The sequence below is a fragment of the Cajanus cajan genome, chromosome 1 (assembly GCF_000230855.2).
Source record: "Cajanus cajan strain Asha chromosome 1, NIPB_CcT2T_4, whole genome shotgun sequence".
Classification (NCBI taxonomy): Eukaryota; Viridiplantae; Streptophyta; class Magnoliopsida; order Fabales; family Fabaceae; genus Cajanus; species Cajanus cajan.
The window spans coordinates 1,570,648-1,642,736 of NC_138517.1; the positions used below are offsets into that span (position 1 = coordinate 1,570,648).

The 72,089-nt window shown below is 29.5% G+C and overlaps 4 protein-coding genes across 4 annotated transcripts; all 4 read right to left on the reverse strand.

The window, feature by feature from the left end:
* Positions 1 to 21,968: 21,968 nt before the first annotated feature.
* On the reverse strand, positions 21,969 to 23,206 carry LOC109788668 (ethylene-responsive transcription factor ERF037). The gene has a single exon (XM_020347444.3). The coding sequence runs from the start codon at positions 22,915 to 22,917 to the stop codon at positions 22,246 to 22,248; it is 672 nt and encodes a 223-aa protein (XP_020203033.1). The 5' UTR covers positions 22,918 to 23,206; the 3' UTR covers positions 21,969 to 22,245.
* A 19,529-nt stretch (positions 23,207 to 42,735) lies between these two features.
* Positions 42,736 to 46,367, reverse strand: LOC109788670 (putative glycosyltransferase At3g07620). Its single transcript, XM_020347446.2, has 4 exons — positions 45,525 to 46,367; positions 45,307 to 45,437; positions 44,444 to 44,777; positions 42,736 to 43,912 (listed from the first exon to the last, which is right to left on the reverse strand). Exons 1-4 carry the CDS (start codon positions 46,131 to 46,133, stop codon positions 43,244 to 43,246), a joined length of 1,743 nt encoding a protein of 580 aa, XP_020203035.1. The 5' UTR covers positions 46,134 to 46,367; the 3' UTR covers positions 42,736 to 43,243.
* LOC109788662 (zinc finger CCCH domain-containing protein 17) lies at positions 46,123 to 49,838 on the reverse strand. The gene is made up of 9 exons (XM_020347437.2): positions 49,763 to 49,838; positions 49,283 to 49,685; positions 48,937 to 49,122; positions 48,733 to 48,834; positions 48,481 to 48,636; positions 48,161 to 48,340; positions 47,971 to 48,068; positions 46,380 to 47,884; positions 46,123 to 46,261 (listed from the first exon to the last, which is right to left on the reverse strand). The coding sequence occupies exons 2-8, from the start codon at positions 49,679 to 49,681 to the stop codon at positions 47,728 to 47,730; spliced, it is 1,278 nt and encodes a 425-aa protein (XP_020203026.2). The 5' UTR covers positions 49,682 to 49,685; positions 49,763 to 49,838; the 3' UTR covers positions 46,123 to 46,261; positions 46,380 to 47,727.
* Positions 49,839 to 56,476: 6,638 nt separating this feature from the next.
* On the reverse strand, positions 56,477 to 59,398 carry LOC109788663 (zinc finger CCCH domain-containing protein 17). Its single transcript, XM_020347438.2, has 7 exons — positions 58,335 to 59,398; positions 57,989 to 58,174; positions 57,786 to 57,887; positions 57,534 to 57,689; positions 57,214 to 57,393; positions 57,024 to 57,121; positions 56,477 to 56,937 (listed from the first exon to the last, which is right to left on the reverse strand). Exons 1-7 carry the CDS (start codon positions 58,731 to 58,733, stop codon positions 56,781 to 56,783), a joined length of 1,278 nt encoding a protein of 425 aa, XP_020203027.1. The 5' UTR covers positions 58,734 to 59,398; the 3' UTR covers positions 56,477 to 56,780.
* Between the last annotated feature and the right edge of the window lie 12,691 nt (positions 59,399 to 72,089).

A 72,089-nucleotide genomic window follows, 5' to 3' on the forward strand; every position in this document is an offset into this window, starting at 1 on the left:
TTGACATTGGATAGTAGAGTAGGCGGGTCCATGGCAGTGGTAGTCCCCTTAGGTTCCACAGGCGGGGTTACGGTAGCTATAGAGGTGGGAGGCTACGATTAAGGGATTACGTTGCTGTTGTGGAGATTCCTACCATGTCATTGTTCATCATTTGATTTTAGATGAAAACCATGTGTAGTCAGATGATAGTTTCACTTCGAACTCACAGTGGATACCAAATGTTCATACGAAAATCTTGTGAGTGCTCTGACGATAAAATGACGTTCTTACTACTCCAACATCTACTATAGTAACGGACACCTGTAATGGTACTCTAATACTCAAGTTAGAGGAGAGTTTAGGTTTAAAAAAATACCTAGTGTCCTGTATATATGTTGTTTTAAAGTGTTGCGTGATTTTAGGAGATAATGTTGCATAATATTTACATATATGTTATCGTTACTACGTTGAGATTTATGAAATATGATGCGTTATAGATTATTCCTTGACTATTACTTGGGTAGCATTTGGGGTTTAGTGTGATGAGCTCAATTTGATAGGGTGCTGAGGAACTCAACTCGACTTACCTGAGTTAGATGATAAAAAAACGCTTGAGCATAATTAAAATTTAAATAATAAAATTTTATAAAAATGACGACAATTGAAAAAGCATAAGTACAAAATGCAATTGAAAATTTCAAAAATTCTAATTGTATATTTTTTTTAATTGTTCGTGGGATATATTTTTCATGTAATTTTAACTATAATTATAACTCTTCTAAATTTAAATATCGAATAAATTTTATTGTTTTTATATAAGTAAATACAATTTTATAAATTTTATGTCTTGAATTAATCAAAATTTAATTTAACATCGTATTAAAAAATTAAAAATAATAATTTTTAAATAATTAAATTGATCAAAATATAATAAATAAATAACTAAAATAAATTTAATAAATAAAATAGAAAATTAAAGTATAATTTAAGAGCCACGTTTGAATAAGATTTTTTTAGCAATACAAAAGAGAAAGAAAGGAAAAGAAGGAATAAATGTAAGGGAGGAGAAGTTTTTGTTTGGCTAGCAAATAGGCTAAAAAAAAGGTAATTATTAAGAGAGGAGATGAAAAAAAAAATGAAGTTAAAAATGTTAGAACACACTTTCTGACAATAAAGTAACTAATATTTACTTTAATTTTTCAATTTTTTTTTACCATAATGTTGAAGTCATGATTGATTTTAGGATATTTTACTTAAATTTGCTTTGCAAGTTGTGTCGTGATCTTTCCAAATTGAAAATGCACTTTGACGCAGCATGAGCAAGTGACAAGTATTAGCACTTTGACATAGCAAAAGCAAACACAACACGTGTTATCAAAATTGGTAGGCAGAAATGATAACCGTTTGTATCCTCTAATCAATCAAATTGTTGTCTAAGACATGAATTCTAATTCTAATTTGTTTTTTTAATATTATATTTTTTTCTTATAAAAAAAACACTTAACATGTTAATGTTTTCTTGAATAAGATGATAAAAAGTTACACCTTTTTCGGCTTTTTAGGGGATTTCTTGCAAGTGATTGATTTTAGGTCAGGCAGATGTCAGAGACTGTAAAAGTTTGTCGACTAATTACTCTTTCTAGAACAATATTGTTTCAGGCTCAGCTTTGTAAAGTACTCCTCAGTAGTTTTTTAATTTTTGGATTTTTATGAAATGTTTTTTTAAAGGTTATTAAAGTAGTACGTACATTTTTTAAAATATTATCAAAATGTTGTAAGGTGAATTTTTAATGTTGACTTTGTTTATTTTTATTTTCTACAGTTATAAATCACTATAAAAAATTTCAGTGAAAATTTGATATTTTTCCCCAGAAAATTAAAATCAATTTTTGCATGTCCAATTTACACACTATTTTGGTAAACTATATAAAATATACTACTCTGAAAATTTTAAAAGTAACCTATCCTGTTTTAGTAATTCTTTTTTCCTTTTTAACTTTTTTATCTTTGCATACTTTTAAATTACTTTACAACAATTCACGGTACTTATTCAACCAACTAAATAATCATACTTAGTTTTTTTTTTTTTTTTTTATATATATAAGTGAATCAATTTTTCTATCTATATATACAAAGTTAGACTTTTTATTATATTATTATAAAATAAATTTATTAAAATATTAAAATTTAAAATATATTTATCAAAGTGTTATATAATTTTTCAATCATCAATTAATTTCTCACTTTATTTTTTTATTTTTATATTGAGAAATTAGTTAATCAATAATTAATTTTTCAGTTGCAATTCTTTTTTATAATTTTACTTTTTAAAATTATTATTTTTAAATAATATGTATTTTTAATATAATTTATTAGCTTAAAAGTTAGTTAATATATAAATAAATTCATAATTTTTATTTTATAATTTAAAAGTTTTGTACGAAGGAGGTTATAAATAATTTAAAACTACATAATTTCATTACACAATACAAATTAAAGAGTACACATATAATATCAAAAGAACAATTTTGAAAGATCAATTACAATGTCAAAATATAAAAAATAATAAATAAAAAAAATAACTTTCACACATACTTCGAAATCAAGTTCATATTGCACATTACTCATAAGTCAAAATAACAATAAAATCATCAATAAATTCCACACATACTTTCGTAATCAAATTCATAAACAACAATAAATAGTATTTGTGTCCACTAGTACCACATGTGCTCGAGTTCAACAAAAGTTATACGCATTTTCTAGTGCAAGAGGTGCTTAACTCAAGAGAGTGACAACCAATTAGATAATTCATAATCAGCTTGAATCAAATGTGGTGTAATTGTAACAAATTCTAAGAATTACACTTGTGTTATTCACATGTCATTGCTGCTTCTAAACATGCTCACAATGATTACATATCATGTTTAGAAGTTGAAATACATCTCTAATGTGTAAAAATGATTGTTTTGAGAGTTCTGCAATGAATAATATTAGTCATAATATTATGAAGCACAAATTTGTTCCACGTCAAACATGAAAAAATATGAAAAAGGTTGTCTAAAACTTTCACATATATGCATGAAAATAGATATGAGGTAACATGATCAACCAAAAAAATGTTCCACGTTTTATATGAAATATTCTTATTGTATGGAAAGTTTTGGCCAACAACAATAATTTTTATAAAATATTCCATTATTGTGCATTTCATTCTATTTTTCAAGTTATTTTTATTTGAAGTTAACCTTTATTTTTTATTTTCTTCTAATAAATTAACACCCATATGATACAAAATTTATTAATTATCATTAAAAAAATAATACATTTATAATAGAAACAAATATACTGTTAAAATAAAAATAAAAATTAATTTATGTAATTAACAAATTTTAATTAATTTTCAAAAAATAAAATTGTAAAAAAAAACTCCAATTGAGATATTGATTTTTGGTTAACCAATTTCTCAAAATAAAAATAAAAAAATATATACAAAAATTTTAGGTGAGAAGGATCAATTTCTCAATATGAATAGTAAATGTAATATTTTGATAAATATATTTCAAGTATAATATTTTAGTAAAGTTATTATTTTTTTATGCTATAATAAAAAAGTCTACAACGTTAAAAGCAAAAAGATTGTGTTAATGTACTAAATTCTTGTTTTTATTATTGATATAATAATTTTTTTTGATTAAAATTTGTTTTTTTAACCATACATATATAATGTGTAAGGTTATATATATGGGACAATGGCGTTTTCCCCTTGAATTTCTGACACGTGGTTGATGTAATATTGTACATAATTTATGCTAATGTACTTACATAAAGGGAAAATATAATAAAAGTATGAATAAAGATATATTCTTTAGAGAAAAAAAAATAAAGTCTTTTATTCTTGAATTCTAATTTCAAAATTTTCTTCTTTTAACTTTTTTTCTTTACATTCAACCAAACACGCATATCATAAGTTTCACTTTTAAAAAGTGAAAATTTAACTGTGGATATAAATAATGATATATTTTTATTCAATTTAAGAACAAATTTTAAGATAAAAAGAAAAATTATTATCTTTTTTAATTAAATTATATTACTTAACATTAATTTTATAATAAAGAAAATAGTTTAAAACTATTCAACATCATTAAAATATAATTTGAATTAATAAATTTATGTAATGACTTATTAAGTCGCTACACTTAATAGTTTAATTACTAGTAACAAAAAAATATAAATACAACTATCTAATTTTAAAATTGTTTTTTCTTTTTTAACTTTTTTCTTTACATTCAACAAACCATGCATATCATAAGTTTCATTTTAAGAAAATGAAAATTTAACAAAAGAAAAGGTGAACATAAATATTTAATTAATTTAAGGATAAAATTTAAGTTAAAAAGGAAAATTATTATCTTTTTAATTAAATTATATTGACGAATAATTATAAAAATATTTTATATGTTAATTTGAATCTATATAAAGAAGTATTATATGATTTTCAATTTTTTTTTTAAATTTATAAACTTGATTTATTCATTAAAAACTGTTAATTCAATGGTTAGATTTTTAAAATTCAATATAAAGCACAAGTTATAAAGTGAAGTCTAACTAAATTTACTCTTAAAATAATTGAATCCTCTCTCTCTTTATATATATATATATATATATATATATATATATATATATATATATATATATATATATATATAAATTAATCCTATATTAGGTGCGATCAAGCAACACTACTAACATTCAGTCAAATTAGAGTAGCTTGATAGATCAACACGCCATCACTAGCATGACCTCACTATGAACTCCATCGGTAGTCTATTCCAGCTCTACTCTCATACTAAGTATGATCATCATAATTCAACCACATGGAAACATGCAGAGATAAAGTAGTATTCAAAATAATCAACAAATCAATGTAGGAGTGAAATTACTATACTATCAACATAAACAATTTAACATGCTTCAACATAACATTAACCTAAAACTTATCAATACAATACAACACGATACTCAATTAGAATAACACAATAATGCAACTCATCATAATTCAATGTAGCATGTGAACAACATAAACATTAACACATCACATGCACAACTTATTATTCCACTTGAACAACACTGCAACATGACATATGCATCACACAATGCAACTCAACAAATCAACCACATATGCACAATAAACCAATTATATATGTCATCGCGTATTTCAACTAGGAGATTTCCTATAACACGGATGAGTAGTTTAAGTGACTTGATTCTACTGAACCAACAATTACGTGATCTTTTCAACCCAACTAAATCAATAACCAATTTAGATAAAAATCCACAACAACATAGTTTCTCGGATTTTGCCACTAAAATTAGAAAGATCTAATACTCCTGTTAGACTAGGATAAAACAACTTGGGTGTGAGTTTACGACAACATTAACATGTATAACTAAGCATCCTATAGGATTACCTCCCTAACTATCCTCCAAATACTATGTCCCTTCTAGTACTTAGTTAGAGATTTTGGCCCACAACCTTGTACTTTATTCTAATTTGGTAGCTTTATACACATATGCTTCAACTTTGTCTACATATGGATCAACATTGGTTGCTTTATAATAAGTATATCTTGACCTGACTCCTATATTGTAGTTGTTTATAATCAATATGCCTCAACCTTGTCCACATACCATAGTAACTAAGGTCTTAAATGAGACTCAACAATTTGCTTCAAGGATCAACTTTTGAAGAAAGATTTTTTTTTCAACAACTGGACTTGTAAAACACCATAAAAATATCCTTATAATGGGATATCCAACTTTTAAACAACCTTTCCTCTAGTCTTAAGTTAATCAACTCAACACAACTTAATGCATGAAGCATTCTTAACACAACTACCTCAACATTTCAACTTACAACTCAACTATCAATTTTCCATCATTTAATCATCTATATACATTACACTAGATCAATGTATACAAATTTAACATCATACATCAACATATAACAAAATTACTCACTCACATTATGTTCAACACTTAGCCAAAAAAAAAAGATGTTTTCCTTAGGAAACTCACGCCTATTGCTATTCTTCCTATATCTAGCGTCATTGAAGCAGAGAGCCCTTGGGTCCCCCCACGCTCGATGTCAAACTACCTATGCCCAACATAGATGAGATAGAGAACCTCTATTGCTCTCAAACTTGGCATGGTCAAAACTTATGATTGGTCCGACCCATTTTAGGTAGCAAGTGTTAATTTGACTCACACTCGATGTAACTCCATTAGCGTCTAACGTCATTCAGGCAGCGAGTTTTTGTCTTGGTCACACTAGGCACCACTCAAGCTTGGGCCCAGAATCACCAAGTCAGAGATGTTTCTTTATCCTCATATTTGGCGCCATTCAACTCACGTTCGACATGACTAAGTTAAAGACTTTTCTCTCTCTTCAAGACCAATGCCACCAATCATGCACCAATGTGATCATAGTAGAGAACTCCTGATCTGAGCCACTCTCAACGTGATAGTGATTTCTACACTTAATAGAATCATGAAAGTGTTCAATCCACGTGAAACTCATTAGATTTCAAATATGCAACACAAGATAACATACATAGACAATTTAAACAACTCAAATCCAACATCATAATCAACATGCAACCACCCCAAAACCAAATTCACCAACTTCACTTCCATATGTTCAAGAACAACAAAACTCCACAACATGAAATTCCATCTCAATCATTCATGCAACCATGAAATTTAACAATTTCAAATAGCACATGCATCATAGATCAACACAAAAAATAAATTCCCAGCTTTTAGAGCTTCAAATCACCTCTGAGTCACCAGAATCACTCTCCTTTACTCAATTAAGGATCTCCGACAATTTAGGAAGACTAGGAAAAAGAAGGAAGAAAGTCAGGGTTCAAAGTTCTTCTATCTAACTTCTCTCAAAACTTTATGAAGAAATGAACTTACAAAATTCACTTATAAAGAAAAATCTCATATACCATTTTTATAGGTCAAACTTGACATCTAATCAGAAAATTCCCTAAACAATTAAAATTTCATAAAAAAATTTAATTTCAAAGTTTCTCAATAATAAATAACAATAAATCACCACAATGCAATAATTTCAATAAAATCAAAAAATAATAAATGAAATTGTACATATTACAAATTATATTAAAATGCGTGTTCCACAAAGAATAATTCATTAAAAAAAATTATGCGAAATAGAGATGTAATTGTTTGGGCATCAGTGATTCTCAATGACGGATCAAAATCCTCTGTCTCAAATCCCTGTCCCCAAATCCTGTCCCTCTAATCATAAAATGCCATCTCAATTAAATTGTCACGTCATTGCAGTTATTTTTTATTTTTATTTTTAAAAAGTGTAACCAAATTTTGCTCCCAGAAGTTCAACAACCCGTCGGAGGAACCGCAGTATACCACCACCGCCGAACGGTTCACCACCAGCGCCGTCACGACGTTCTCTTGCTTTAACAAAACACGATCGAACACGTGCTTCGGCTTCTCGCCATTTCCTCGATTTGCCTCCTCCACATCTTCACCGTCCCGTCCGCGGAACCCGTCAACACGATACCCTTGAACGCCGCCACCACCGTGTTCACAGCGTCTTCGTTTGGGTTAGGGAATGATGCCGCCGCCGCGCTCCCTCTGCCGCCGCCCACGACAAGGCCTCCGGATCGGACAGCCTCCGCCTCTTCCCGCCCTCCGACGCCGCCGAAACGAAACCCCCCGCGACCGTCGCATCATCATATCCTATCCCTGTCCCAAGTCCCCTGCTATTATAAACTACAATTGGGTTTTCTTTTCTCTGTATATACATTCAGACCAAGCCCAATCATATCCTAACAATTAAAATTGAAGAGAAACTACAAAGAAAGGAAACTATTTAACTTTTTTTAAAAAAAAATTTTTATATATTTTTTATTATTATTTTATTTTCCAATGCGAAACATACCAATTCAATTGTGAAATGATTAGATGTAGTGTTAGTATATTTAAATTCTATATTTACACAAAAAAGTTTGCGTAAATTCTATATTATAAAATTTTAATGAAGTTGATAATATTTCCTGACCCTACAATGGGAATTTTCTTTCTTTAATCTAAACAATTAATTACAAAATAAAGATATATTAGAAAATATTTTATTTGAAATAATAATATTTTGGAGCAAACTAAAATATAAAAATATAATTTGTGTTAATAGGAATATATTATTTTAACTTTTAAATTTCATATAAACTAATTTATAAACTCGGTATTTTATTAGTAACTCCATCTTACAATAAAATTGTTTATTTTTCCATAAATTTATTCTTTTTAAAAAATTGTACAGACCGAAGCTTTTAAAAATTAAAATAACAAATAATAATAGAAAAAATTGCAAAAACAACAATAAAGAACGAACCTCAATTTTTCATGCATCTAAAATCTAATCTTTTCTCTCTTCAACCACTTGATCAACCTAGTTGTTACATAATCAACTTATATATTTATTTATTGCTTTTTTTTTTTTTTATGTTTTCTTACATTATATTATGTCATTATTGGAAGAACTAGCATAAAATCATTCCAACTTATTTGTATTGAATTTGGGTAATAAATATGTAATTACCTTCATAGAAGACATAATTTCATCCGATTAAAAAGAAAAGAATTATATATATATTTTTTAAGTATTTTTAAAATATTTATTTTAAAAAAAAATTAAGAATATAATTATCCACAATTGTGGAGACAAAAGACAGTTATAATGAGAAGAAGTATTTCCATTATAAATTAGTATATATATAAGGTTGTGATTTTTATTAAATTTAATTAACAGATAACAATCCTAATCATAGTGAGTCAATGCTTTGTATAAAACACATATCTTTTGTCTCTCTAACACAATCTCATCATGTTACTCGATAACATGAGGGAATATAAATTCATAATTACAATTGGCATATATATGGAAACAGGTATGTGCTTGATTTTGCGCGGGAACGTTTCCTTTCTTCAACACTCCACGGTTTTGTGATTGAAGCTGAATGACTGCTGCAAACAAACGTTATTGTTCTTCTCCTCTCAGCAATTTGATTCCTACAAATAGGATAGTGTTTGCCAACATTAGAAAAAAGTGATGGTGCTTGCAATGATGAAAAATCTATCTAGTGTTGACTATTGTGGGTGGAATCTATTAAGTAAAAGAAAAAGTAAATAAAATTGAATAACTCAATTGGTCTCATTGCATTACGCAAGCAATAGCCAATATAGCTTTGTGTCCCCATCTGATTAGTACCCAGCAACTTCCTATATAAAAGGCACCCCATTCATTAATTGCTCTGCATTATCTCACAAATTATTGTCTTGTGGATGCCCAACTTGCCTTGTTTGTCGCAAAGGCTTCAATTTTATACCATTAAACTACTATACAAACAAAATAGAGAGAGGTGGTCTTCAACACTTGCTGGCTTTCTAGCAAGGTTATTATGTAATAATTACCTGTTACCAATTGCAACAATATGATATTCATGCAACTCTTCAATATATATACTATATATGTCTGCAATTTTAGAGTGTGTTACTTTATAAATTATAAGATGTAAGATTAATACAGATTCAAGTCCATTTTTTTTATATGATATTAAAATCTATTTTAATAATTATTGTTAAATTTATCATTATTTGTTATTGGTCGAAATAGGTTTTTTATTTTTTATTATTTATTTATTTATTTAAAGTGTTTGTTAATATAGGAATCTTGCAAGGACAGATCTTCTTGTGAGTTAAGGGTGATCATAGTCCTCTCAAAATTTTATTATATATATATATAGAAAGGTTTAAACCACACCGACATATAATATATATATATATATATATATATATATATATATATATATATATTATATAAAATATATATTAGCATACTATGTATATATTGTCTATTTTTTAGTTAAATTCAATAAAATCAAATTATAAATTTTTTTATTTCATAATAATAATTGTTTTGGTGTAAACAAATTATTATTATTAGATAAACATAATGTAACATTTTAATTGAATCTCCAGTCATTTTTATTATTGTCTTGTTATTTTTTTTTTGCAAATTTTTCTATAATTATTTTGACAAACATAGGACCATTTCCTTATTTTTTTTATACAAATTTTGTTTTTATATAAAATAATTTGTATCTTAGGTTTTTTTAAGATTACAATAATTTGAGGATAAATTCTCTATTTTTTAAAAAGTATATAAAGAGTATTATTAATAAAGTAGAAAAATGTAGTAAATATCATAAAAATTAATTCATATTTGAATAGTATATTAAAATTTTTAAATATCCATAAAAAATAATCAAAATAATTACAGTTAATTCATATATTATAATCTTAATTATTTTGACCCCTCCAAAAATTTTAGCCAGACTTCGCTATTGGAATCTCGACAATGATTTTACATATGAATTATTTTGAAATAATAGATTTTTTTTATAGAATAGTAAAATTATGTGTAATATTGTTAATTTCAATAGTTACATACAAGTCTATATAACATAGAAAATAAAATATTTGTAATGTATATGTGTAGGATGAATCAAATTCTCTTTTAATTTAATTTTTCCATTATAAGATGTTCAAAAGCATGTTTCGTAATACTCTTAGTAAATTTTGAACTAGTATAAAAAGTTACGTTAATTGAATGTTAGATTCTCTAATTAGTTGATGGACAATAATATTTGCTACTTCTCCTAATTCCACCAAGTGGTCATGAGTAAGGCATTGCAAATAACACAATGGACAAATCAAAGTAGTATTCCTATAGATAATGGAAATTCTAATAGACATTGATTGTGTTTGAAGGGTTTAAAATCAATTGGTGAGTTCAATCCTAACATCTTGATTTCTAATAATGGTAATGTAACGTAAATGTTTAATTTTGTAAAATTCATCTGTTCAAAATGTATAATCTTTGATGTACAGACTTAAAGCATATTAAAAATCTCATGTCAACTAGTATTATATGACCAAAATAGTATATATAAATGGGAAATAATTATCATGTTATAAATTATTTTTTTTAAAGTTAAATTATACTTAAATTCACCTTTTTAATATAATAAACGGTGATTTTAGTTCGTAAAATTTGAAAGCAACATATTAATCTAAAATAATAATAATAATAAATTGATTAAAATAACAACATTGATATATACTCAAAGATAAAAATAATAATAATCAATAATAAAATAAAAAAAATTATTTGACATATTTTTAGCTTCAAATATTAACGTGACAACCACTTACGATAATCGATTCCATTTTTTGTTCTTGTCATGTTACGCCTTTCATTACTTTTTCTCTTTTCCTTCTATTTTTTACACTTCAAAAAGCAGTTTCAATTATATTTGTTGACATATGGCAGCTCAGAATGGTTGAAAGGTACATGTATTGCAAATAATTGTTCAAAATTCAGCATGATCAATAGTCCATTGAAATTGACTAGTGATGCTGGTATTGGATGAGACAAGAGCTTTGAATGTGCCCCATTGTAAGAGCTGGTAACTAGATACATAAATTTTGGACCACACTGAAACAGAGACGAACAGTGACTTTTTTCTTGTTAATGCTGCCTTTCAAGCAAAAGAAGCAGCTGAAAAATTAAAGAAGACCGTTGGGGAACTAGAATCTATCATCAATCGCCTTGCATTAATTTAACACTTCCATTTTTGTGGTTACCCATTAATTAATTTCACCTAATACAATGTCCCATTTATTTACTCAAATAAACCAAACTCCCAAGGTGTCAACCAGTACCAACATATTGCTACATTTCATAGCTTCATAAACCTTGCATCGTTATACAAATAAAATGACTACTCCAATTATATTTATCTACTTTTAGCTTAGACATGGCCAACCTTGTTCATACATGAAATACTAATATTTTTATGAAGCAGAAATCAGGTCACAGGAGAATCTTTAGATTCATACAATTATCATATATCTGACACCAAAAAATAATAGAAATTTCCATCAAATCTAGAATTATCACTTATCACTGTTGTCTCATTGTCTTATTGTGAATTGCCATATGATAAACCAAAATCGGATTCGCCCATTGGGGTACAAGACTTTTGTCCTATGGGAATGAGATTGCATACCCTTCTTAAGAGACAACAATTTTCGAGAGACATGGTTCCAGGCCCTCTAGGGATTCTCAGGCATTGCCATCAAATCACCTCAACCAACTTTAGGGGGTTCACTACAGCTGCACACCATGTGTGTTTTATTTTGTTACATATCACAATACAATTATTTTCTGCTAAGAGGAGACAATTCTTTTCGACTCTCATATAGTATAATTATTATCGATGACAATATTTTCTCTCAAATTATTGAATTGAGTTTTACATTCAAGATTTAAACTCAAAATCATTTATTCTTAGAGATTTCATGTTAATTAGTAATGTGATCAAAATAATATATATATTATCCGATTGTTATTATATTATTACCTGTAGGTTATATATATCTAATTTTACAAATTTTACACTATATATGACCAAAATAATGTAGATAAATAAAAGAAAACTTTTCCTTTATAAACTAGTTCTATAAAGCTTAGATAAACATTACAAAACAAATCAAATTAAAACAATCTTATATTAATTGATTCATTGTCTTTGATTATAAAGCATGTCTATCTCTCTCCCAATATATGAAATTGCCAAAAATAGATACACATATTGAAACAAATTATTTCTGTGTCCTATTGCTATATTCGTGACATTTTTTTTTCTTGTCTCAGATTTCTTGATATCAGATATGGCAATGCAGACGAATCGAGCCAAATATTTACCACTCCTACTACTACCTTGTACTTATTTAAGTGAAGACAATATAACTATAAGCTTGATGCTCAATTAATTGTTTATTAGAATGAAATAGCATAAGATAAAAAATTATTCACTGATAATGTAAAAAGAGGGGGGGGGGGGGGGGGGTGGGGGGATGGATATTTTATTTGTTTTCTTCATTGGGGTTTGGAAGCAAAAACTTTCATCAGATTCAATGCTGAGATACGATTTATCAGCAAACTTTTAATTAAAAATTAGTAATATATTAAGGACAACTAATATGTTAATATACCTTAAGCCAGTCTGTTCTCTGTTGCATCTAATAATGATTTATGGTTGTTTTGTTGGTAATCGAAGCAAACCACTGACTTGGTCTCTTGAAGCGCTTGCAACGCTATGCAGAGGCATGTGACCATAGGATCCAAGTGATTCATTGCTGAACATTGTTCACACTGACTAATCTTTTCCTTTGAAAATAAATTAAACATGGGTCTTGTTAATTAATGTAAATCATCGCATGATTTGGAGAACAATGATTAGATGAGTTATTGAATGCGCGATCACTAGGATATGGTGGTCCATTTGATTAGATTTGGTAGTATAATTTTGTACTTTGTCTTAACCTAAGAGTATATAATTTCATGGTACTAATTAATGACTAATCACGTCATTAGAATCACTAGCTACGTGATGAAAACTGGGTCAACTGATAAGATGATGTTTGTTTCACACAGTGGGTTAATTAAGTTAAGAACTGTATCAAACTATCAATCTTAAAAAGAAAATAATATTAGTATATGCGAAAACCTATATTTAAATATGGCACGCAAACCAGTCATATAGTCTTAACTACGTTGTAATTCCCAAATAATTCCTTTATTAATTGGAGTCAACTATAGGATCAAATCCCACGAGTGAAACGGAAACGAAAAGCATCTTCTCAATAAAATACTATGTGCTTATCATAAATTTAATTGGGTCAAAATGCACCAACGATTATCATGTTTTGATGCAGTGCAACAAAGTGGGTAGCACAAAATGTAGCCATCACTCCTATGTTTACACGGATGCACATGAATGGCCCGTAAAACAAAGTTTTGATTGGATGCATGGTTACTGGTTAGTTATTCTTAATCTTAGATACGCTAAGAAAGCCACGAGGAAGATAAATTAGTCACGAAAAGAATATCCACACCCACAACCACAAGCTTATTACCTACTAATTTTCTTGATATGTGGTCCATTGATTAATAATTTAAGTCAAATCAAACCGATCTTGGTTAGTTTAATTAAATAAGATTTTCCCATTGCCAACCATATTATAAGATAAATAAAAAGGAACAAATCTCGTACTAGCTAGAAGACAACGATGGTAAACAAAGCAATGGGCCCTTTTAGCTTCACATCTTACAGCTATGTAATGGGGTCATGAGACTTCCATGCTAACCGATAGATATTTAGAATTTAGAAATGAGTTCCTTCTTGATGGGGAAAAGCAATCTCAAGTTCAATAGATGAAATGGGTTAAGGCTACTTCTCAATTATTGAAACAAAAGTCATTATTTGTAATTGTGTCCACCTACCCTTGGATTTCCTCCCAATAATGTTAGAGGTGAGGGCATGAACCAAAGTTCTATAAACCACTAGAATACACCTTTTGGTAGCTATATTTACACTCATGGGAATGTTTAATAATTTGACCAAATATGAGATTCAAACACTAAAAATTTGGTTTAATTATTTTTTTCTCTTTATAATCTCATAAATTTTATTTTTTTAATCTTTATAGTTAAAAATATTCAATTTTAATCTTTATACATGCTATTTTTTTTCACTATTTTACCATCTATCATCATTTTTTATAAGGAATAAAAGAAAAATTTATACAACTATAAAAATTGAAAGAAAAAGTTTATGCAATTATGAAGAATAAAAGAGAAAACTTATGTAACTATATGAATTAAAAGGAAAAAAAAATGACATGCTTAGAAACTAAAATGAAATTTTTTTTAATTACAAAAGTTAAAAGATAAACTTTGTATATAAAACTATGTGGATTAAAAAGGTAACTAAACCTAACAATTTTCATGCAATACAATTAAACAAGTTTTTTCTCTTTAATTCTTTCTCACATCTTTTATCTTATTTCACATATATTCTCTCTGTTTTGCATATATTAATTGTATGAACATAATTTCTCTTTTTATAAAGGTGCACACTTAATATGCCCTTAACATTAAGATTCAAAGTAAAACAACTACGACTGAATATTTTTCATCAATTCATAGTAGTGTTAAATTTCCAGGGTTACCAACATGCCACATTCACAATCTTCCTAGGCACAAAGATTCTATACCGGTGGACAAGTACTACATAATAAATTATAATTCTGTTTAATGTGGTGAATGGATGGAAATTGATCAAAATATTACCAAAACAAAGTAACAAGATGCTAATTAGTTTTCTGCAGTGATTGCATATACTGGAATTTAATTAATATTTTTTCTTTAATTAGAAGAAAACAAGATATTAATGATAATTATAAAGATCAGGAAATTCACGAAAATATTAATTTCTTCTCGACTGGTACTTACATAATAATTGCCGCGTATATATAATAACATTTTAACAACTTTATTTTACACATTTGGGTCTTTGTTCTTATTTTTCCATATACTTCCAAAAATAAATCCATGTGTCCATGATATATCATTCGCGTTCAAGTCAACTAAATGGGTATTCAAACACACTCTAATCACGTGAGATTACTAAAAATAAAATTTCCCACATTCTCAATAAAGCATTGTTCATAAACATGATAAAAAAAAATGATTTCCGTAAGTAAGTTTAATATCCCAATTATCTCACATGTATTGAGCTTTATTACTATAACATTTAATATAAGATCATCGTGTGCTTAACCAACCACGAGTAATTGACATAATATGCACATGCTTGTGTAACACTAAACCAATTTCTTAGAGGTTAATTTTGCACAATAAAATTGACTATGGTGTTGTTGTGATCAAAAGTGGACTCACATTGTTAGAGTTATTGTATTTGTCACTAAAACAAAATTGTCATATAGTGATACACACCCTATATAATGACACTATACATGTTACTAAAAATTACTTTTATCCACACAATAACTATAATATATGTTAGTATATTATTAAAAAGTGTGGGTATAAACTATAATGACACACAAAATATGTTGTTAAATCTCATCCAAAATCAACACTAAAATTGTGCGTAACTATATGTCAAATAGACATATACCTACATATATTATACTTATAGTGACACTTTTTGTATGTTACTATATGTGAGATTTCTTGTAATATGTTTTCACATTTATTTATTAGACTATGACAATTTTATCTTTAAAAAAACACCTTGGTTGATTAAGTAAAGAGCAGGGCTGAAGGGAGGGGGATCTGAAGGGATCATGGTCCCCTCCCATTTTTTTTATAAAAATGTTTCAAAATTACTTTTTAAAAAAATTTGGCCCCAAAAATTTATAAAAAAAATATTATAGATTATTAATGAAAATTATCATGTTAGTTTACACTTAGGAAAAAAAAGAGAGAGAAAAATATATGTGAGATTAATATATAATGTGATAGAAAGAGAGATAAAAAAAGAAGTATAAATAATAATAAATTATTTATGATGTTAGAATATTTAAATATAAATGTTATAAAAAAATAACCCCCTTCAAGTTATGTTTCTGCTGCTCTTGAGGAAAAAAAATGTTTATAAATTAACTTTATTCTCAATTCTTAAGTGATGCGAGACTTTTAAGTATATTAAAACAAATTCTTAGGCGAGAGACTAAAGGTCAAAAGTGGCTTGAACGACTCTCCTTTTATACCAATGTTCTAATAGTAAGTCTGTTGATATTATTTTGATCATTCAAGATATTATCTGCTTTAATACTCGTTGAATTATCATAATTTTATCCTTAAAGAGATGTTTTGGTGGGTTAAGGAAATATAATATTTATAAACTATCTTGACACCGTGTATAAAAAAAAGACATCATTCTTAAAAATACCCTCTTTTCTTAATCCTTTAAAATGTCTTTTCAAAAACAAAATTTTTAACGAGCCAACGAATGAACAAGAATGTCAAAATTATTAATACTTCAAATATGTAATTCTAACCATATCAACAAAATTACAATCAAATATGATAATTCTAACCATATCAACAAAATTACAATAAAACATCATGTCAAAACATGTGTGAATAGGATTTTCAACATTAAATTTTCATTTTTTGCTATATTAAGGGAATCCCATTCCTCCAGATCGTGGGGTTGAAGAAAACAAGGAAGAGATTCTTCTGTTATAGTTTGGGCTGTCTAAGCTTTAGGAATTAGGAGTACTTTTTTTTACCTCGTTGAAAACACTGCTTTAATATTTACTTACAATCAAAAGTAGTTCTGCAGTGACAATTATTTAAAGCTGCAACTCTTATTCAATTTTATCTTCTGTACTAGCTTTTAGGTTGGGATACTTATCATTCCTAACTAAAAACTCAGATCCTAACAATCACCGACTAAATATAATTTTACGACCTAAGTTTGACCTATTAGGGGTCAACAACTACGTATTTGATGTATATGGTCTGTTATATATACCTCTTAGATAACCAACCTAAATTTTCAGTGTCGACCTAGGGGTCATTATAAAATTTCTGGGTATTTTATTATGAGAAAGAAGTTGCATTTGTATAATAAATGTGTATAATTATTTGTTGAGATAAAGAAGGTGAAAGAAATTTGTGATATATATATATAGAGAGAAATAGAGAGAGGGTTATAATAAGTAACTTTTATTAAGTATTACACTGCATAATAATTTTATATTAAATGTGAATTTTGTAAATTTAATCGTTAGATATTGAAAATTCTTTATACAAAATTTTATGTTAATTTAAGATAATTTTATTTTATTATTAAAAAATAAGATTAAAATAATATATACATTTTAAAATATACTAAAATATAAATACTTTGATTACCTTTAAGTTGAAGTTCAATTTTAACAAAATTTGATATAAATATAGAAAGTGATATGAACTTTCAATTTAACAATTATATTTACAAAATTCACATTCAATATAAAATTATTTAACAGTGTAATTAATACTTAATAAAAGTTACACCCATATTATTATAACTCTTCTCTCTATCTCTATATTTCTATCTATATCTATATCTATATCTATATCTATATATATATATACATACCTTTTGATTGCAGCTATCAATGTTATTCCGGCATTCTAGCTTAAATTTGTGAGTGTTTGACGACATTGTAAAGTCTAGACAGCATCGACATACATACACACGCGTCACAACAACCACATAAAAATAAACTGTCACTAGAAAGAGCTATTGCAACCCCACAACCACAAGGCCACGACTAAAGTCAGGTGTATATATTAATGAAGCGGAAAAGGGGCAAAAAGTACTAGTTTTTACTTTTTCCTTAAGATTTTTTTGGCATGATTTGTTTTATGAGAGGGGATATAAAATTAATAAAGCAGAATGCCATTACTTAATATATAACAGAAAAGAAAATCACATGTATCACGCCTTTAAATTATTGCCCTAAAAAAAGGACAGTATATCAATATTAGATTTGCAAGTTAATTTTGGAATATACGTTAGGCCAAATACTTACACGTAAAAGGCGACATTGATAATCAAATAGTGATATCAGTAGCAATTAATTAAAGAGAATTTCTACGGTACTCTATGTAAAAGAAGGGTACTGGTACTGTCGATGACGTGTCGATGATGTGTGATCCAAATCATTTATAATTTTATAATTATTTACAATTCAATATCCACGTCAATTATAATGAAATCCACGTTTTTTAATATTTTTTCAGAGTGTTTGCTTCGTGTTTTTTCCTCTCTTTTTTTCGAAATGTTTGCTTCGTGTTTCTTCCTCTCAGCGGTAATGGTCCCCAATAGGGTTATCACAGGGCTTGGGAGGGGAACCAGTGAGGAGCAAGATGTGGGGTTTACCTCTCACGAAATTAGGGTATTCGGGGTTTTGGAGGAGCCAAGCCTTGCGTTCTTCGTCCCAATTGCGGATCTTGGGGCCCAGGCTATAGGTCACGTTAGGGTTCAAGGGGGCTTGCTCGTCGAAGTCGTTGGGGTCGGCGTCGGAGCGTATCTCGACCAGGATGCGGTTGGTCTCCTCCACGAGATTCTGGTTGACGGCGTCGGCGTCGGAGGAGCCGAGGTTGACGGCGTCGGCGTCGGAGGAGCCGAGGTTGACGGCGTCGGCGTCGGAGGAGCCGAGGTTGACGCCGATGGTGCCGCGGAGGACGAGGATGTCGTCAGAGACAAAGGTAACCTTGGAGGAGTCATGGTCGACGGTGGAGAGGAGGGAATAGTGGAGGGCGGAGGAGGAGGGGAGGGAGGAGTGGTAAATGGCTGTGGCGAGGGAGTTCAAGAAGTAGAGAGAGGGGTTGAGGCGGAGGGGAGGGGAGGGGAGTGGGAGACGGAGGGGCAAGAGAGGTGGGAGACGGAGGGGAGAGGGAGAGGTGGGAGACGGAGGGAGGGGAGAGGTGGGAGACAGAGGGAGGGGAGAGAAGATCGCATAATTATAAAAATATTAATAAAAACTTAAAAATAAATAATATAAAAATTTAAATATAAAATAATTTTTATTTAAAAGGTTGACATGGCATTTGACATGGTATTTAGATGATGTGTACATATACACATTAGCTACAGTACCAAAACCCCTCATTTATCAGGGGTACAGTAGCAACTCCCTTAATTAAATTCCGGCAACCGGGTTGATAATTATCAAAAAGTTGAATATTGAGAGCAGTAGCTCAAAACAAAAGTTCAGAGAAAAATTGTGCTTTGAGTCAACTCAAAAGATATCTTTGAAATATTATGAAGAGTTCGAGAGTCATTTAAATATTTTGAGCGAATGGACATCATAAGTTTCAATTAAAAAATACTTATTTAAAAGTTTATAAAAATAGTATTTAGAGAAGAAAAAAAAAACACTCCACATATATATTTTAGAGAGATTTAAGATAATAAAGAGAGTCATTGTTAGGAATTAACGTAACAATGTAATTTTTTTTGAGCTTGTTTAATAAATATTTTTATTTAATTAATTATTTTTTCTTGTTCTTAATGTTTGTTTTAACTTGATCACCCAATGTACGATCTCATAAATTTTAATTGAGGTTGGAAAATTCTTTCAAAATTACGATGCAGAGAATAATGTTCATCTCTAAGAATTTGATAAGTCTTATCGCTCAATATTTTAAACTTCCGATCTTAATGTGAGCTACTTACCAAACTTCACCAACAAATAGAGATTTTCTTCAAGTAACCTAAAATTTTTCACTTAAGAAATCAGGATTAAAATATTGTCATTGATTGATAAATTAACTTGATAATTATTGAAAATGAATAATAATTAGAATGGATATATGTGAGAAGGCTAGTCAAATCAATCTCTAATATCTTTTATTATGAATTTTTAATTATCTTTTTAATCTTTTTATTATTCTAAATTTCTAAAAATATGTTCTCAATCATTATTGTATTCTTCAAATAAATTTATCTTTTTTCTTTTTTTAATTAGTATTATATTAGATTAATTAATTGTTACATAAGTCTATGTAATTTTTATACTTAGACTTCTATCTATTTTACTACTTATGACAATTAATATACTTGTCAATTACATATCAATAATCTATATAAAAAAGTATATATTATATCTTATATATATATATATATATATATATATATATAACTTATGTTCTACATCAAATTTTAACGATCCAACTATTGAATTTAAAATTCTTAATGCATAGATCAAATTTACAATTTTTTTTAAAAAAATTGAGAATCATTTAATACTTCGTTTCATTAACTCATATCATTGAATAAAATAATTTTATAATTATCTGTCAATTTGAATTAATGAAACGAAGTATCAAATAATTTTTTAAATTTTAAAAAATTTACATACTTGAACTTTAAATCCAACAGTTGGATTGTTGAAATTTGATGTGGAACATGAATTATTGGATGAAATAAATTTATGTAAACTTTAACATACCCCTTCTCATTCATATATATATATATATATATATATATATATATATATATATATATATATTTCTAGCAAATCATCACATCATAATTAAATAATGAGATAGGTTATCCACATGGGATGGGATAAAAATTTAATAATATTCCTACCAAAATTTTAAAATTAATTTCCCAAACTTTACCAAAATTAATTTGCAGGACATGCCAAGTTTGCACTATGTTTTTTAACATAAGAATGTTAGTCCTGCCTTGCATTTTTCCACACCTCCATCACACATTTCCTTAATATATAAAAAACTAAAAAGCTACGAAAATTCACTTTTCACTCTTCTTTTCTTTTTATAAAATATAAAAAAATAATGTCGGAGTATCATTTAAATTTTGGAATTCTTCCAAAAGCGAGAATGAAAACATGAACTATTTCGCGTTGCGTGTCTAGAAGACAATATTTCACTCATTGCTAGCTGTATGTACCATGAATCGAAATTCAATTCGAAGCTTCATCATCATATGTATCCCTCTTCGCAACTATATAATATAAAATCAAACAGTGCAGTGCATTAAATCACTAATCGTTGCACTCAATTATACAATAATGTAAACTTGTAATTTCGCTACCATCAAGACGTACGGTCTTTTTCTTGAAACAGAAAAACAGAAGACAATAAAAAGAGGAAGAATGAGCTGTAAAAAATGGAAATACATAAAAATCCAATAGAGAATCTTCCTTTAACCTTTATTCTTGTCCTTGAAAAGCAGAACTATATAATGTAAGCTCAGAACCGCTTTCTACACGTATCTTTCACCTCATTTACATCATCATAATAATAAACCACCTCACCAGTTCCCCTACCAGCATTGTATACATGAATCTCACAACAAAAACAAAAAATAGAGATAAAGAAGACCAACCAAGTCAACAAACACAAAGTAGCTAGTAGCTAGCTACTTGAGAAACAAGAAAAATTATATAAATATTTTTGCCATTGAAAAGAAAAATTGGCAAAAGGGCATATATATATATATCTAAAGCTTAAGTAATAGTTACTATGCAATTAAAAAAAAAAAAAAAAAAAAAGAAGCAAAAACTAATCTATGGAGTTATTAAGTGAGTGAACAACTTTTCTCAATAAATATATTATTTCATTCACATGAACCTAAAAGATTGAAACTCTAACTACATACTTAATAGACATGATTGTCGGGTAACCACACCGCCAGAAAATATGAGAAGAACCGTACTGCAATGGGTAGGTTTAGTGTAATTGGGTGAAGTTTAAGGCCACAACGAAAGAACCATATTTTCTGACTCATGCATTGAAACCATGTTCATGTCGCCGATGAAGTACCCACCGTCATAAATGCTGTGATACCATGGCTGAGAGTAGGGCCACGCGTCGTCCGGCTCCACGAAAACGAACTCGGGACTCGGCTCTGCCGAGTCGAAACTCGTTCCCAGCGCCGGCAGCTCCACGATCTCGCCGAGCTCCTCCTCCGGCGTGGCCACCGGCGAGGGAGGGGTCCGCGGCGGGGCCGCCACCATGGAGGCGGCCTTGGCGGCGGCTGCCTGCACGTCGCGGGGGGCGTTCGAGGCCGGCCGCGGCAGCGAGGCCGCCAGTTCCGGGAAGTTGAGGATCGCGGAGGAGCCCTTGATGGTCAGCGCCGCCACGTCGTGCGCACGCGCCGCCATCTCGGCGGTGGCGAACGTGCCCAGCCAGATTCGGTTCTTCTTTCGCGGCTCGCGGATTTCCGACACCCATTTTCCCCACGTGCGCATTCGGACACCTCTATACACCGAGTGTTTATTGTTGTTGTTATTGTTATTGTTGTCGTTGTTACTATCTCGTCCTCGTTTCTTAGAATTCGAGGACGAGGAGGACGGTGAAGAAGCCGAAGTTGAGTTTGTGTTTGTTGATGTTTCTGATTGTGGGCTTGGTGGCTCGACCATTGTTTAAGGAATAGAAAGTTGTTGGTGTTTTGGTGGCAGTGACGGAGTGTGGGTGACGGGAGGGTAGGAATAATGGGAAAGTGATGAAGTGAAGAGGGGGAAGGGGGGGTTTTAGTAGAGACTAGAGAGGGAGAGAAGTAAAGAAAAGATGAAAAAATAAAAACGTGGGTGGTTAATGGTTATGTAATGCGTAAGGAGGAAGGACCCTCAATAGTCCCACACGAATGGCTCTGCTTTCAAAATCGCATCATGGGGTTTAGTTTGTGTGTATTGTAGATCAATGTGTTTGCATACGCAAACAAATATATATATATATATATATATATATATATATATATATATATATATAGGTTATTTATTTATTATTTTTTTGGAAGGAGGTGGCGAAGGAAGAAGGAAGGTGACAAGGGTTCATGAATAGGTCACAAACAGGCTGGCACAGGTTTCTGGAGATTTTTCATTGGGCCATGGCATGGGCTAATAATAACAAATAATAATCTCATTTTTTACACTATCCTTGTGTACTTGCATGTATGCGAGATCAATAAAGTTTTTATAAGATTTATCTTTAATTTTTTTTTATAAAAATATTATTATTGATTTTAAAAAAGCTTTACTTTAAGTCTAATAATATGTTGAATCAATTTTATCTACTTGTACTATTTATATCTCGGAAAAAGAGGAGAAATAAGAAAGGAATAGAGAAGGAAAAAAAAATAATAGGTGCCTTAAGAAAAGAAGAAAGGATGTATAAAAACAGATGGAATTGAATAATATTTTGCTAATATTTTCTTTTAAGAGATAATGAGTAATTTTGCTCGAGACGAATTATTTTCTGCAGTCAATTTTTTCTTTTGAATATTTAACTTAGCCATGTATATTTAGAATTCGAAAAACACTCGTATTTGTTTTACTTGGATTAATTCATACTCAAATGTTTGCTCACTTAATATTTAAGTACAGGCTTAACATGTATGTTGAATTAGAGTTGATAAATTGGTCAAATTCGACTCAACCTGCTAAATCAATAATTATAAAGTAGTTTAACATGATTGAATCAAAAGTTTTATGAGACACTTATTTTGTGGTTTGTTGAATCAATTTAAATTAATTATTTTATTTTATTTTATTTATATTTAAAACACATATATAATACAAGAGCTAAATAAATCTAATAGAACTTAAATATTATTAGTCTTTAATATTAGGCCAAATTAACCTATTTTCTTTTATATTATTTTTTTTTAGTTTAATCTGTCCAGTATGCTGGACCATCATGTCTATCCGTTGGAAAGAGTATTTTTTACATTTTACTATTAAATATTAAGGAAATATGTTAAATATCGAAGAGAAATACTACATCGTATAATGTATTTATTACGGCACATATTTTGCAATTAATTAGGTGAAATTTATGTAGATCTCATTGAATATAATATTCTTATTTTCTATTTAATATGGGTAACGTTCTTAAATCAGTCAAACCCACTTTAATTTCATTCAACTAAAGAGAATTTATCGGAAAAAAAAAATACTAGAAAATGTGCGTTCTTTTTATGTGTTGCTGCATTCGTCTATGTTAAATATTCGTTAATTGTTGCTTCCCTTTTCACCTATTATTGTCCCATCCTCTCTTTTTTCTTTTGACTAGTTAGTAAGTAGCTAACAATACCAACATGACTAATATACCCTTCTTGACTTGTACTTCTTTCCATGTATTACACACATTATATGCCAAAACATTCGTATGAAGTATTCCTTTTTATTTCTATAATTATTGAGAAAAATACTCGTCTAATGACTTCGGTTTTTACTCCACATTCTTTGATCCTCGACGCTAGAAATGAGTGGTAGTATTTAGAGTGTATAATGTATTCTCTAGAATCAGCGTGTCCTTATTCTAAAGGTAAAATGTATGTGTATGTATAAGATCCGAAGAAATGTTACTATTAGTTAACAAAATATTTAAATACATTCAAGACTTTTTATTGACACGTGATGGTCAGACGTTACAATTTGTCACTCATAGGGGGTCATGTTCGACATGCGAAGGACTGGTCGGCCTTAGGAATTATGCTGCTCAGTTAGGCAAATAGTCCAAATCCTTGCTATTTAGTCATGGTGGCTTTCTTTTGGTATTAGGTCGAGAATCAATAAGTCTTCAATATTGAATTCTAAGACCTATCTGATATAAGCTTCCCAAGTCTCTGACTCTTGGTAAAAGAGTTCAATGTGTTATTGGTGAAAAATTTTTGTTTTCTGCCTTCAATTTAATTTGAAATTGTTGCCTTCTGGATATGTTTTTCGTTTTAGTGGTTGCGTCAAATATAATGATAGCATGTTAGATGAAACATCTAAAAAATGCAAAGAGTCACTTTTGTTCCCATCGTTGATCTTGAAGAGATCTAATGGTTCAAAAAGGTGTGATGCTTTGTCTCTTGATGCACTTCGCATTTATAAATAGGATCTCTTAGCCTTTATTAGGATTTACCTACAACCTCTACCTTTCGATTACTTTGAGCACTCTCCACTAAATTAAAGTATCTGAAAGTCGAGTATCGATCAAGTACGCCTCCTCTCCCATCTTTTTTATGAGTTCTTCCAAAAATAGTATAGAGTCTCCTTTCTTAGGTAGAATGAAAGTTAATGTTATCTCTAGCTCTTCTTCCATCTCTTCCTCCAAAACTCTTCATTCGAAAACTCTCCAACCCTTCTTCTTGTTCTACTCCGAATGCTTTGATAACTCCTTTGGGTAGATCTTTCTCGGTCGACCATCTAGGTGTCTCGAGTTACCAATGATGACTAGGTCAAAAATAAGGCGGCTAACCCAAGTGGAGCGACTCCTCTAGAGGATAACCTGGACTTGATGTTGGTTTCCAACTCGAGAGTTGGGTTCGTCATGAAAATAGAAGAATACTTAGACCGATTTTTTTGACAAAGTTTTTGAGTATTCTTCAAAATTTACAGATGAAGCTTTACTGATCCGCTTCCTCAAGAATACCAATATTGTATAATTCGGGTATGGAGACCTTGTAAGGGCCCAAAGGCCTTAAAGGAAGAGAGCGTATGCTGAGAAATCGATGATGATAAGGCATGCTTCTTCTTCTTGTACAAGTGCCACTTCAAACCCTTGAATGTCCAACTTCCCTTCAAAACTTTCATCGTTGGGAGTTTTGTCGATATTCAAGGTAGCCTCAACACAACTTCACCCTAATAGTTAGGCTTGCAAGCATTTTGATTTGTTTGTAACAGCCTAAATATAGAGCTGACCCCTAAAATTTTCTTGCACTTCTGTGAAACCAAGCCCAATAATGTGTCTGGATAGTTGTCTTTGATTAGTCATGCATGCGCACAGGGTCTTATTCAAACCCTACATCACCTCCTTCAAGAACTTCAAGGATGGGTTTTTCAAAATCTTACCAACTGTCAATTGACCCCAAAATTCCCTTTCTACTGTACCTACACACCTTTCAAATAAAACATGTGGGAGTTGGATTCGATGAGTCTGGAGAAGCAAAACAATTTAAAAATAATTAAGCAATTCCTCTTGCCCTTGAAAATAAAGGAGATTTTAAAGATTTCTATCTTGCACAATGCTTGAGAAAAAATGGAGTGTAAGCATAAGTCTTTGGTTATGTATGCTTTAATACGATGCTTTGCTTCTAACTTGTATTTGTTTGTCTTGTTTTAGAATTCATGGCTCCAAAGTTCAACTTCAATTGGAAGAGCGTCAAGGCTATTACTACCCAGGGAGCAGGTTCTCGAGGAAGCAAGAACCTTACTACTAGGAACCCAACTATTGGGAACCCTTCTATTGGAAACTTGGCTACTATGAATTGCACTGCCATTCCCCATAGAAATCCATCAGTCCAACCTGGCTCTCACACTAGGTTGACTACTATTGCTCTAGTCCATGTGCCTTGCAAAGATAGAAAAAGGCATCGTGAAAAAAGACTTGAGTGTTCTCACTATAAAAAATCAGGACCTAATGAAGGTACCTTGACTTCTAACACCAACCCCATCTTTGATAAGGGTTTCAACCCCTTATCAGTAATGGATCTCACTGCCCTTTTCTCAATCAACCAAAAAGCTTTTTGGAAATCAAGCCCTGAAATGGCACTAGTCACCTTCTACAACCTCTAACCCTGATCTTAGGTCATAGCTTAGTACCTTCGGACTAAGTTATGCAAAGTTGGTATCATTCCTAATGACATCAACAAGTTAAAAACCTAATTGGATGAAAATTAGGAAAATTTTCATGAGACTTTAAAGATAAACGAGGAGTTGATCCAAGAGGTGGCCAAGTTGCATACCCAAACTGGCGGTCTTCACAACTGAGATGATCAGGCCCAAGATTGTATTTGGCACATCGGGGAAACACAAAAAAAACTCATAGCTTAAATGAAAAGCTTGAAGCATCATCTTTTAGAGATGACCAAGCTGTGAGACGATGAGAAGATGAAAAGGGAGGAGGCCAAGGTAGGGTTGGTGGAGGTACAACACCACATTTACAAACAACACTTGACCGACTTCAACAAACCCATCTGACAAGCAGCTTATTTCTATAACTTGGAAGACATCTCTAATTTCAACATAATTAAAGATGTCTACCAAGGGAAATGGTGGATGTGGAGAACCTGTCGAACAAGTATTGTCTGGAAGTCATCATTGCTCCAAACGCTCAAGTGGAGACTATTGCCAAAGAAACCCATGCTGAGGTGGTGGAAGAGGAGGAGCCTTCTCAAGTCACGGACGAGCAAGCTAACTAGTTTTTTTAGGGGGCTGGTAGTGCCCAATACCTTTTGCCAATGTAATTACTTTTCAATCAATGAAGTTTTCTTTTCAATCACATATACTTGCATGCCTTATATTTTTTATCATTGCATTATGTTGAGTTACTTATTAATTGAGAACTTATATTAGGCCAAGGTTTCCTTACCAAAATTTTATACTTGGATTTTAATTTCTTTGTGCAGTTGACATCTAAAAGTAATGAATGTTACCCACATCTAAAAACAATGAATGCTTTACTAATGATATTGGTGTGCCTCATTATAACCTCTTCGACCAAAATCATTTTCTTTTTTATAAACTCTAGCTTGTATGCCCCCTTATATAAACTTTGAGTTACTCTATAGGGCTTATCCCAGTTAGTTGAGAACTTGTCTTCTATTGCATCCTTCATGGCTTTGCCATGCATTCACCACACCGGGTTTCTTTCTTGGAATTCCCTCTTTACTAATCGAAATGCATGTCATTGGGTTTCCCTCCTGTGACTTGCTTCTTGATGTATTTTAGCTCAATCTCAAACAATATCCACCAAGTCGAGTTTAGCTTGGTGGGAGGAGTCGCCATCATCCTAGTGCAAGATTCTTCTAGGGGAAGCTTCTCCTATCTTTATTGGTAGCATTGAATCAATTCTATAGGTTAGTCGAAAATGTATTTTCTAAGTAGTGGAATGCAAGGTACATCAATAAACCCAAAAAGACTTTTGATAATACTTTGGTCCATTTACCTTTGGCTTTTCCTAGTCCTTTTTTTTTTAGTTTTCCTAGGATAATCTTATTAGTTGCCTCGGCTTACCCATTTGTTTAAGGGTGCACAATGGAAGAAATTTGATGTTGTATGTAGAGTCCTTCAAAAAATTCATTGAGATGTTTATCTGTGAACTGTCTACCATTGTCGATCACGATGGTCTTGGGAATAATGACAAATAATATTCTTCCATATGATGTGTTGAACATTTTTCATCGTGATCCAAGCAAGTAATTCTGCCTCTATCTACTTGGTGAAGTAGTTGACTACCACACCAACAAAAATTTGCATCGAGTCTTGACTATGGAAAATGGACCCAAAATATCAATATCCCACATACCATGCAAATGGCCACACGAATACTATGCTATGAAAAAACTCAAGAGTAGTGTTTATGATATTCCCATGTTACTAGTAAGGGATACACTTCTCGACATATTCAACTGAGTCTTGTTGAATGGTTGGCCAATAGTACCCAACCCTCAGTATTTGGGTTACTATACTCCTTCCCCCAATATGCATGCCACAGACTCCTTAGTGCAATTCTTTGATGTACTCAATTTGGACTTTGGTGATACACTTTGGTGCAATTCTTACATTGTATCTTTAATACCCTATTTTTTTTCTTTTATTTGCATTTCTCCATTGTAATATCCTAAATTTGTGATACAACATTCCCAATTTGATCTTATATATATATATATATACATATATATATATATATATATTTATATTTATATTTATATATATTTATATTTATATATATATATAATCATTATATATATATATATATATATCTTAAATTGTTAAAATTTCAAATTTTTAATGTAAATAATTATATATGAATAAAAAAATGAAAATAATTAATAAAAATAATTAAAAAAATTCCACTGCAATAAATGCAAGGATAACTCAGCAGTTCATCAGAAACCTTATCTTAATTGATTTCAAATGATTCTATATTATCCATAAGAAACCAAAAGAAACAAATGGTAGTGAAATTAAGTTAATTGGAATCAATTTACCATTAGATAGCAACTAAGTAATCATTACCTCTCAATCGTTAATTGCTCTATAAAGTCTTATTTTTATATTTATATATTATAATAAATGCGGTATGATTTTTTTGTGTACATTCTTCTTTGATCATTTTACCTCTATAATTTTGAAAACATTTTTTTATTTAGTTTTTATTATACTTTTTAATTAACTGTTCAAAATTATTCATACTTATTGTTAACCACTTATTCATATTGAACTTCAATTATTTTTTGTCATTTACTTATTTATTTATTTTAAAATACGGAAACACAAAGTGAATTTGTTAGTTAAATGTATAAAATTTATGTTGTATGAAAATAATTATTGATAGTACATATTTGAAAAACAAATATAGCCGCCCTCAGTTAAATCATGCAGAAGGTCCATATAAATTGATGTGTCTTGGGAGAAAGTACTTGAATGTGGAAAGTGTGCTTCTCCACTTAAATTCTAGTCAGTGTTGCGTTCTACAACAAAGCCAAGTTCATTGTTTATCCTGTATTAAATATTCCTCAACGACGTATAGTATCAGAAAAATTAGTACTATTGTACACTATTTGTACCATTTGTTTGAGCTAGCTGTCACAGTAACTTTGTTCCAAAATTAACTACTGTTTCATATCTTAACATTGTTGGACTTGGATATGATGAACACACAACAGATGGAGTTTATTAGTACTCTCACTACAGTATATATTATATGACTCTTTCTAAGGTAAGGTACCTAAGTGGGTGCACCATTAAATTTACATATGATATAACTGGAAGAATAAATAGTTAAAATTCATTTAAAAGTTATTAGTTAAAAATTTATATTTAGAAATAAATATCCACTCAATCAAATTTTGACTATGACATCAGTATAACTTCTGAACATCTACTTTCATGAAACAATTCAAAGGATAGCTTTTGACCTGTGGATTAGTTTTAGCAAGAGGAAGTGTAGAGGGTTACAACAGTTCTTAAGGAAAAATATGCAATCTCGAGGATGAAAGTTCCATTTGCACCCTCCAATCTCAAGGATGAAAGTTCCATTTGCACCCATTAAGACAGTTAAAAATGACTGTGTCAAGTCAGTCAAACTGGGCATAAGTTGCAAATTAACCTGCTCCTGAATTAACAATTATTAGGTGATACTAAATCAGATAATTTTTAATTAGTTATTATATGATATATAATTAAGTAATAGTTGATTTAGGATTTAGGGTTTAGGATTTAGTAATAGTTGGTTAAAACTACAAATACTTAGTAATTAATAGTCGTGGAAGATCTAACAATTTTTGTAGGGTTCACAGTAATTACAATAAGACATGTTCAACACATTTCGATTTGTGTATAATTGTTTTAATAAATTAATCTTTATATTTATTTTTTCTTTATTAATATATAGTTTTAATTTATATTTTAGTTTGTGTATTGTACAATTTAAATATTTATGCTTATATAATTATAATTAACAATAAGTTATATTTTAAATTTATTATAAATATTTTAAAATGTGATATAAAATTATTTTTAAACATGCATGCGTGTATATATATATATATATATATATATATATATATATATATATATATATATATAAAGAAAAAAATAAAGATTAAATTAAACTATGAATGACTTTAAATCCTCACCTATCTAATAATTTTAATAAGTAATATAATTTTGACAATTAGATTAAAGGAAAATGAAGAGTGAAAATGGATATTAATTAACTCTTTTATTTTGAACTAACTTGGTCCTTCTTTATATATATCATAAGTAAGTTAAGATTATTGGGAAATACATATTTTGTTTAGCTATGGAAAATGTCTGTGAGATGTACCTTTTCAAGAGAGGGAAGAAGTTGAAAATCTCAAGTTTTGAGAGTGAGGTCTTTATTATCCAACATATTTTGTTTAGCTATGGAAAATATCTGTGAAGAGTGAGGTCTTTATTATCCAACATATTTTGTTTAGCTATGGAAAATATCTGTGAGATGTACCTTTTAAAGAGATGGATGAAGAAATTGAAAATCTCCAGTTTTGAGAGTGAGGTCTTTATTATCCAACTTTGGTATTTTAAATTAATGTGTAGGAGTATATTTCTTTAGAGTTTTAGTTTGTGTTTATGGTACTATTAGAAAATAAAAAAAAATGATATATTTTAGGTCTTTCATCAGCATGTGAAGTCTTTTCATAAATATATGTGATTTTTTACTTTATAAAAATTAATAATAAATATTTATTTATTGATGAACTTAAAATTTTTAGTACCATGCCATACCCTTGAGCCGGATTTGTACCATATATATTATTAGCCTTACTAATAATTCTCTTTGCTAACAAAAAAAAAAAGTAAAAAAAAAAAAATTCAATATCCAATCTCTTGTATTGAAGTTGCTTCTCATGTAGATACATCTCTTAGTCAGTAAAGTTTTCGTCCTTCCTTTTGACAATAAAGAAGGGAAACTACTATGTTAGCTAGCAGAAATGAATGAGTATGTTTATTATAATACGGAATAGTTGAAATATTGTTTTACCTAACTTTTAACTGCTTTGTATATAAGTTCAGAAGTATATATATGTTCTCAAGTTTACAAGAGATCCTGGGTTCAATCTATAATGGAGTAAAAATTAATTGATGGAATATCTATATATATGGCAGTACTTTTTGGTGGGAAACATATTAATGAATTCTCTTCTAAGATATAATTGTTATTTAAAACAGTTGTTGCATCAATTTTTGATACACATTTTATATGAATTTTTAGATACACTTTAATTAACATATTTGTTTAATAATTATAGAGTTTTGAACCACGAATAAAATACTATAATGATTATATAAAAGTTAGTACCTTATTATATCTTTGATGATACTAATGATGATTGAATAAAAACATTAATGTTTATATTTTAATTTAATATATATATATATATATAATTTTTTTATTTTATTAATATATTATTTTACAAAGTATTTATTTGATAATTTTGTTTAAGAATTTTTATTCCTACCTACATATATTAATGTTATGTAATAGCAGTACATCTTGCGTACACTACATGTCCTTGTTTCGTAGATTAGAGGTGGGCAGTGGCCACTCTAAATCCGTAATACCTACTTCATCTATAATGATTTAAATTTTGATTCAATAGTGTCCTTTTTATTTAAAGTCTCTAGTCATATATTTATGACTCTGGATTCAAGCTGTATGGTAAAAATAAAAAATAAAAAACTGTGGACATGCACGAATTGCAAACCTTACGTTTACAAGACCGATATATAATTCTTGGAATTAATTTTCTAAGCCGTTAAGGTGTTGAGACATTTTAGTTTTAGCAACTAATATGTTTGATTAAGGTTAATAGCACTTTTTTGTCAACTTTTTTTATTATTTATATTTCTATAAATTTTATTAGTCCAGTTTCAATATTGTTCATTTTGTTATTTAATTTTAAAATTATATATTATATCACCTCATTAGTTAATTATTTGACACCATTTAACTTATCATTAATAATATACATTAATTACTTACATGATATATTAATTATTAATATAACAATAACATATTAATTATTGACGTAAAATTATTGATGTGATATATGTGCAATGATGTGATATTTAATGTGATATACTAATAATCGATTTGTCATATGTCAATTATTAATGTATTTTATTATGGTCAATTAATTGTATCTAAAACTTAATTAACAAACAAAAAAATATGCAAAATTTTAAAGATTTAGTAACAAAATGTACAACTACAATAATTAATATATATATATATATATATATATATATATTTTACGAATAATCATAAAAATATTTTATATATTAATTTAAATTAATAAAACAAAGCATTAAATAATTTTTAAATTTTTAAAAATTTGTAAACTTGATTTATTCATTAAAATTTTTTAATCTAACGGTTAAACCGTTGAAATTCGATATAAAACATAAATTATTGAACGAAGTAAGTTTAAATAGATTTAATCTTGAAGTAAACGAATTTCTTCTTTTATATATATATATATATATATTACAATTAACATGTTTGTTTTCACATATTTCATTATGGTGGATAATAAAATATTGGAGTTGTTAATGAGATTTTACCATGGAAATTTTGTTGCTAGAATCATTTGTGTTAGGCTTAAATATATTTTTAACCCCTCAATCAAATTTAAAATTGTTATTTTTATTCTCTGTAATTTTAAAGAAATCTTGTTTTGATCCTTATATTTAAATTTTGTTAAAAAAAATTTCAAATATTATTGTATAAAATCTACCTACTGATGTTCTTATTAGCGAAAACATCACATTAAATTCAGTTGATGTTATATAACTGTCTAAACTTGTCACTTTCTGATATGTTATTAGTAACATGAGAGACTAAAACAAAAAAATATAAAATTATAGAACTCAAATATAACACTTTTAAATTTAAGTGATTAAAAACAAATTTATACTAAATTTGAAGGATTAAAAACATATTTGAGTGTTTCCATTATCTGTTAAATTTTTGAAAGTAATGTCTCAAGAAGCAATTATTCAAGACTAGTCCTTATATTTCATGGGTTCTATAAGAAATAATAAGTATTATGGACCTTTACATACAAATAATTTGAAATGTAAACATTTATAATATAAAAAATAGATACATAATTTGATTAAGCCTTAATATATCATTTAGTTTATGAATATTTTTGAAAATTTTTAATTAGGTCTTAGCCTAAAAAACATTACAATTTAGTCTTTTATCTTTTTATAATTTAGTCCATATATGATTAGAGATTTGTTTATAATCTATAATATTTCAGTTGACATAATATTTTTTTATTTTCGTACACTTAAACAACTATATTAAATTATTACTCGGTATCATCAAGTGTATTAACTTTTAAATTACATTAGTTAAAATTCCATACTATTTTGGAATTTGTATGATTAAAGAGATTATGAAAATTTTAATAGGTAAATTAAAATTCGCTACACATGTACTATGATATGAGATAATAATCTAAGGTGACTATGTAGATATGAAAAAATGTCACATTATAACATTAAAGAAATAACAATGTTAACAAATTTAAAGTAGATATACTATATTTTTATTCAATTTATTTTTGTATTATCGTTTATTATAAATTATTATATAAATAAATTTAAGGACTAAAATTAATACATCTCCAAATAAGAAGGACAAAAATAAGAGAAAATATAACCAAACTTAAAATTTTTTATAGAGATAAAAAAAATATTTTACCTTTATAATTGTATTATTTTATATTTAAATATAAAAATATACAAAAATGATAATTTTAATTTATTTTTTTAAAAAAATAATATAATAATTATAACACAATTATATAATTTAAAAAAAAATGCTCTCTCTTCATGGACCCTATAGTTGCCCCCTCCAAAACATGTCTAGGATCGGCCTTGCAATTAAATTAAAATTAATGGAATGAGAATATATTAAGAATATTATTGTTTTCAATAGGTTTTTAATATAATCAACTCTTTTATATATATATATATATAATATATTAAATAATGGCCGTTATTTTACGCAATAATATTTTTTAAAGTTTTTCATCAATGAAAAGATTTATAGAAACTATTAATTCAATTTTTATTTATTATAATTATTTATGAACTAAATATTAATAATCTAAAATAAATTATCAATAAATAAAAATATTTTTTTTGTTACAATAAAAATTATTTATCATAAATATAAAATAAAAATTATATATTCAAAATATTTATATAAACTAATTTTAAATATAATTTATATATTTAAATATAATATTATATATATAATTTATTATAAATTTTAATTATATATGCTTAATATGTATGTGTACTATGTGAACTAAAATACTAGTTTGATGAAATGTATGTATCATCCAAATTCCAATTTGGACCATTATCTAAATTTTGATTTATAATTTTTAAAATTTAAAATCCTTTGAATCAATTGGTCCGGTCTAATTTTTAATACTAGTTTTGAATCAATTGGTCCAGTCTAATTTTTAAAATAGTGAAATAAAAATAAAAAAAATAAAAGATATATAAGTGAGATAAGATGTAAAAAATAAGAATAATTTTAAAATTTTACTTTTTTTTTATAGAATTTGAAATTTTATTATCTATTTTTTTTTTGTAAATATTTGAATTTCAATTTTTTTATAAATTTTTTGTCTATACAAAGCATTTTACTTCAAAAATTTGAATTTTTTTTAAAAAAAAGAATTAATCCCTGAAAATCTCCCATTCAAACACAAAATGAGACAATATAAAAAGAAGTAGACTTATATTTAAACAAAAAAAAAAAAGAATCAGTATCACACAAATTAAGAAAATTAATTAAATACATTTATTTTTCATAATTTTACATAAAACATATACTACATTTTCTAAAATATCCTTAGTCACACTTATAATAATTATTTTTCTTTTATTATTGTAGGAGTATTTTTACATTAAAAATATTAAATGAAATTGACTTATTAAAATTTGATTATACTTTAGTAAAATAAAATTTCAACATTTTGTTTTTTCTTATATATAATTAAGTTGATTTGGAGAATTAGATTATAAAGTTTAAGAAGTTGAAACGTGTAACTTCAGTTGATTACAAAATGAATTCAAACACAAGTTACAACGCAGGACCACAAAATCTGATATCGTTTTTTTGAAAATGATTGGAATGCTTGTATTCCGTCTTATGCACGTATATAAGTAAATTATAATTACATTCTTTTACACCAAAACTAAAATTACTTATAACGCAGTTATCCTTGTGCAGAAATTTTAACTCAAGGTATAATAATATAGATAAAATATATTTAAAATATTTGTTAATACACATTACGAAAGAAATAGGTATAATTATTTTGAATTAAGTTTTAAAATGTATTAAACTATTTAACATTATAAAATATTTGTTCAAAAGAAATTGAAGTGAAAATCTTAAAGAAAATAATTTAAAAAAGGCATGCGAGTGCAGGCAAGATTAAGGAAATATATACTCTCATTTTATAAAAAATAAAGAACCATAAAATACATGTCACTTAGTATAACTGTATATCTAATATATGAAAAATCTTATAAATAATAATTTGATATTTTATCAAATACATGCATATAAATAATGCATTAATAAAAAATAAATAAGGATAAGATAATAAATTAATTATGCAAATGTGAAAATTGTCTAGGATATACATGGTTTTAAATGACTGGATTTTTTTTTAACACTACTAGAAATTTTCTTATTACATGCGACTTTTCCTACAAATTTTTCATAAAAATTCGCAAGAAACGTTGTTCTTGCAAATTTTCCTGTGAAATTTTATGTGCAGGTAATACTTTCGTGGATGATATTTTTTTGCAAATTTTAAAATTTGCAGGAAATTTTCCTGCGAAAAAAATTCGCAAGAAAGTTTCCTGCAAAAAAAATTTGCAAGAAAGTTTCCTGCAAAAAAAATTCGCTATTTTTTACTAAAAAATTAAAAAAAATTACTATAAATTCTATCAATAATTTTTCAACTTTCAAATGCTCACAATGAATTCATCCAAAGCATTTGTTTTCATGCCTCCAACATGTGATACATAATCTTTTAAATTCTAAGATTGTAAATTATATAAGTCTAACATTCAACCATATAAATCAACTTGTAAGGTAAATGTTGTCCCAACTTATATACTCTTTAATTGCTTTATTTTCAATCGATGTGGGACTTGAAGTTTTTTTAAAATATTAAACTTATAAATTTAAATATATATTTTTTATTTTTCCTGTAGATTAAAATTTGCAGGAAAATCCGCAGGAAAAGTTACTTGCAAAAGTTTTCTACCATTTAATAAACATTACTTGGGAATTTATTTTTGCAAGAAAATATGCAAGAAACAAAATAAAATTCTTACAATATTTTCTGCAAATTTTTACCATGGAAAAAAATTTCTATGATTATTAAAATTAGCAAAACTTGTAAGAAATATCTGTAAATTATTTTTCGCAAAAAATTTCTGCGAATATTTTTTTTGCAAGAAAATTCACAAAAAAATTCTGCGAATATTTTTTTTGCAAGAAATTTGCAAGAAAATAATACTTTTCTAGTAGTTATAAAAAAAAATTCATTATCAAATGTGAGTATTTTATTTTATCGTATTAGTTAGGTGTTGATAAAAAAAAATGCCCTCTATCTGAAGCATAATTATTATTATTAGTTATTATAGATGTGTATTTCTACTTAAATAAATAACAATTAATTATATCATTAAATTAAATTGGCATTTATATAAGTTATCGAGTTTATAATATACATCTTCTTTAGGATACTGCTGTTGAAACTTTCACCCCTCCCAAACACCCCCAACCCCCTTCACTCCTTTTCAACGATTTAATTATTAATTAAAAAATTTAATAAATAGATAAAAGTCTACATATTTTTATAAAATTTTAAATTTATTAGATATTTCATATTTTATTGATTCAACATAATGATTATTCACAAAAGTATATCATATCTTAATTTAAATATATACAATAAAGTATTAAATAACTTTTAAACTTTATAAAAATTTATAAAGTTAATTTATTCATAAAAAATTTTAATTTAATAGTTGAATAGTCAAAAATTAATATATATTATTAATTATGAGATATTGAACAAGATAACTCTATTATGAGTTGCTCTTGAAGTAAATAAATCATTTTTTATATATAATTTTTTAATATTAAATAGTAAATAGATAGTTGAATTTCTTAAACGTGTTAAAAAAATTTGTTGAGAGACAAATCTTATTTAATTGATGATACCTAAAAAGAAACTAGTTTTTGATTATCATTTAGAAAAACTATATTGGATTGATAAAAGAAAATTCAATATTAGACAAAACAAAAAAGTTGGAGAAAAAAAATATAAGATGTCCATACAAATTTAAAATAATTCTATACTTTTTTTAAACCAAAAATAAGTATCTTTTAATAATTTATTTATAAAAAAAAAAGACTTTTAACTGATATTCGAATTTACCCTATATTTTATACGTGCCCTTATAAACACAATGATTGATCAAAGAGAAGATGAATTGGTAAGAAGACTTAAAAGAGAAATGTACAACTTCCTCGTTGCTGGACCTACTGTGGAACGTGCAATGCAATGCATGGATTGTGAAAATTATAGGTCTTTGAGCTTCGATGGGAGATAGCTACAGTACATATAGAACTGATAGAAGGACCCAAACTATTTAATTTATTAAATGATCTGTGGAGCCATTTCTCCTTCCCTTTCTTTTTCCTCTTTATTTATTTTGGATTTATGCATTCCTCATTCACATGCAATTCCTGTACCACCATATACTACGTACTATTAATACAAATTAATTCTTACTTGTTACTTTCAAGTTAAATATTGCATAATAAATTATATTTATAGAAAAACAAATTATATAGATTATTAGGACTTTGAGAAGATCAGTTTTTAATTTTTAGTTAAATACCTGGTTAGAAGAAGAATAAGAAGAAAAAAAAAAAAAAAGGGTTATGTGGCTTCTTGAATCATCTTTTGCCAGAACTCAGTTTGGCTTCTGTGAAGTCGTTTTTGGATTGCTGAAGCTCTCTAAAGACTGAACTTCAATAACTGCATATGTATGAATTGGTGAATCGAATTCAATATTGCAAAAATATTAATGTTAAGGGAGCTGTTTCTTTATTTGCATTAAATACTATGATGTTGGTTCTTGCTGAATGCCTCAGATCTTCAACTTTATTTTGTTATTCCATCATTATGAAATATGAATTCACGTTTTATCTTCCTATATCTATTCATTCGTAAATTCAATAATCCATTTAATTGTAAAAAAAAATAAAAATGAATGGATTAGTTAGATTAAAATACTATTTGTTACTTGATGGGTATATATTGAACTGCATTACTAAACATTTTTTAGGTTTAGTAATTTATTGGGTCATATAATCCAAGACATAAATATTATAAGGAAACATTAAATTTTTTTTTATAAAATATATTTAAAAATGAAATAATATATATATATATATATATATATATATATATATATATATATTAAATGGATGAGTTCGGTATATATTCATAAAAAGGTTAATAAATTAATTAATATTTTTTCTTAAAATAGTAATGGATAAATAACTACACTTTAAAAAAAAAAACATTTTTTCACATATTATAAATGAAGATGATTTATTTTAAATACTTTTATTATAACAGAAAAAAATTAATTTAATACTTATTTAATTCATTAGATTGACCCTTAAGTAGTTCTAATAGTTCAAAAATGATTTAATCTGAATTGAACATAATTAAGTAGTTTTGAACTTGCTACGTGTGTGTAGTAGATTCAACCCCAAGTAGTTATGAATTTATTACCATGTGTGTAAAATAGTGTATCAAGGCAAAATTAAGCATCAAAAGTACTGTAAATCTCAATCTTATAATTATAATGGATGCTTAAGATTACCACGTGGATATCTAATTAAGATTAGTTTATCTAAATAAGATTAGTTCCTTTCAGTTCGTTTTCCTTCACCACTTAAAATAATATGCCTCACATCCTTTTCTATAGCCTGGGATTATATATTATAATTTGTTATATGTCATTTTGATTGTTCATGTCAAGTTTTATCAAAATTGAACGACTATAACAATCCCCTGGCTTATAATTTTTAAACATTAACCTATATACTCATATACACTCGCAATAACAAGCATAATTTATTTATTTTTAACTGTATACTATATAGTTGCTTTCTTTTTTAGTTAATGTCCAGTAGCATCTACCCGATACATGATTATCTACGTACATAAATATGATTAATTTTAATTCATAAGTAGTTAAGAATAAATAAATATTATTTTTATATAAATATCAATATAACTAATAATAACTACTTTTAAGCATAATTAACTATTATTGAACATTTCGATATCTTCATAATAATATTATCAATTTGTGAAGTAAAATTAAGTAATTAACCATTGTTAAGTATTTTAAATTTCCATTTGTTTACTATATAAAATTCTAATTTTACTACAACAAGATGTCAAAGTCCATGGGCTTTATGGGCCGAAAAGTTGTAGTACTATGAGTAATAAATGCCATTTGGGCACTTGGTGGGATTTGAAATGATGATGAATAATTATAGTGTGTTTGTTTTAAACTAACGTTTATTTTAATTTACCAAGACTCATACTTCTTCATTTTATTGCTTTGGAATGCCTGCTGCCAATTATACAAACACGCATTTAGTCTTCTTGTCAAGTTTGATTCCTGGGTAGTTTCTGCACTCTATGGTACAAGGCAGTTTTCTTTTCAATTATTTTAAATGCTATTTTATTAATAAAATATATTTATATAATTTAAATGAAATTACATTCCAAAATTCAATATAGAAAAAAATTTCCCTTATCAGGTTCCTTTTTCAATTGACACTACTTGCATTTGCACTAGTCATATAGGTTATGTTGGACTTTCTACAAGCTAAGGTAAAAATTGCTAATGGGGCCAACCCATTGATGCATTTAGGTAGGAGCAATTAGCTGATATACTTGAACAAATCAAATAATAATATGTAAATATTTTTCTGGAATTTTACTATATGTTCTTGATAGAAACTATTTAATGTTGAAAAAGATACGTGTGAGTTTTTTTTATGCACAATGAGTACCACTGCATTCGCAATGAGTGCAAAAATTTAAAGACTAAGGTGCACAGAGAATTGCACTTCATCTAATTTGACATGTCACATGTGACAATACTCAATTGTTGCATTTGTATGTAGTGAATTTAATGGTGGAGGGTGAAAAGGTTATTACTCTTTCAAAAAGGAACAACACCCACAGGGATTTGTAATTGGCATTAAAAATTACGGATTCACTTTGAACAAGAATAGGCAGATACTGTACTGTACAATACTTGTAACTAGGTCGAATTCTTTTGACCTGTGTTTAAATAAATTGGGATAGGTTGATCAACATTGGAATTTAAAACAAAATAAGAATGTTTGTCTAAACTTTTTCTTAAAATAAAATACTTGTAACTGTACAATACTTTTTAATAAGAATGTTTTTTTAAAATAAAATAAGCACTGTTTTTTTTTTTTTTTGTGTTTGTCTAAACTTTTTTCAATAAGCAAATTATTTTTTTTTTTAAAAGCAACTTCAATCTATTTTAAAAAAATTATTTTTTTAAAGCACTTGTTTAGAAACTTTTCTTTTTTTAGTTTAAACAAATGAACCTAATATATTAAAAAAAAAATGGTAGTGAGCTTATTTGTTAACCTACTAATCCAATCAAACTATTAAAATATGCTTAGTGGTTGAGGAATTAAGATAAATGTATAAATACTTAAATACGATTCTGGTTGTTGTCTTAAAGTACGAGAAAAATGGACTATTAAGCCCAAACTCATAAGCATCTCAAACTGAAATCAGTTATCTACAATTGTTTTACAATGCAAAAATTATAGATCTTGTATCTGTAAGCAGTTGCCCTTTCCAAACCACCAATTTGAGGTTGCAAAAAACGTGTTGCTGACTTTATAGACAAAGTGTTGATGCAGTGACCATAAAACTTTATTTGCATCTACTTGTCCCTCTTAAAGTACCACAGTGCAACATTGTTGACATTGTGCAAAAATACAGTGATGCATGCTTTACAGAAAAACTTCTTGAGACAATTTCATACTTGGGAAAGTCTCAACTCTTTTTATTGCTTGGAAAAAAAAATCTAATGTGTTTGGAAACATATGTAAACTTTCATGTCAAGTTGCAGAATTACGTGACAGCGACAATTCACAGCTTCTCAGTTGATACAGAAATACACATAACACGCATGAGTCATGATCAAACACATGTTTCATTGCATAGGATCCATTGGAATTGGGACATTTCATTGAAGATTAATAAATATCTATAGGTAGAAAAATCGTTTGAACTGCCACAAATTTCATATTTGTAGATAATGTAATGTAGTCCCTTGTTTAATTATCTGGCACCATAATATTCCAACAGAAGTTGTAAATAAAAGGTATGATAATGACATTTATTAATAGAAACTGGAAAGAAACAAAATTTCCATCCTAGCATGCAAAGATACACACAAAGAATCTACTTCAAGAAACGGTGAACTAATACACTATTACTTGCTATTATTTGTTTCTTATAAAAAAAATATCGAAAGTAATGAATGATAAGCGGGGAGCTATATCTGAACTAAACTTTGGCTCATTAAATATTTGAACAAGGTTCCTCATGCTGCTAGAAACATGGACAAGAAAGGTAAATCTCAAATAGCTTCAGAAGAATTTTATATACAAAACAGCCAAAAGACCATTTACAGTTATCAAAAGTGATTTTAGCCCTACCTTCTAAAGAGAGGTTCAAGTTCAACCGGATAATCCAAAATGCAGGTTGGGTTATAACTTATAAGTCTCCCAACATATTGAAAGCATGAGAAAGAACGATTTTTAGAAGAAGAAAATAAAAATAAAAAATAGATTTCTCCATAAACTTAAATTGGCTTACACAAGTTAAAAAAACATATTTTGAAAAGTTAATATGAGAAAGTTTCTGATACTTAATTTATGCATAAGTTAATTTTAACTTTTAGAGAAACTTTTTTCTTTTTTATTTTTTATTTTTTTTCTTCTCCTATATGTACTTAAGAAGAAATTTATGCCAACAGGCCCAACTTATTCATATCAACGATATGATCATCTGGGTCTAATCTGAGAAAGCCTATTGTTCCATATTGCATGAAGAATCATATGAAACAAGTCATATTTAACGGGAACTTTGTGCCACAGGAAGTGTTGTTGAACCTTCTTTACTCCTAAATGCAGTGCCAGGTACTTCTCTTGTGGGATTGAGAGAAGTATGGTTCTGAGACTAGGGATATCCCTTTCACGAACAAACACAGAAAATGCCTCCCACTTCAATACCTCAAATAAAGGAGGCACATAATTATCTGATATGATAACCGGCACACACTCAGAAAAAATGGCCTCAATTATTCTTGGTGTGTGAACCTCATAACCTCTAGCACATATGCAATACTTGCTGCTATTCATATATTCCATATACATTTTTTTACCTTCCAAATCACGTGACATTGGACCAAATATTTTCATGTCAGGTTCTTTATTCTCCCAGTGTTTTAGCAGGATTGAACGGAGATAACCATGCATGCTTCCTGCGAAAAAGGCTAGAATAGATCTTTCTGAAGGAGGTTTACCTGCAAATCTTCTTAGAGGATCCATCATAGAGTGTATATATGTAACAGGTAGAGTAGTGTCCTTCCCTATTTGGAAGCCTTTAGCAACATTAGAATTACAAAGAGACCTAATACAATCTTTCATTGGTTGCCTTGTGATATGGTAGGCCTGCAATTGCATACATCTCAATGGTTAATATTGCAGAAAATTCAAGCTAAACCATAGATTTAAGTTCAGCACTTGAAATAATATAGCATGGGGACATTAATACATTATCCCTTTTCACTAGATACATAGCAATATGCTGAAAAATTTCAAAAAGACAAATTTATCTTAGAATTTGTATCAAATTATATAGTGTAAACTGTAAAACATGCAGTACATGATGTTTTAGGACATTCAACAACTATAAGTAAATGGCAAAACTTGGTCACATGGTTCTAGAAAAAGGGTCCTCAGATCTAATGGTGTTGTACCTGTGCACCAGTCAAGTTGTGTGGGTGAGCCACTTTGTAATGACTATACGATCAACTCTACTATATGCAGCTAATGTATGATCTGATCAAATTTATGAATTGATATATGGTTATTTTCTTAAAAGAAATTTCTAAAAGGAAGTCAATCTTAAAAGAGAACTTTACTAGCAATATCCGGTAAAAATTTACATAAATACTAATAAGTGTTGCATTGGAAGTGTACCCAATCATGACAAGCAACAAGAAAATGGTCTGCTCCCCCAGTTCTGTTCCAGAAACGATATCTTCCTGCAATTAACTCTACATATTTCTCAAGGTATTGCTCCATCAGCTTACGGTCAGAAAGGGCAACTCTTAGCATTTGTGAACTGAATGGTAGGTAAAACAAATGAGCTTTTTGAGGATCCCTCACAATGAACTTTTTACTTCCCTCCATCAATTTCATAAACCACCCCTCTGAAGCATAAATTCCTCTCATCTTTGGTTGATGAAATATAGGTTTTGCCCCTTCTCTATAGATAAAAACTTTGAGCTTGCGCTCCATCAGCTCATAACTCCTAAAGAACACATGTATAGATGTATAGATGTGCTTTAATTATCTACTGAAACAAGACTTATGCATGAAAACAGGTTAGGAGAGAAAAAAAAATATGGTAGCTTAGTCATATTTATATTTGTAGATAAAACTACAAATGAATTCTTGAAAGGACAAAATTTAGTTACAATTACGATTGGTGTTATTCTTTTATCAGAAATAGAGTTTTATTTTGATAATATATGTAAATGTATACTTCCAAGATCTGCACTAAATATAAATATATATTTATGCATATTATTGAGGTAAAACTCCAATATGATTAAAAAACAATATCAACCATACATAAAAAATTGTATCTAAGTTTTCTCTTTCTAGAAATTAATTTTAGCAATTTAAAATCTATTCAAATCAATCACAGTGACACACTAACCAAAAACATACAGGGCAGCTTACAACTGAATGACTGAAATATGGATGATAAGAATGAAACAATAACACTCTAATATGCAATGCCATACATCTAACATATTGAAGAGTTGCCAGGATACCTTGAAAACTTGGAAACATCTCGGAAAATAGGTGCATAAAGTCCTGAAGAATTTGGTATAACACGGGCATTTTCAATCTCCAGTTTTGCAGACAAGAGTTCCCGGTCGCGTCGAGAGGACCATCTTACCCTCTGTCATCAATACATAATACATGAAATTAGGACTCCGTACAGATTCCACAGTAGCTAAAACTGGAATCACAAAGCTGAAGTCCATACCATATAAGCAGAATTAGAACTCTGAAGCAACAAAGAGTTCATATGCGTTAATGAAGCTGGCCACACCAACCTACTCTTGGTCGACGAAGTACCCATCTTAAGTTTATTATTCAACATGGACAAAGGAGATTTCAACACTTGCGGTTCCATTTCCACACTTTGTATTCTACTGACATTTGAAGGCTTTTCTACAGCTAGTAACATATCAGATGTGCTCAAATCAGCATACTTGGGTCGTTTCTGAGGGGAACCGTAAACTGCATCCTCATGATTTTCCACCTTTAAACTCTTATTATTAAGTATGTGACCCTTTTTTGAATTTCTGCCCCCATCAAATTCCAAGTCATTGACCAAATCAGCTTCTTTTTCAGAAGCATGTTCCTTTGAATGAGAGGCAAAAGTGACATTGTTTGTTGTGGATCTAAACACACCCACACCCTCCTTTTCTGAAGTTCCAGAAATAGAAAGTTCAACTGGGAAAGCCACTGAACTACCATCAGCATGCAACAGAGAATAATAGGTTGTCCAACCACATTGGAAAACAACTATCACAGCAAGGAACACGCCAACAATTAAGAATCTTCTAATTGGCACATGACACAACTTCATGGCTACAATAGAGATACCTATTTCATGCAAAACTCAATCGATTAATTTTCCCCAAAACTGAATTAAACGCAAGCCAGCCAAAGGACATGTTTCCAATAAATCTTCAGTACCAGCTACAAAGACTTCAACTTTGCAAAAATAACCAAAACCCGTTAACCAAAAAACACAGAAAAAGATAGAATTTTAATACAAATTTCCACTCCACCAAAACAAAATATGAAAGAGAAGAAAATCACAGAACATTACCTTAAAACCGTGACATTTCAACAGCTTATCAGTTTAGCTGTAGAATGTAGTATTGCTCAAATGCAGCATAATATAATATATCCTTGTTAGTGCATATAATTACGTTGTTGCCACTGTACGAAAGTTTAAAAAACAACATGATTGTCAATGATACACATTAGCAAACAAATTGTGGGAATGAAATTTTAATTATAATCGAAGAATATTCACGTTTTTTTTTTCTTCTTCTCAATTTTGCCAAATAATTCTAAGGATTAACAATTGATATTAAATTAAAAAGTATAAAACAGATAATTATTGTGATTTTATCAGAAATATGTCAAATGCAACCCCACAGGCACCAGAGCAATTGGAGTTGGAGACTCAAATAATGAAAATGAAGATGGAAGAGGCCGAGGACTTCAACATAAATTATGATCTTGGTGGAGAATGTTTAGAAATAAAAAAGTAAATAGGTATTAATTCAACAATGTCTTTGGAAGAGTTTGGAAGAAAATGAAGTGGAATGAATTTAGTTGTTTGTGTTGGAGTGTTTTGTATTGAAGAGAATGAGTGAAAGCTTAGTGCTGACTTGCGATAAGAAGCACAGACATGAAACTAATTGCAACTACGGGTGATAATTTTTTTACTCCATGTTCATATTAATTCCTGCCCCGATTGCAAAAACTATTAATCACATAATATTATCCTCATAATTATAGTTGATACATAATAAAATTTATCTGAATTCTTTATTTATATTATTTTGTTAAACAGTGATGAATCTATGATCGAAGTGGAACAGAATTATCCTGAAAACTTCAAAGCCTATTGTGACTGATCTGATTGTAAATAATTTTGCTTCACATGACTAATCAATCAATCAACGATTCAAATAGTTTAAGACAGTTGATATTACACACCCCAAAAAGAAGAGACTATTTTGAGACCTCTGCAAAATTACTGATATAAAAGTGAGTAGCATTTCACATATATTTCATTTCTCAGTTATGTCCAAAAATAAAGAAATCAGAAATGAAGAAAATCATAAAGGAGTAATGCAGATTTCTAAGATGGTGAGTGCAATAAAAGAATTATTGAAAAGGAAACGGGGAGTTGAGAGGACTGATCAATTTCTTTAATAAGCTATATTATATAATACTTCAAAGAATTCTAGCTGTACACAATAACTGTTAAATATATGATACAAAAAAACATACAAAAAATTAACAATTTAAATTTTATAACCTCAGATGACCCAAAACAAATATATATACAATTTTATTCTTCCATAAAACTTTCTATTGAAAGAAGAATATGTCAAATATATGTAGTATCTACAATCTCTGATGTTAGCTAAACTGCTAAGCTAAGCAGGATGTTGAACTGAGGATGCCATCTTGACATCCAACCATTTCCATACAGTCAGCAAACCAGTCCCGTCTCCAGTGAAAAAGAGTCCATCAGGACCTAACTCAAAAGTTGTCACCTCTTTCTTTGTAAATAAACGACCTCTCTCTGAAAATCTGCAAAATTTAATTACACATGGTCAGAGCCAGGGGACAGAAATAAATGTTGCAAAGGAACAAGAAATCAATCCAAGTTTACTTACGATGGCATATCATACAAACGAACTGAATTGTCTTTGCATGAGCAAAACAATATATGATTTCCTTCTGCATCAGTCATCCCGGAAAGTGCAACAACACCCTGTGATAAATATCATAACCAATATAAAATATATCAGCTCAGTTTCTATAAATGAAAACACAGTCAATAAGAACATATGTTAGCTAACTTACATTTTTCTCAGTGTGCGTGTATATCTCTTTCAATGTTATCTCCTCAGTAGCAGCCCAGACCTTAACTGTGCAGTCAAATGAACTTGACAACAAATAATGGTCCCAACATACAAGAGATGTAACTACATCAGTATGCCCATTGAGTGTCATTTCACACTCTAATGTATCTATGTCCCAACCCTGAAGAAAACAAGATAGAACTGGTTATACTCATAGGATGATAATACATCTATGATTTATCTAATCTTTGGTTCAGTTTTTTTATAAAAAAATCCACATGATGCAATAGACATATATTTAAAAAAGGATAAGACACATGCCTTTATGCTTTGGTCCATGGAACCTGAGTACAGCCTCTTCCGTCCAACAGTAAGGCAAACCACAGCTTTTGAGTGACCAGTTAGTGATGCAACCAATTCAAAGGGAGAGGAGGAGTTAGCTTCAGCACTTCCTCTCCATGCATAAATGACACCATCCTGGATGCATTTCAAATAATCAAATTATACGTTATACATATAAGGCAGAGAAGAAATTAAGTTCTAATTCAAAAACAAAACATCAATTCCAAATACCTCTGCTCCAGCAAAAAGTGTATCATTGCCAACAATCATGGAAAGGACTTGTCCTTTAGGTCCATCAAGAGTAAACTCTGATAAAGTTTGAATATTCCAAGCCTTCACAAAAAGTTAAACACAGTCAGTAACATCTCTTGTATATAAAACATTAATATTTGACCCAATGATACAAAAACAAAACAAAGACAGTAGAAAGCTTACCTTGACAGCATTCTGTATACCAACAAAAACCCATGGTCCCTCGCTGATCAAAGAAGTGACTTTGACGCCAAAGTTTACCACATTACTACATCCACCAGTATGACAGTCCCATATCCGAACTGTCCCATCCGTACTGCCAGAGTAAAGTTTGTCGGATCCAACCGGAAGTGCAATTCCAGTGATAGCCTATTATCAAATTTCAGTAGAGAAATTCTCAAAAACGTCTATAAGATATTATCCAAAATAGTTTTTAAGTAACTTATTAACTCAAAAGTGAGATACAAAGTTTATAAACAGTATGTTTAGATATTCTAAACTTATATTTAAACACTCAAGAGTCAATTACCTTCTTGTGTTGTTGAAGTTTTGCTACAGAAGAAAGGTGATCACCGTGAAACCATGAATGCAAATTCCGACACTTTTGACCATATACGCAATTGCCATTTATCCAATATTTACATATGCTTGGCAATGATGATTTGCGAGAAGGCTTGACAACACTTGTCTCATCTCTAATATTTCTTGTGAGAGCTGTCTTCTTTGAGTTAGAGTGAGAGGAGGAATGAGAGTTCCTTGTGTATGTGTAAGGAGTATTGGCATAATGATAAGTAGTATGCGGCTCTGATGCGTGCGAAAACTTGCATGGATTTCTGTTACATCTCCCAGCCAGCCAATATGCACATGGTGATGTTCTCCCACGATGGGTTTGAATTTGTTTGGCCCTTCTTGCAACACTTACACCCATGATTCTGAAAAAACACAATCATTTCAAATCATATAAAAGGGAAGAGAGAGGATGATTACATGCAAAGAAGAAGAAGCAAACCTGATCAGAAAATAGGGGTGAAAAAGACTCTTTAGAATTCGAAGGAATGAAATCAATGATGATTGGAGAAGTAATAAAGAAGATCTGCTTCATGTGAAAGTCTTCATATGCAAAGGGATTATTTATAGAATATTTATTCCCGCCATTTTTTTATATATCATTCCAAACAAATTGTTCCAAATTTATTATTTTACCTCCTAAAATCTTTTTATATTTATTTATTCCCACCATTTTTCAATTTAATTGTTTTTTTTTCTTTTACAAAATAGTGTTATGTATACATGTTTCGAGATAAGTTGGTAGAAATTTTAAATATTTTCTTTATCATATATAGTAGTATGTGAAGATAGAAAATTTTTTTTTATCAAAAATGTCATAGACTATATTTAAACTATTTTATTGGTTATTATATCATGCTTCAAGATAAGTAGATAAATTTTTTTTTTATATTTTTTTTTTTGAAAAACTACGATCATATGTAATAACATGTGAAGATAGAAAAAACAAATAAAAATGTCATATTTAAACTATTTTTATAAAGTATTTTTATAGGTTATTGGTAATAATTTATTATGATATTACTAATTAATTCTTATATATTTAGTTTAGTAGAAACTTAAATTATTTTCTTTTAAAAAGGTTGGATCACATATAGTGACAATGAAGCATGTGAAGGTAGAAAAAAAATTATCCAAAATGTTATAAATTATATTTAAACTACCCATCCTTAATGGATAAAAAACTAGTCACCATTAAAAAAAATGTTATAAATTAGTGGTATTAGTTTATTAATGACATTATTATTCGACACAAATGATTTTTTTTTTCTAAAATGTGAAAGACTATTTTATCTAAGAATGTGTTTAGGGATTATTCTTTTATAGAGGTGAGAGAATTTATAGAGATTTTTTTAATTTTTTATTTAATTTAATTTTTTATTTATCATATTTATGTATTTCTATAAAATAAATGTAAATGATTATTTTACGTAAAAATATTTTTAAGAATTATTATAATATTTTTTTAGGGATTTTTCTATTTTTTTATTCCAATTTAATTTCTATTTATCATATTTATTTATAAATTAAATTAAATATTTAAAAAAATTATCAATAATTAAAAATAATTTTATACTATAATATAAATTATTTATCTTATATTAAATGTGAACGACTATTTTATATAAATATCTTTTTAATGACTATTATTTAATGTGAATGTTTGTAACTTATATGAAATCAATTGATGATCGAAGAAGTAATAAAAATGATCTGTTTCTATACAGAAGTATTCACATGTTATAGAATATTTGATCCTTGCCAATAAAAAAATTTCTTTATTTCATTCAAAATAAATTATTCAAAAATTGATTATTTTACCCCCTACTCTTTTTATAATTTTTTTGTTTCCGCCATTTTTTAATTTAATTTTTTTAAAAATAATGTTATATATGCATGCTTCAAGATAATCAGGTTGAAATTTTAATTATTTTCTTTTTAAAAAGTAGGATCATATATAGTTGCTTGTGAAGATAGAAAAAAATTATAAAAACGTCATATATTATATTTAAACTATTTTTTAGGTTATTGGTATCATGCTTCAAGATAAATCGATAGAAACATCGTTTATCATGCTTCAAGATAATTCGATAGGAACTTCATTTATTTTCTTTTAAAAAGTAGGATCATATATAGTGGCATGAAAAGATAGAAATTTTTTTTTAAAAAAAATATGATAGACTATAGGTTATTGGTATTAATTTATTCTTATTATTCTTTATCAAAGTTCTAATTTCTCTTTGTAGCAAAAAAGTGAAACTGGGGTCAGAAATTGAATAAACAAACCCATCCTTGAAGGATTTATAAGTTGGGGATGATTTGTCACAAAGAATAAAAATTCTTTGATAAAAACCGAAAATTCAACACAAAAACCTAGAGAAACTCTTTTACTAGCTAAAGACTATTCTATAAAAAAAATGAGTCAAAACTTTTTATATTGTCAATATTTAACCTATTTATACTATAGATGTAAAAATCATTAAGGTCCATTCATAAGAGGTACACAAAAACTCCAAGCTACTAAACAACACAAATATAAAAGCACTTGTAAAAGACCCAACAAAAGCCCAAAATTACAATAATTGAAAAATATAAAAATTCAACGAGGCTCATTACAAAAATTACACAAATATTCCTAATCTAAAATAAAAGTTTGAAAGTGACAAAGTATGCATGATATTCATCTTCTTTCTATGGGTGTTCGTGGATATGATTTTTGAAAATTTCAAACTGAACCAAATCGTTCCATTTTATAAAAGTAAATCAATTAACTGGTTCATTTTTTTATAAAGTAGATCGGTTGAATTTTTTTTTTAAAATATTGATCATTTTTAAAAAAAAATTGGATCGATTCAATACAATGAAATTATCCATCTTATACCTATATATGGATCTTTTTTAAAAAATTGAACCAATCTACTTTGTAAAAAATGAATTGGATAACCGAAATGATTTTGCAAAATGGACTTACTCAGATTTTTACTTAAAATGGGTCAATCTTTTTAATATGAATTGGTTCGATTATGGATCGATTCATATAGGTTTGGAATTTTATCACACCCCCTACTTCCTTCAAAATTCAAATGTTTTCTCCCCTTCCATAGGCCAAATAGAATAGGCAAATTCCTCAATTCTACAAAAAGATCATCTTCCTCCCATCGATATAGAGGTTGCCTCCTCGTTGAAGTCAACTAGAAAAAAAAATAGATAGTTAAAATGCATATACTAAATAAAAATAATAATAAGAGCTACCAAACCACAATTAATAACTTTACTAAAAAATTGTAGGGAATTGTGATCTTGCAAAGCTAAGAAGAGTTGTAGGGTACACTCATCGAGTAACAATAATATTGAAAGTAGAAGCAAAGGCAGGACATCATCTTGAGAGGGACCAATACCAAAGTTACATTTTTTTAAAGAAGTCATAAAATATTTTTATATACAAATTTCAAAGGGACCTACAAATTTTGGGAGGATCGTAGGATTCTCGATCCCCATTAGCTTCTGACTAAAAGAGACTTCAACGACTAAAAGGTGATATAATATGTGAAAAAGAGATAGTATCCATGATCAAACTATTGTGATCCATTTTATAGTGCAAATTTTTTTTTAAAATAATATTTTTTTGGTCTCTTGCCAACTCTTTATATCAATAAATGAATATTTAATGATTTATATTAATTATAAAAAAAAATATTTAGTTATGTTACACAATAATTTTTTCTTCAGTCCAATAATAAGTGTCTTATAGGTAATATTCTTTAAAATGTTATTGTTTTGTTGCATCATTTCTAATAGAAAAAATTAATAATAAGGTTAATTATGACACCTTCTACCCCACATACATAATTATACAATAAATAGAAATTAAAATCTTTCAAAAATAAAACCAGAATCTCGATTATCATAAGTAGAGGATTCACATTCGTAATGCATAAAAAATAAATTCAAAATGAAAATTACAAAAGAAGGAAACTGAGATTTTCATAATAGTTTAATGGAAACAACATCTTAAACTAGTCCTAACTAAGCATCGATGTCTTATATCCTATCAGAGCATGTCCATTGAAGCCTAAGCCTCATCATCGACATCCTCAAGTTGATGATCATCTACAACACAAGGACAATATACATAGAACAAATAGGGTAGTGAGAAACGTCTCACTCGGGTTTAGGTGCAGAAATACAGGTTAGATAGTAACACACACAACAATCATAACAAGCTCAATCCATACAAAAACATTATCACATACACATACACATACACATACACTCATCATGTAATGATGTCGTTGACTCGACTTATAAATGCATGCATGTGACACCATACGAAATTTGCACATATATCATCACTAGCATGCTGATACAACAATACTTGGGGCACATATATCACTGGTGGCCTATGACACACCTAGAATTTCACATGGATACACTGGTATGTGGCCTTAGCAACACACCTAAATAGAGTCAGATATGCACATGATGCATGTCATACATTCAGTATTCATTGACTCAACATTTCACTTATCATAGATTCTCATATCTCATATCACGTTATCTCATACTATCATGTCACTGGTCACATGTTCACTTTTCACATTTTTACATCATATTTACATAGTCTCATACAAGGAACTTCTCATAGCCATATACATCAAAATAACACATAAACCATACCAGGAAATTATCCAACATCATACGCATTCAATTTGCAATTCATAACATACGAAGCATAAAGGTCATAGACCCTACTTCATGATTTTACACGTTTTTTTACAACCAACCAGTTAATATAATATTTCAATCAGTCAAAACACTCCAAATAATACCCAAGACACAAATCCATCATCATTTTTACATATAATGCCTCAAAATTCATCCAAATATCATATCCCGAATTTCACTTCATAGGATTTTTCACAAGAACTCACAAAGCACTCTAGTTCACATCAAAACTTTTCTATTCTCGAAATTAATCGTATATTCACATTCAAAAACTATCAAGGAACACAACAGAAAACTCAAACACGAAAACAAAAAATATTCAAAAAGTGCATGTTCCTAAGAGCATGTATCAGGCAAGGGATTGGGGCCAATCTCGCTACCAAACATATCTATTATTGAAATTGAACACATATCAACACTCAGAATCACACAAGGAATGTAACAAAATAATCAGAAAGCAAAACAGAAAACTTTCATAAAATGTTTTCCTATAGGCATACATCAGGCAAGGGATTCGAGATTAATCCGACTACCCTACATATATCTTCACACCTCCAAATGAGATTTCTCACCCCCTTACCTTGATGAGTAGAGGATGAAGTGTGAGCGAAATCTAGTTAGTCTTCTTCTTTGAGGTCTCCTTGTTCTTCAAAGCGTAAGAGAGAGAAAAATTAAAGTCCGGAGATGGTTTATGTAAAAATGACTTAACTCCCTTGTAAGTTCTCCTAACCCCTCCTTATTAATTAATAATTTAAAAAGTAATAATAATAAAATATAATTTAATAAATGTCCAAGATGTCCTTCATTCCCTCTTATAAAGCAATTAAAATAATTTAACATGTTTCCTCCTTTTAATAAATAACATAAACACAATTCTTGATAAAAACATATTTTCATAAAAATAGTCTTATATCAAATAATCCAAATATTGATTAAAAATCATATTTTATATTAAAATATAGGTCACATAAAATAAATAAATAATATAAAATATACATCTCCCATTTAATAAAAATAACATACATTTTTATATTAAAAATAGAGCTCATATCTATTAGTTAGATAATATTAAAAATCCTTCTAATAAACATATTAAAATATTAAAATAAATACAAACATATCATTAATAAAATACATTTCATAAAAGTTACCTATATATCACTAATCAAAATAATCATTATAAATCATGTCTCATAAATAAAATAGAGCTCATATAATTAATTAAATAATATCAAAACTCTAAAATAACTATATTAAATATCAAAATAGTTTCAAAAATATTATTTATATAAAATATGAAAAATCAAGGTATTACATTAATTTTATAAAATTACTATTTTGTTTCTATTATTTATTAGTTTTTTTAGTTCTTGAAAAAAAAAATATATAAGAATACACTTATTACGAAATGAAGAAAATATTCATTTAATATTTATACATATTAAATATTTATTTATTATTTATATATAATAAATATTTATTTAACATTTGTACAAAGTAAATAATCATTTATTATTTATAATACAAAATTGAACACCAACATGTCATTAGTTTGAATATAATTGTATTTTAATTCCTAAAGCAAGGCTTCAATTTTAAGTCAATTTGTATGAAAAAAATATGACTAGAAGAAGATATCGAACAAAAGATGACCTGTCAAGTTTCTTGAAAAACATAAATATTCAATGAAATCTATAAATATTTTACATCAATAATAATAATGATAGTGAAAAAAAAACTAATTGATAATGTGAAAGTAAAACTATATATATGATCTTATTTTTACTTTAAACTTTTTATTTTACTTTATTTAACTTTTACAAAAAAATTAGAATTGAAAAGTAATCGAATTAAAAATATGTGAATTAAGATAGACCTTGTTCATTTAGAAAATGTTGAAAAGAATGATATATAACATCATTTAGAAGTGTAATTGCGTGATTTTTAAATTCTTTTTGATTTAAAATCATATATAGTGATAATCTTGTAAGACTTAAGTTCAATCATTATGAATGACAAAATTTTCTTTTTAGAATATTTATTGTAGCTACATACTTAGAATTTGAATTAGAAACCATTAATCAAATTGAAATAACTGCCAATTCACATGTGTGGTAATTAAGTCAATATTGAAGATTGACAATAAGTCTTTTTACAAGACCACGTTTATTGTATGCGAAAGACAATCTTATTTGAATCAATAGAATTATTGATGTTTTTTCTATTCTTGAAGAAATTGATACACAAACATTTTACTCATACACATACAAATAGTCTAAGACAGTTGATATTTCAAAAAGAAGAGACTATTTTGAGACCTCTGCAAAATTACTAATATAAAAGTGAGTAGCATTTCACATATATTTCCTTTTTCAATCATGTCCAAAAATAAAGAAATCAGAAATGAAGAAAATCATAAAGGAGTAATGCAGATTTCTAAGATGGTGAGTGCAATAAAAGAATTATTGAAAAGGAAACGGGGAGTTGAGAGGACTGATCAATTTCTTTAATAAGCTATGCTATATAATACTACAAAGAATTCCATCTGTACATAATAACTGTTAAATATATGATACAAAAAACATACTAAACTTAACAATTTAAATTTTATAACCTCAAATGACCCAAAACAAATATATATACAATTTTATTCTTCCATACAACTTTCTATTGAAACAAGAAAATGTCAAATATATATGGTATCTACAATCTCTGATGTTAGCTAAACTGCTAAGCTAAGCAGGATGTTGAACTGAGGATGCCATCTTGACATCCAACCATTTCCATACAGTCAGCAAACCAGTCCCGTCTCCAGTGAAAAAGAGTCCATCAGGACCTAACTCAAAAGTTGTCACCTCTTTCTTTGTAAATAAACGACCTCTCTCTGAAAATCTGCAAAATTTAATTACACATGGTCAGAGCCAGGGGACAGAAATAAATGTTACAAAGGAACAAGAAATCAATCCAAGTTTACTTACGATGGCATATCATACAAACAAACTGAATTGTCTTTGCATGAGCAAAACAATATATGATTGCCTTCTGCATCAGTCATCCCGGAAAGTGCAACAACACCCTGTGATAAATATCATAACCAATATAAAATATATCAGCTCAGTTTCTATAAATGAAAACACAGTCAATAAGAACATGTGTTAGCTAACTTACATTTTTCTCAGTGTGCGTGTATATCTCTTTCAATGTTATCTCCTCAGTAGCAGCCCAGACCTTAACTGTGCAGTCAAATGAACTTGACAACAAATAATGGTCCCAACATACAAGAGATGTAACTACATCAGTATGCCCATTGAGTGTCATTTCACACTCTAATGTATCTATGTCCCAACCCTGAAGAAAACAAGATAGAACTGGTTATACTCATAGGATGATAATACATCTATGATTTATCTAATCTTTGGTTCAGTTTTTTTATAAAAAAATCCACATGATGCAATAGACATATATTTAAAAAAGGATAAGACACATGCCTTTATGCTTTGGTCCATGGAACCTGAGTACAGCCTCTTCCGTCCAACAGTAAGGCAAACCACAGCTTTTGAGTGACCAGTTAGTGATGCAACCAATTCAAAGGGAGAGGAGGAGTTAGCTTCAGCACTTCCTCTCCATGCATAAATGACACCATCCTGGATGCATTTCAAATAATCAAATTATACGTTATACGTATAAGACAGAGAAGAAATTAGGTTCTAATTCAAAAACAAAACTTCAATTCCAAATACCTCTGCTCCAGCAAAAAGTGTATCATTGCCAACAATCATGGAAAGGACTTGTCCTTTAGGTCCATCAAGAGTAAACTCTGATAAAGTTTGAATATTCCAAGCCTTCACAAAAGTTAAACACAGTCAGTAACATCTCTTGTATATAAAACATTAATATTTGACCCAATGATACAAAAACAAAACAAAGACAGTAGAAAGCTTACCTTGACAGCATTATGTATACCAACAAAAACCCATGGTCCCTCGCTGATCAAAGAAGTGACTTTGACGCCAAAGTTTACCACATTACTACATCCACCAGTATGACAGTCCCATATCCGAACTGTCCCATCCGTACTGCCAGAGTAAAGTTTGTCGGATCCAACCGGAAGTGCAATTCCAGTGATAGCCTATTATCAAATTTCAGTAGAGAAATTCTCAAAAACGTTTATAAGATATTATCCAAAATAGTTTTTAAGTAACTTATTAACTCAAAAGTGAGATACAAAGTTTATAAACAGTATGTTTAGATATTCTAAACTTATATTTAAACACTCAAGAGTCAATTACCTTCTTGTGTTGTTGAAGTTTTGCTACAGAAGAAAGGTGATCACCGTGAAACCATGAATGCAAATTCCGACACTTTTGACCATATACGCAATTGCCATTTATCCAATATTTACATATGCTTGGCAATGATGATTTGCGAGGAGGCTTGACAATGCTTGTCTCATCTCTATTATTTCTTGTGAGAGCTTCCTTCTTTGAGTTAGAGTGGGAGGAGGAATGAGAGTTCCTTGTGTATGTGTAAGGAGTATTGGCATAATGATAAGTAGTATGCGGCTGAGATGTGTGCAAAAACTTGCATGGATTTCTGTTACATCTCCCAGCCAGCCAATATGCACATGGTGATGTTCTCCCACGATGGGTTTGAATTTGTTTGGCCCTTCTTGCAACACTTACACCCATGATTCTGAAAAAACACAATCATTTCAAATCATATAAAAGGGAAGAGAGAGGATGATTACACGCAAAGAAGAAGAAGCAAACCTGATCAGAAATATAGGAGTGAAAAAGACTTTAGAATTCGAAGGAGTGAAATCAATGATGATTGGAGAAATAATAAAGAAGACCTATTTCATGTGAAAGTCTTCATATGCAAAGGGATTATTTATAGAATATTTATTCCCGCCATTTTTTTTATTTCATTCCAAACAAATTCTTCTAAATTTATTACTTTACCTCCTAACACTACAAAAAATTAGTTAATTAGTGGCCGGTTTTTTTCAGCGTTTTTAATAAACCGCCACAAAATGTTAAAATTGTGGCGGTTATTTTAACCGCTACAAAACAATTAAATGTGGTTATTGCAGCGTTGATGATATCTGGCCGTCGCAGCTTAAGGAATTTGTTCGGAAGTGTGGTGACCTTACAGGTCTTTTCTCATTTTATTGATGCTGTCTTCTGATTCTATTTAGTAATAGATATTGTAAAATATGGTGAATCAGTTAACCTGATGGCAGAAAAAAAAGAGTGATGGACTAAGCTCAAACAATCATATTATAATTATAGGTAGAATTTAATAAAATAAGTGATCTTAGAATTTAATAAGTAAAGTTATTATTTAAGAGTTACTTGAATTAAATAACAATATAATATAGTTATTATTAATTTTAAATAATTAATATAATTAGTGATAATTTTAAGCAATCATTTGATAAACTTAAAATATATAGATTATTATTTCTCAATTTATAATATGAACGTGCTTTTAAAATAATTTGAAATCTATTTTTTAAAATAATAAAAATGTATTGATATAATATAGGATGAAATGCATTATTTAATGGTTTAAAACTATCAAAAAATGTGAGAAAAATAAAAAAAAATGTATTTTTTTACGATTTAAAACTGTCAGAAGGCAGTTTAAACTGTTAGAAATTTAGATGAATTTTGTGGGGGTTTTAAACCGCCAGAAAATGTCAAACAAGTTAAAACTTTACAAAATATCCGCTAACGGTTTTTGGCGACCGTAAATTTGACTGATATTAATGATGTCCGTAATACGATTTGTGGCCAGAAACTACTAAAATAACCACCACAAGTCACACAGTAATGTAAAGTCTTTTTATATTTATTTATTTCCACCATTTTCTAATTTAATTTTTTTTTGCAAAATAGTGTTATATATGCATGCTTCGACATAAGTTGGTAGAAATTTCAAATATTTTCTTTATAGTAGCATGTGAAGATAGAAAAAAAAATTATCAAAAATGTCATAGATTATATTTAAATCATTTTATAGGTTATTGATATCATGCTTCAAGATAAGTAGATAAAAATTTCGTTTATATTTTTTTTTTGAAAAAGTACGATCATATGTAATAGCATGTGAAGATAGAAAAAAAAATATAAATGTCATATTTAAACTATTTTTATAGGTTATTGGTATTAATTTATTATGATAGTACTAATTAATTCTTATATATTTAGTGTAGTAAAAACTTAAATTATTTTCTTTTAAAAAGGTTGGATCATATAGTGACAATGAAGCATGTGAAGGTAGAAAAAAAATTATCCAAAATGTTATAGATTATATTTAAACTACCCATCCTTAATGGATAAAAAACTACTCACTATTAAAAAAATGTTATAAATTAGTGGTGAAAGACTATTTTTATCTAAGAATGTGTTTAGGAATTATTCTCTTATAGAGGTGAGAGAATTTATAGGGATTTTTTTAATTTTTTATTAAATTTAATTTTTTATTTATCATATTTATCCATCCCTATATAAACATAAATAATTATTTTTTAAGAATTATTATAATATTTTTTAGGTATTTTTCTAACTTTTTATTCCAAGTTAATTTCTATTTATCATATATATTTATGAAAAATTAAATATTTTAAAAAATCATCAATAATTAAAAATAATTTTATACTATAATGTAATTTATTTATCTTATATTAAATGTGAACGACTATTTTATATAAGTGTCTTTTTAGTGACTATTACTCAACGTGAATGTTTGTAACTTATATGAAATCAATTGACGATCGAAAAAATAATAAAACAGATCTTTTATACAGAAGTATTCACATGCAAATTATTTATTTATAGAATATTTGTTCTTACCAAATTTTTATTTATTTATTTCATTCAAAACAAATTACTCTAAAATTGATTATTTTACCCCCTAATTGTTTTTATAATTTTTATGTTTCCGCCATTTTTTAATTTAATTTTTTTCTAAGATAGTGTTATATATGCATGTTTCAAGATAAATAGGTAGAAATTTCAATTATTTTCTTTTTAAAAAAGCAGGATCATATATAGGGGCATGTGAAGATAGAAAAAATTATCAAAAACATTAAATTATATTTAAACTACTTTTTAGGTTATTGGTATATATATATTATGCTTCAAGATAAGTCGATAGAAATTTAATTTATCTTCTTTTAAAAAGTAGGGTCATATGTAGTGGCATGCAAAGATAGAAAAAAAAATTAGAAAAAATGTGATAGATGATGGGGTTATTTTTATATGGTATTTGTCTAAGAGGATATTTTATGAGTTATTTTTATAAGGTTATTACACAAACATACTCCACAATGATGAGATATTGTCCGCTTTGGACCTTAGCCCTCACGGTTTTGCTTTTGGTCATCACCCAAAAGGCCTCTCAATCATTGAAGTATGTTTGTATTATATAAGTTGTTATTTGTTGTATTATTTTATCGATGTGGGACTTGTTTGTATTCCAACAATCCTCTCAAACAAGGGACCTAACCTTTCATGCAGCGGAATCTGTCTTTATATAGCACATTATATTTTATGAGTTATGAGGGGTTATAGGGTTATTGGTTGTCACCGAATTCAACCTACGGCTCTGATACCACTGTTGGGGTTATTTTATGATATTTGTTTGAGATGATATTTTATAATAAGACTTATTTTTTATCAGAGGAGCATAATATAATTTTATTCATGAGTCTCTATTTATAGAGAAAATTTGTTATACAAAATCAAATATTGATATTATCCTATTCTAAAATAAGGAAATAAATCCTAAAATAATCAGAATAGATTAAATCTAAATATAAATAAAATATTCGAAATATAAATAAAATATTCTTATAAAAACTAACTTAATCTCCTAAAGATATTTAGGCATATTCTCAACACTCCTCCTTGACTGAATATCTTTATCACCTAATTTGAGTTTCAAAATCTGCCTTTTCTCTTTTTGATTGGTTTCTTCTTTTTGTGATTTTTGTTGTAATTCTTCTTGAGTGGGACCACTTTAACATTTGTCTCGAACTTCTCTTTTGAAGGTGATTTTTCATCATCTTCATTCTCCTCTTAATCATCAAACTTCTTTTGAAGACATGCATCTTTGTGCTCTTCACTTGTATCTTCATTTATAATTGGCTCCTCCTTCTCCAAATTTAAAGCAAAACTTTTGCCTTTCATATGAACATTGAACAATTCTTTGTTGTGTATATCTTTAATCACACAATTTTTATCTTCAAATAACACTTTATAGCCTTTTCCTAATAATTGAGAAACACTCAACAAATTTTGGTTAATATCAGGAACGTATAAAACATCAGATATTAATTTAAAACCTGAATGACTCTTAATAGCAAGTGTTCCTTTGCCTTTTAGTGCAAGGTGTGCTCCATTCCCCATTTGAACTTTAGAGATGTTAGTTTTGTTGAGTTCTTTGAAGAGTTCTCGATCATAGGTCATATGATTTGTACAACCACTATCAATAATCCAAGCTTTTGAGGGTTTTTTGGTCATAAAGCATGACATTGAAAGTAGTTCTTCTTCTCCCTCTTCTTGTTGATCTTCAACAATGTTGGCTTCTTCTTGTTGCTCATGAGATTTGCATACATGTTTTAGGTGTCCTAATTTTCCACAATTGTCACATTTTACATCAGGTCTCCACCAACATCTTTGTTGTGGATGATTAGTCTTTTTGCAATAAGGACATGGTGAAAAAATTTGAGTGTTATTATGTTGACTGTTCTCTTGAAACAATTCCTTCTTCTTGTTTTTGCCACTATTTTTGTTCTTCCATTTGGCTAAATATACACCCTCCACGGATCCTTCTTCTCTCATAAGCCTCCTTTGTTCTAATGCTTGCAATGCATGTAACACTTCTGCCAAAGTGATCTTACTCAGATCCTTTGTGTTTTCCAAAGCTGTTATTGAAGCTTCATATCTTTCAGGTATAGTTACTAGAATTTTTTCAACAATTCTAGAATCAAGAAATTGCGTTCCTAGTAATCGTACCTTATTAGCAATGCCAAGCAGTTTGTCAGAGTATTGTTTGATTGTCTTTGTCTCCTTCATTCTTTGTATTTCAAATTCTCTCATTAAATTTAATACTTGCATGCTTCGAATCCTTTCATCTCCAGCATATTCTTCCTTTAGATAATCCCAAATTGCTTTTGCCGATTTGAGAGTCATGATCCTTGTGAAAACATTTTGTGAAACATAGGCAAAGAGACAACTTTTTGCCTTTGCCTCCTTGATTTTCCTTTCCTTGTGAATTTTCATTTGGGCTACGGTAGGATTTTCTGGCAACGCGGAAACATCATAATCTTCTTCTACAGCTTCCCAGAGATCTAAACCTTCTAGGTATGCCTCCATTCTCACCGCCCAAAGATCGTAACTTTCTCCATCAAAAATAGGTGGGAAAATTTGTGAAAAGTTTGTTTCTGCTTCCATCTCCAAGATCGTAACCTTACCTCTAGATACCAATGATGGGGTTATTTTTATATGGTATTTGTCTGAGAGGATATTTTATGAGTTATTTTTATAAGGTTATTATACAAACATACTCCACAATGATGAGATATTGTCCGCTTTGGGCCTTAGCCCTCACGGTTTTGCTTTTGGTCATCACCCAAAAGGCCTCTCAATCATTGAAGTATGTTTGTATTATATAAGTTGTTATTTGTTGTATTATTTTATCGATGTGGGACTTGTTTGTATCCCAACAATTCTCTCAAACAAGGGACCTAACCTTTCATGCAGCGGAATCTGTCTTTATATAGCACATTATATTTTATGAGTTATGAGGGGTTATAGGGTTATTGGTTGTACCGAATCCAACCTACGGCTCTGATACCACTGTTGGGGTTATTTTATGATATTTGTTTGAGAGGATATTTTATAATAAGACTTATTTTTTATCAGAGAAGCATAATATAATTTTATTCACGAGTCTCTATTTATAGAGAAAATTTGTTATACAAAATCAAATATTGATATTATCCTATTCTAAAATAAGGAAATAAATCCTAAAATAATCAGAATAGATTAAATCTAAATATAAATAAAATATTCGAAATATAAATAAAATATTCTTATAAAAACTAACTTAATCTCCTAAAGATATTTAGGCATATTCCCAACAATAGATTATATTTAAACTACTTAATAGGTTATTGATATTAATTTATTAATGATATTATTGATTATTTCTTATATATTAAGCATGATTTTTTTTTAAATGCGAATAATTATTTTGTGAGAGAACATTTTTAAGATTATTCTTTTATGGTTATGGAAAGGTTTGTAAGATTTTTATTTTAAATTTTTTATTAAATTTAATTCTTATTTATCATATTTAGTATCTTACAAAATCAAACACATTGATGTTTCATGCAAATTAAAAATTTATACGCAATTTGTAATGGGAGAGCATCCCAAATTTCTCAATGCATGAAGTTTATACTATAGATGTAAAAAATTATTAAGGTCCATTCATAAGAGGTACACTAAAACTCCAAGTCACCAAACAACACAAATATAAAAAGCACTCGTAAAAGACCAAACAAAAGTCCAAAATTACAGTAATTGAAAAATATAAAAATCCAACGAGGCTCATTACAAAAATTACAAAAATATTTCTAATCTAAAATAAAAGCTTGAAAGTGACAAAGTATGCATGATATTCATCTTCTTTCTATGGGTGTTCATGGATAGGATTTTTGAAATTTTCAAACCGAATCAAATTGTTTCATTTTATAAAAGTAGATCAATTAACTAATTTATTTTTTATAAAGTAGATCGGTTAGGTTTTTAAAAAATATGGATCGATTTTTTTTAAAAATGGATCGATTCAGTACAGTGCAATTATCCATCTTATACTCATATATAGATCTTTTAAAAAAATTGAACCAATCTACTTTGTAAAAATGAATTGGATAACTGAATTAATTTTGCAAAATGGACTAATTTAGATTTTTTCGTAAAACAGATCTTTTTTTTTTAATATGAATCGATTCGATTATGGATCGATTCATATAGGTTCGGATTTTTATCACATCCCCTACTTCCTTCCAAATTCAAATGTTTTCTCCCCTTTCATAGGCCAAATAGAGTAGGCAAATTCCTCAATTTTACAAAAAGATCATCTTCCTCCCATCGTAAAGAGGTTGCCTCCTCCTTGAAGTCAACTAGAAAGAAAAAAAAAAGATAGTTAAATGCATATATTAAATAGGACAAATAATAAGAGATAGCAAACCACAATTAATAACTTTACTTGAAAATTGTAAGGAATGGTGATTTTGCAAAGCTAAGAGGAGTTGTAGGATACACTCATCGAGTAGTAATAGTATTGAAAGTAAAGACAAAGTCAGGACATCATTTTGAGAGGGATCAATACCAAAATTATATTTTTTTAAAGAAGTCATAAAATATTTGTATATACAAATTTCAAAGGGACCTACAAATTTTAGGAGGATCATAGAATTCTCGATCTCCGTTAGCTTCCGACTAAAAGAGACTTCAAATGGACCAAAAGGTGATATAATATGAGAAAAAGTGATAGTATCCATGACCAAACTTTTGTGATCCTTTTTATAGTGCAATTTAAAAAAAAAATATGTCTCTTGCCAACTCTTTATATCAATAAATGAGTATTTAATGATTTATATTAATTAGAAAAAATATTCACTTATGTTAGACAATAAATTTTTCTTTGTCCAATAATAAGTGTCTTATAGGTAATATTCTTTGAAATGTTATTGTTGTGTTGCATCATTTCTAATAAAAAAAAATTAATAATAAGATTAATTTTATAAAATTACTATTTTGTTTTTGCTATTTATTAGTTTTTCTTAGTTCGTGAAAAAAAAATTCTAAGATTACACTTATTACGAAATGACGAAAATATTCATTTAATATTTATACATGTTAAATATTCATTTATTATTTATATATAATAAATATTCATTTAACATTTGTACATAATAAATATTCATTTATTATTTATAATACAAAATTGAACACCAACATGGCGTTAATTTGAATAGAATTGTATTTTAATCCCTGAAGCAAGGCTTGAATTTTAAGTCGATGTGTATGAGAAAAAACATGATTAGAAGAAGATATCAAATAAAAGATGATATATCAAGTTTCTTGAAAAAGACTAATCTTAAATGAAATCTATAAATATTTTACACCAATAATAATAATGATAGTGAAAAAAAAAACTAATTGATAATGTGAAAGTAAAACTATATATATATATATATATATATATATATATATATATATATATATATATATATTCTTATTTTTACTTTATATTTTTTATTTTAATTTATTTAAATTTTACAAAAAAAAAATAGAATTGAAAAGTAATCGATATAATAATATGTGAATTGAGATGGACCTTTTTCACTTAGAAAATGTTGAAAAGACTGATATATAACATCATTTAGAAGTGTAATCATGTGTTTTTTTTTATTCCATTTTATTTAAAATCATATATAGAGATAATCTTGTAAGAGTTAAGTTTAATCATTACGAATGGCAAATTTTTCTTTTTAGAATATTTATAGTCATTATATTTTGTCATGTTCATAAAAATTATAGCCTTAGATGTTAGCTTTCTAATGTCATTAGAATCGTCCAAAAAAGAGGTCTAAAACTTAAGTTATAATCAAATTAGTGAGCGAAAGTCAAGATATTATATTTAGACTAAAATATTGTGGTTTGTAATTTTTAAAAATAGTAGATGATAGAATCAACTCTCGAGGTCAACATAGAAGTTCTAAATAATTGTCTTATTCTAACAAAATTAAAATCAACTTGATAACATACATATAATTCTAAATATCATGTTTGGACCACACGAGATCATAGAAGATTAAGTTATGAAAATATAATTTGTGAACGGTGATGGTGATTAGCTTTACCCTTTAAGTGTTTGATCTTTATGAATTGTTTGAGGTACTTATATTAGTGATTAAGAAAGAGAAATTATGAGAAAGAACAATTGTAAACAAGTTATGATTTGAGTTGATTGTTAATGAATTAAAATATTTTAGTAATAACACAATGCCTAAAAAATTAATGTGTGATATCAATAACTTGTGAGAGTAGTTATTAATTTAAATGTATAGTTTGATGTTGATCTCTTAGTGACTATGGTTGGAGTATTAACATATGATTAGATGATTTCATAATGATTTTATCTTGAGGTATATCAAACGATGTTGTGTAATTGTTGTGTTTGAACTACAAACATGTAACTCTTGTGGGATACAATGTATTGTGCTCGTGTGTGAAAAATGTGATGATCATGTGATGTGATGTATAAATTGAGGCTTAACAAGGGATACTTTCTAGGCATATTGGCCTAGTAGTGATATGAGTGATGCATGTATATTGTGTGCTTTTGATATTGTAATATTGTAATAACATGATAATTGCATTAGGTCTTGTGTGACATGCATTATATGCATAAGTATTTTGATGGGTACGATATGAAATATGTTGTCAGAGAAGGTTCCCTTTGTGTAAGAGTTTGAGGATTCATGACCTTGGGTATAATTGGATTTGGCAGCCCCAGTTCCACTGTTTGTATGTATAAGGTGAAACTTGTGCAACACCACTATCCTAATGTATCTCCTCCTAATAGAAAGTATTAGGCTATTCCTTGTGTACCTTAGGGCAATGTACATTAATGTGATTTTACTAGTGTTACAAGCATATGCATATTGAAGCCTGTGTCCATTGCATCATATGTGTTAATAGGTAAATGTGTGTTAAAACTATGTTGTGATTTTGTGACTGAATATGGCATGTTATAATTGATTTGTTATATTTTATTTGTGTGTTTAACTATCCGACTATGTCCTATGCTAAAAATTAGGGTGAAATGTTGCTCTTTTTTTTGTCTATGCTCTTGTATATGTCGTTATAGGTAAGGGTCATCGTGAAGTTGATGATGTTGGAGACAAGACTTAGAACTTTTGATAGATTTTGTGTTTTGATAAGATATGACATCGGAGCAGTAACTAGAATTTGAATTTCTGCTTTTTATTTATGTTTAGGACATGATATTAGATTTTAATTGATGTTATTTTATTATATACTTATTGTACCTGTCTGAGGGCACACTCCTGTTCTTCCTGGTGAAAGGGGACCGAATAAGAGCTCCAACGATGTCTTCAAAGGGGGGGGAGGTACCTGCAAAAGGTACTCCGACGCTCAAGTTAGTATATGCACGAGTATCTAGGTTAAAAATGAACAGTGACATACCTTGTTACGTGTGACCTATTTATAGCATCTGACATGGGCCTGAGCGTGATGGGCCCTATCAGATGTTTACCAAATTAGGTAATACGGTACTAATTGGTCGTTTAGGCTTTAATCATGTACTTACCTTTCTTGACTGTGATTACTTGTTATGACTCGCCTAACCCTTCGGCAAGAGGCCGAGCCGTCTAATCAATACTAGTCGGAGCGGCAAATGACCGAACCGTCCAGTCCGTACACGGCAGCCTGTATACTTCCGGTATGTTCTATGTCGGCACGGCACCTGACCGAGCTGACTCGATGAATGATGATGGTCCATATTTGCATTAACCAGACTGATGTCGGTTCTCGGCCTCATGCCGAGCCGATGTTGATGATGATGCTTGTACGTGGCTATGCATGGGTGTCTGACGAAATGGCACGTGTTGGTCAACGTGACCGATAGGGACCTTCCGGTACACAAGCCCCCCAGCCTTGAGGAGGGAAGCGACGCAAAGGGTTAATTGTTCTGATTGGGGTACAACGAAAGACTCAGGAATGTGTAGGGTTATGATTAAAGTGCCTCTCTGAGGCGTAGCTGGTAAGCATTGATTGCTCTGGTGCATAACTGACACATTAATTACGCGTGAGGGATTACAACTGCTGATGGGATGTGAAGGGTTGCCATCATTATGCGTTTAATGGCGCATGCTAGGAGGTGTGGAACACGAAAAGTTGTATCCGTTGGGCTTTATTGACGCATGCGAAGAGTTTCATATCTTTGGACCGTTGGATTTAAATGATCCAACGGTATGCACAAGGGGGTGTCGTTTCAGGTGCTTATTAAAGGCGCCTATAAATAGGTGCAAAGAGGAGGGTTTTTTCGTGCAAGTTTATTAGTTGCTCTGAGCCGAAGCTGTTTGCGAGTGTTCTCAACGATAGGTCAAGCTCAACCATCAGGTACGTAATGGCTAATTTAGACGTTGTTAACATTGACTCTTCTGGGGACGAAGGGGAATCTAGGTTAAGGGCGACGCCGAACCAGGATATGCCTTCGGCTTCGGCATCTATTGGGGACAACTCCGTGGGGTCGGCTTCTGGGTCCGATCATTCTCAAAGTGGGAGTGGTTCTGCATCGGCTGTAGGTTCTGATGAGCAGCCGAGCCGGGGTGGAGAATCGTCAAGAACGTTCCCGTCCATATCAACTCCGGGGTACTCATGGGTGCATGGTGAGGTTGGCAGTGTATACTCTCGGTATACGAGTAAGAAATCTCTTGTGGATTTTGTATCAGCTGTGAAGTTTTTAGATTTTCCTGAAGATGAGGAACCTTCTGCCATCTTCTTTCAACCGTGCCGAGGCGACGGGGTGTCAAATCCAGACTTTGTTTATTTGGGTCAGGGGACTTCTAAGTACCCCTTTTTCTATGTTTATGATTATATGTTCCGGGATTTGAAGATATCTCTCCCGTTTGACGATTACTTCATGGGTATACTTCGGCTTCTGAATGTGGCGCCAAGTCAACTTCATCCGAACACCTGGGCCGCTATGCAAGGGTTCAGGCATTTGTGTCTGGGTCTCGGCCTTTCTCCCACTCCACATCTATTTTTGCGTTTCTACACTTCTCGGCCGACAAGGAAGACCAAGTGGCAGTCTTTGATTCGCCACAGTGACTGTCTGCTACAACCTTTTACCACTTCCTACAAAAAATTTAAAGTGGGATTTATGAAGGTGATGATTCGGCCGGAACCAGGAAAGAAATATTTTTTTGACACTGAGGGGAATCCACTGTTTCCCTTCTACTGGACCCGGAAGCCGCGCAAATATGACACGGTTTCCAAATCACGCCTGTCTCCGGAGGAGAGACAAAGTCTTGCATTTTTAGACAAGTTGCCTCGGCCTCTCCCATGCCGTCCTCTTGTCCGATTGTTTGATTCGGCTGACGTAGTCGAAGAATTAATCGGTATGGTATTTTTCCTACTTGTTTGAATTCAAGTGTTATCATTGATTTTGACTAATGATGTGCAGGTATAATGGCGGGTCATGATGATTTGGATATTCGCAATTTGCTTCGAAACCACTTGGCGTCGAATACCGCGAATAGGCCTACGCCCGCCGCGCCCGTGAATCCAGCTGGTCAAGGTAGCGGGGTCGGGCCTGCGCCTCGGCCAAAGAAGACCACCCGGCCCCAACCAGAAAAAAGAAGGCCTGATTCTAGGGCCGAGGAGGAGAGTCGCCGGGCGAAACAGCGCCGAGTGGCCAGCCCCCCTGTTCCCGAAAGCTTGTCGGCACCAAGTTTCTTGGCTGGCAATGTGAACGCTCAGGATTTCCTGAGTCAAGACCTGACCTCTGAGGCAGGCCAGGGGCTGCTGAGCCGGATGAGTTCGGCGCAAAAATGGAGCTTCTTTTGTGAGTTCCAAGTGCGTGCTGTGGCCATGGCACAAAGCATTGTCATGCAGCCAAACGGTGAGGCTGATGAGCTGCGCAAACAGCTAGCTGATCAGGAAAAGTCTCTTCAAGAGACATTGGCTGCTTTGACTGACGTCCAAACGGCTAACAGTAAGTACCAGGCCGAGATGGACCGCCGCGGAAGGACCGCCGATGACTTGGCTTTAAAGGTACAGCGTCTCGAACTTGCTCTAAAGGGCGAGACTGAGAAGGTGACAGTTCTGCGCAAGGAGCTGGAAGCTGAGAAGATTGCCTTTGGAGCTTATCAGGAAAAGGCACGCGCCAAGGTTCTCAGTCAGCATCAAGCCGGTTTCGCCCAATGTGCTCGTCAAGCCTGCTACTTCGGCGATTTTCCTCCTGACTTCCACCTAGATATGTCCAAGGATTTCTTTGAAGGGAAGTTAGTGGACATGACTGCCATCCCCCCGGACCAGCAACCGGATGAGGAGGCCCCAGCACGGGTTGCCGGACCGAACGAGGAGACGGTGTGCGAGGAAGGTGCCCCGGAAGATGGTCCAGTGCAGGGGGAGGTTGAGGTGCAATCTTGAATGATGGGCTAGTAGGATTTTCTTTGAATGTTTTTGTTGTGTATGAATGGGCCAGTAGTGCCCTCCAATGAATGTACTTTCTGAGGCCGATAGCGCCTGAATGAAATCATCTTTTAATTTTCCAATTTATCTTGTGTACTATTGAATTGATAAAATTTGTTGTCCCAGACCGAGAGGTGTCTCGGGAAGGGAGACTTGTTAAATAATTGGAAGTCACATCCTTAGCCGAGAGACATCTCGGGAGGGAAGACTTGTTAAATAATTGGGAGTCACATCCTTAGCCGAGAGACATCTCGGGAGGGAAGACTTGTTAAATAATTGGGAGTCACATCCTTAGCCGAGAGACATCTCGGGAGGGAAGACTTGTTAAATAATTGGAAGTCACATCCTTAGCCGAGAGACATCTCGGGAGGGAAGACTTGTTAAATAATTGGAAGTCACATCCTTAGCCGAGAGACATCTCGGGAGGGAAGACTTGTTAAATAATTGGAAGTCACATCCTTAGCCGAGAGATATCTCGGGAGGGAAGACTTGAATAATTTAATTAAAGCCACATCCTTGGCCGAGAGACATCTCGGGAGGGAAGACTTGAATAATTTAATGCATGATTGTAAAAATAAAGTATGAATGATTGAATCGTGTTGTCATTGATAAATGGATGCCTCGTTAAAAACCTTGCCGGCCAAAACCTCTTTTCACTATTTTTTAAGAGGGAAAAAGACCAGTTCAAGGAAAAGAGTGCACCCTTAAAACGTTTACAAATTTGTGAAATAGACAACTAGC

Bases quoted from the DNA above. Each gene is read 5' to 3' on its own strand.
- LOC109788668 (XM_020347444.3), bottom strand. From the start codon at position 22,917: ATGGTCGAGCCACCAAGCCCACAATCAGAAACATCAACAAACACAAAC.
- LOC109788670 (XM_020347446.2), bottom strand. From the start codon at position 46,133: ATGAAGTTGTGTCATGTGCCAATTAGAAGATTCTTAATTGTTGGCGTG. The intron at 44,778-45,306 runs GTATCCTGGCAA...TGTGTTCTTTAG, and splicing joins GATGTTTCCAAGTTTTCAAG to GAGTTATGAGCTGATGGAGC. The intron at 43,913-44,443 runs GTACACTTCCAA...ATGCAATTGCAG, and splicing joins TTGTTGCTTGTCATGATTGG to GCCTACCATATCACAAGGCA.
- LOC109788662 (XM_020347437.2), bottom strand. From the start codon at position 49,681: ATGGGTGTAAGTGTTGCAAGAAGGGCCAAACAAATTCAAACCCATCGT. The intron at 49,123-49,282 runs GTAATTGACTCT...ATTTGATAATAG, and splicing joins AACTTCAACAACACAAGAAG to GCTATCACTGGAATTGCACT. The intron at 48,341-48,480 runs GCATGTGTCTTA...TGTTTTCTTCAG, and splicing joins CCATGGACCAAAGCATAAAG to GGTTGGGACATAGATACATT.
- LOC109788663 (XM_020347438.2), bottom strand. From the start codon at position 58,733: ATGGGTGTAAGTGTTGCAAGAAGGGCCAAACAAATTCAAACCCATCGT. The intron at 57,888-57,988 runs GTAAGCTTTCTA...ACTTTTGTGAAG, and splicing joins GTATACATAATGCTGTCAAG to GCTTGGAATATTCAAACTTT. The intron at 57,394-57,533 runs GCATGTGTCTTA...TGTTTTCTTCAG, and splicing joins CCATGGACCAAAGCATAAAG to GGTTGGGACATAGATACATT.